The 70902-nt window shown below is 47.5% G+C and overlaps 3 protein-coding genes and 1 non-coding gene across 8 annotated transcripts; 3 read left to right on the top strand and 1 right to left on the bottom strand.

Annotated features, from left to right (window-relative positions):
* The first annotated feature begins 2959 nt into the window (after positions 1–2959).
* LOC129713771 (uncharacterized) lies at positions 2960–30257 on the top strand. The gene is made up of 11 exons (XM_055663060.1): positions 2960–3117; positions 7325–7445; positions 13985–14476; positions 16012–16076; positions 17556–17676; positions 17967–18458; positions 19998–20062; positions 23529–23649; positions 23939–24430; positions 26853–26943; positions 28502–30257. Exons 1-11 carry the CDS (start codon positions 3104–3106, stop codon positions 28627–28629), a joined length of 2202 nt encoding a protein of 733 aa, XP_055519035.1. The 5' UTR covers positions 2960–3103; the 3' UTR covers positions 28630–30257.
* Positions 30258–33575: 3318 nt separating this feature from the next.
* LOC129713770 (uncharacterized) lies at positions 33576–43501 on the bottom strand. 5 transcript variants are annotated; one of them, XM_055663057.1, is made up of 8 exons: positions 43357–43501; positions 41326–41424; positions 40604–40703; positions 40189–40293; positions 40038–40100; positions 38539–38629; positions 35265–37128; positions 33576–34499 (listed from the first exon to the last, which is right to left on the bottom strand). In XM_055663057.1, exon 7 carries the CDS (start codon positions 36583–36585, stop codon positions 35407–35409), a length of 1179 nt encoding a protein of 392 aa, XP_055519032.1. In that variant the 5' UTR covers positions 36586–37128; positions 38539–38629; positions 40038–40100; positions 40189–40293; positions 40604–40703; positions 41326–41424; positions 43357–43501; the 3' UTR covers positions 33576–34499; positions 35265–35406. The 5 variants fall into 5 exon arrangements, with proteins under 5 accessions (XP_055519032.1, XP_055519034.1, XP_055519029.1 ...); XM_055663059.1 differs by lacking the exon at positions 38539–38629; XM_055663054.1 differs by lacking the exon at positions 40189–40293.
* Positions 43502–43607: 106 nt separating this feature from the next.
* mcm5 (minichromosome maintenance complex component 5) lies at positions 43608–67295 on the top strand. The gene is made up of 16 exons (XM_055663053.1): positions 43608–43852; positions 47091–47217; positions 48604–48732; positions 49281–49453; positions 51326–51481; positions 53306–53472; positions 54089–54260; positions 55445–55556; positions 56744–56887; positions 57659–57724; positions 59531–59707; positions 62632–62744; positions 63665–63793; positions 64413–64555; positions 65099–65226; positions 66940–67295. The coding sequence occupies exons 1-16, from the start codon at positions 43686–43688 to the stop codon at positions 67039–67041; spliced, it is 2205 nt and encodes a 734-aa protein (XP_055519028.1). The 5' UTR covers positions 43608–43685; the 3' UTR covers positions 67042–67295.
* On the top strand, positions 48043–48115 carry trnar-ccu (transfer RNA arginine (anticodon CCU)). The gene has a single exon. It is a non-coding gene; the product is annotated as a tRNA-Arg (tRNA).
* Positions 67296–70902: the final 3607 nt, after the last annotated feature.

The following is a 70902-nucleotide window of genomic DNA, read 5'->3' as shown; positions in this document are numbered from 1 at the left end:
GGTGCCGACTCACCTCACCGTCGCGGAGCTGGCCGAGACCAGAGCGGGTGGAGCGGTGGAGGAGCGCTGCCGCTGCCGCTGTTGCTGCTGCTGCTGCTGCTGCTGCTGCTGCCGCCGCTGCTGCTGCTGAGTCGGAGGCTGCTGCTGCGGGTCTGCGGACGGCGGCGGCGGCACCGGGAGCCCGCGGATCCCTGGAGGGAGACCGCTTTTCAGGGCTCCTGCAACGGCGAATTCTCCCGCCCGTGTTGCGGGGTTGCAGAGCTCCTGGAGCGGGGCCTAACACCACTGCCCCGCGCGGCTTGGAATGCGGGACTTTGCGAGCGCACACCGGGGGCTCCAACACCAAGACCCGGTGTGCGACCTCGCACCACCCGGCGTGGCTTTAATGGCCGCGGGACAATCGCCATCGCCAGCCGGGGGCTTTGACTTTGACTCTAACATCGGGGGGGAGAGAGTGCAGTGGAGAGATAAGTTTATTTGTCCTTCCATCACAGCTATGTGATGGATGTTTATGTAAAATGTAATTATGTTGTGTCTGGGGTCTATTTGTGTGTAATGTATGGCTGCAGAAACGGCATTTCATTTGGACCTCCAGGGGTCCAAATGACAATTAAATATACTCTTGATACTCTTGATACTCTCTTGATACTCTTGATTTACAATTTGTACTGAAGCCAATTAACTTACAAACTGGACGTGTTTGCAATGTGGGAAGACACCGGAGATCCCGGAGCAAAACCCATGCAGGTCACTGGGAGAGCAGGCAAACTCCGTACAGACAGCGCCTATAGTCGGGATCAAACCCAGCTCTCTGGCAGGCAGCTGTAAGGCAGCAACTCTACAGCTGCGCCACCATGTCAACTGTTGCTGCTCCAGACTGCAGAAGTACGTGCTGAGGGACACTTATTGTCATACAGCGAGAAAACAGGCCCTTTGGCCCGACTTGCCCACACCAGCCAACGTGTCCCAGCCACACTCATCCCACCTGGTAGACACAAAATGCTGGAGTAACTCAGCTGGACAGGCGGCATCTCTGGAGAGAAGGAATGGGTGACGTTTTGGGTCAATAGACAATAGACAATAGGTGCAGGAGTAGATCATTTGGCCCTTCGAGCCAGCACCGCCATTCAATGTGATCATGGCTGATCATCTCCAATCAGTACCCCGTTCCTGCCTTCTCCCCATATCCCCTGACTCCGCTATTTTTAAGAGCCCTATCTTGCTCTCTCTTGAAAGCATCCATTGAACCTGCCTCCACCGCCCTCTGAGGCCGAGATTTCCACAGACTCGCTACTCTCTGTGAGAAAAAGTCTCCGTTCTAAATGGCTTACTCCTTATTCTTAAACTGTGGCCCCTGGTTCTGGACTCCCCCAACATCGGGAACATGTTTCCTGCCTCGAGCGTGGCCAAGCCCTTAACAATCTTATATGTTTCAATGAGATGCCCTCTCATCCTTCTAAACTCCAGAGTGTACAAGCCCAGTTGCTCCATTCTCTCAGCATGTGACAGTCCCGCCATCCCGGGAATCAACCTTTGTAAACCTATGCTGCACTCCCTCAATAGCAAGAATGTCCTTCCTCAAATTAGGGGACCAAAACTGCACACAATACTCCAGGTGTGGTCTCACTAGGGCTCTGTACAACTGCAGAAGGACCTCTTTGCTCCTATATTCGGTTCCTCTTGTTATAAAGACCAACATGCCATTTTCTTTCTTCACTGCCTGCTGTACCTGCATGCTTTCTTTCAAAGACTGATGAACAAGGACCCCCAGATCCCGTTGTACTTCCCCTTTTCCCAACTTGACGCCATTTAGATAGTCGAGCCCCTTCTTCAGACTTCCTTCGATTTAAACCAGCATCTGCAGTTCTTTCCCACACATCTAGTCCCATCTGCCTGCGTTTGTCCCATATCTCTCTAAACCTGTCCTGTCGGGCTCGACCTGAAACGTCCCCCATCCCTTCTATCCAGAGATGCTGCCTGTCTCGCTGAGTTACTCCAGCATTTTGTGTCTATCTTCGGTTTAAAACCAGCATCTGCAGTTCCTTCCTACACATTACCTCCTCTGACAGCTCGTTCCATACATCCACCACCCTATGTGTGAAAGCTTGTTGTTCTGCATTCATAGACAAAAATGCTGGAGAAACTCAGTGGGCGAGGCAGCATCTATGGAGCGAAGGAAATAGGCAACGTTTCGGGCCGAAACCCTTCTTCAGACTTGTCCTGCATATACGTTTTGTCCTGAGTAAAGTTTATTTTGATTTAAAAAATCTTGAAACTCTGCAATCAGCAGCTAAGGGGTTTGGTTGTAAGATTGCAACCTTCACGTGGTCCGCCCTGTTTCAACGAATGCAATCAACCTGGCGTGCACAATCAAATAAGATCAAATAGAACAAGTTGTCCTACAACTTTAGGCTGTGCTCGCCATACGCAAGAAGAAGAAGCTAAGGGGTTAAAGCTTTGGCAGATAGACACAAAAAGGTGGAGTAACTCAGCGGGTCAGGCAGCATCTCTGGAGAGAAGGAATAGGTGACGTTTTGGGTCGAGACCCTTCTTCATCAGCCATGATCATGTTGAATGGCGGTGCAGGCTCGAAGGGCCGAATGGCCTACTACTGCACCTAATTTCTATGTTTCTATGTTTCATCTTTGCTTTGATCAGTTGCTTCCAACACAAGACTTTGCTTTTGCTACAGCTTTGTGTAGGAAGTTCCTACACAAGACTTTGGCAGTGTTGTGCCGGTGTTCATTGTGTAACTAGCCCCGGCCCACGCTGCCTGAGGTCGGCAGGGGTACAAAAGGCCACAAACGACCTGCTCTCAGGGCAAGAGGGGGAACGATCAAAGATCCTATAGCTATGGGATCTTTGATCAGGTCAGTCAGCACCCGAGGAAATGAAGTCACACATGTCATGTGAGTGGTGGGAGGGACCCAGCAACAAAAGACAACCCCCCTCTCTCTGCACGTCACTAAACCAGAGCGAAAGATAAAGAGAGGGGGAAACAGACCGCTTGCAGCAGACGCGTATTGAGCAAGCAGTCGGGAAACGTCAGGAGCAACAAAGAGGACAGAGCGAGTGCGTCCGCCCGCAGCGAGCAGACAGACCCATGGACACGGGAAGGTAGGAGACAGTAGTTCGGCACAACAAAGGATGAACTTGAAGCAGGAGTTACAGGGGGAGAGCAGAGAACGGGCAGCCAGCTGGGTGTTAGTTAGATATCTTTGGTTGCAACGAGGGGTGATCTGGGAGTGAGGCTGGAATTAAAGAGGGGAGGGGAGGGAGGTGTGAGTAAACCCCGAGTGAGTGAGTCCGTGGATTAGAGGGGGATGAGCCGGGAGTGGAGTGGGGAGTGAACCCGGAGTGAGGGAGGGGAGGGGGGGGGGGAGAGGGGGAGAGTGAACCTGGATGGATGGATGGGGTGTGGGGGGAGGGGGGGGGGGGTTAACTCGGAGTGAAAGGGGATGTGAGAGTGAACCTGGAGTGGTGGGGGGGTAAACCCTCAGTGAGTGAATGGGGGAGTGAGGGAGGTGGGGGGAGTGAGGAGGGGAGGGGAGGAGGGGAAGGTGAGCTGGGAGTGAGGGGGGAGGAAAGTGAACCCCCAGAGTGAGAGGGGGTGGGAATGAACCTGGTGTGAGGAGAGGAGTGAACCTGACCGGTGGTGGGGGGTGGGAGAGAGTTAGATGGGGATGGCCCTGGAGTGAGGGGATGGAGGAAGTGGGATGTTGTGCATGTTCAGAGACTCCTTCAACAAGCCCTGCCCTACAAGATGTTCTGGCACAATGGTCAAGGAGGTGACATAGTGCAGGGCCTGATGAAAGTGAAGCAAGTATTGTGACAGGTAGCTTCAAGGACTACTGTCTAGAGTCCTTCCGCCCCTGGACATGGGGGGACAGGGTGTGGTGGACCCCCCTCAACAAATAAGGGAAGGGATTCCACATGTGGGCAAGGGTGGGGGATAAACCTGTGTAATTTGTGCAAACAGCATTGAATGTATGTATAGCCTCTGACAATGTTGGATCAATTTGTTTTGCATGGTTCCTGACTTGTGTAGGGAGGTTTCACGGCAGTCGGGTCACGACCCATGACCCGTACTGTTGCTACGCTACTCCAAATGGAGTACACGCGATGAACTGCCGGTAGGCACTTACCATTGTTTCCAGCGTTAAAACCCGCTGAAATGGTCATTTTTTGCGCTGTAAATAATTATGGAAATCGGGATAAGCGTGTGAGACATTTATCCTACTTCAGAATTCCAAAAGTGAGGAGAAATGACGTAGATAGAAGCGAAAACTGAAGGGACAACAACAGACAGAGTGCTTGGCGAACATTGGCCGTTTGCTCACTGCATTTCATCAACTAAGGCATTATTTGTGTTTTTTCTTGATTCCTTTGGCATCTAAAAAGTTTCAGAAGTGATAAATCTGGCTGTAATTTTTTTTAAATCGCCCATGGTTCTCGTGGGTTTTTACATACAAAATGAAAACGCATCTGAAGAAAAATTTACAGACAGATTGATCACTTCTGAGAATTTTTAGGTACCAAAGGAATCAAGAAAAAACACAAATAATGCCTTACTTGATGAAATGCAGTGAACAAACGCGATAATTCCCAATATTTTCAATGTTTACCAAGCACTTTAGCTGCTGTAGTCCCTTCAGTTCTCGCTTCTCTATACCTTCATTTCGCTTCACGTTTGGAATTCTGAAGTTGGGTACATGTCTCTCACACTTACCCCGACTCCCACAATTTTTTTTCAGCACAAAAATTCAACATTTTGGCGGTTTTTAACAGATAGGAAAGTACGCGTTTCTAGCATTAATAACATATACCGGAAGTGACGGATGTCTTCCAGTTGGATTTAGCGGCTCCGTGCATCGAGCCCTATGACCCAATGACCTTTCGTGCAACCACCCTATGTTTATTACGAATAAGGTCTATTTTGAAACAAAAGTAGGTCATCGGATGTTGACTGCTGGAGTACACAACCTCAGCTCCAACAATAATATGTTTGCTCAGTGTTTCCAGGTATGACTATAATCTGGGGCTTTGTTTTATTTTCATAGACAATTTTTTTTTCATAGATACTGAATTCAGATTTTTACATCAAACAGTACAAGGAGGGAAGAGACGGAGACTAAGACTTTGCCTCCATCACAGTGAGGATGTGCTTGCTGAACTCACTGTGGTGGATGTTTAATTTGTGTTGATTGTGTGTTTTGTTTTTATTGATTCTGTGTATGACTGCAGGCAACATAATTTCGTTCAGACCGAAAGGTCTGAATAACAATAAAGGATTCTAATTCTAATACAGCTCCTTTGGATCAGCACATGATGTTAAACTAACCTTCATGTTTAAGAAGGAACTGCAGATGCTGGAAAATCGAAGGCAGACAAAAGTGTTGGAGAAACTCAGCGGGTGCAGCAGCATCTATGGAGCGAAGGAAATGGGCAACGTTTCGTGCCGAAACGTTGCCTATTTCCTTCGCTCCATAGATGCTGCTGCACCCGCTGAGTTTCTCCAACACTTTTGTCTACCTTAATCTAACCTCCTCTGTCTGCATGTGATCCCTATCGACAGTCCAGTCAAGATTGTTTTATTGCCATGGGTCCCGGATGGGACAATGGAATTCTTACTTGTTGCAGCACAACAGAATATGTGAACATGTAAACATGGTACATAAGGGGGGAAGAGAAAAAAAAAGAAAAAGTTCAATAACTAACAATAGACAATAGGTGCAGGAGTAGGCCATTCGGCCCATCAAGCCAGCACCGCCATTCAATGTGATCATGGCTGATCATCCCCAATCAGTACCCCGTTCCTGCCTTCTCCTCGTATCCCCTATATTTAAGAGCACTATCAAGTCCAAGAAGGAAGTGAGAACCAAAGATCCTATAGCAAGCAAGATAGACCACTCCACCCAAATGCAATGGGCTGAAGTGTAGTGTGGAACGTGGGCCTTTTTTTCATCCATTTCAGTAACCCGACCCGACTCGCAGTGTAATCAACCTTGCGGGGGAACAGTTTGTGTTAATAAATTATAATTCTGAAAATGAGGAGAAGATTTTTCCCAAATAACTTTTATTTTTACGAGGATGTTTCCGTAACCGGCTTCCGTCCCCGCACTAGTATCCTACGGGATCTTTGGTGCGGAGACGGAAGCCGGTTACGGAAATGGGGCTGAAAATTACCCATGAATCTGCCCATGACTGTACTACGTCGGTTTCGTCGAGTGATCTATCTTGAAAGTATCCAGAGAACGAATATGGTGCAATAATAATATAGTCTTTTGCAGTTCAGGGCTCGGAGCTTATTCGTTGCACAGTGTTTAATAGCCTGATGGCTGTAGGGAAGAATCTGTTCCTGAACCGCAGGATGTTACAGTTTTCAGGCTGCTGTGCATTCCCCGCATCTGTATGTGGCCATTTAAAATCCTCTTGAGCGCCCCAAGCGTTCTGCTTCCATCACAATTTAAAAGTTTGTATTTGTAATATGGGTCATCTCAATTTTTTTTCATCCCCCAAATCTTTTAAGCATCCGTATCAGATCTCGTTTTGAGATGGATTGAGAAAATCCCTTCGAATGCTGCTCAGTGTCAGGATCTCGCACAAAGACTCTGAACTCCACCCCTTCATCTCTGCTGCCAGCTCGATCCATGTGACCCATGGACACACTGATCTGTTCTGTATTCATGCCTTCTGTATTCTGTTGTGCTGAAGCAAAGCAAGAATTTCATTGTCCTATCTGGGACATAGAAACATAGAAATTAGGTGCAGGAGTAGGCCATTCGGCCCTTCGAGCCTGCACCGCCATTCAATATGATCATGGCTGATCATCCAACTCAGTATCCCGTACCTGCCTTCTCTCCATACCCTCTGATCCCCTTGGCCACAAGGGCCACATCTAACTCCCTCTTAAATATAGCCAATGAACTGGCCTCAACTACCCTCTGTGGCAGAGAGTTCCAGAGATTCACCACTCTCTGTGTGATAGAAAGTGGCACGTGACAATAAACTCTCTTGGCCCTTGATCTTACCAGCTTCTGTTATGTCCAAGGTGGTATTCAATGAGGCACAAAAAGCTGGAGTAACTCAGCGTGTCAGACAGCATCTCTGGAGAAATGGGACCCGAAACGTCACCTATTTCTTCTCTCCAGAGATGCTGTCTGACCTGCTGAGTTACTCCAGCTTTTTCCGTCTATCTTTAGTTTAAACCAGCATCTGCAGTTCCTTCCTACACATGGTATTCGATAAGAATCCCTCTCGTGTGACCCATGTATTGCTGTACCTGACCTCGTCTAACCCTGACCCTTTGACCTCTATGTCTCAGCATGCCGACCGACTTATCAGAGGCCCTGAAGCTGGCCACGAAGGAATCGCACGAACTCGCTGAAAACTCGGAGTTTATGAGAAAGTTTCTGAAGGGTCAGGTCACGAGGGATGACTTCACAGTAAGTATCGGCCTTTGACAGTTCATTCACCCAAATGCATGTGATGACGGGATGATAGGGGGATGTAACAGTAGTTTAGAGATACAGTGCGGAAACAGGCTCATCGGAGTGTGGGGTGGGTCGGGGGGGGGGGGGTGAGAAGAAGAGGAGCTTCCACATGGTCACAGGGAGAACGTACAAATTCCCTACGGGCAGCACCCGTGGTCAGGATCGAACCTGGGTCTCTGCTGTTGTAAAGCAGCAACTACCACTGCGCCACCGTGCCGCCCACAATGGCATTGAATCCATCCATCTCCACAACTTACCCATTGTTTACAAAAGATATCCAGTTTCTAAAATCTGCGGATCTTACAATCCTGAAGGAGACCATTCGGCCCTTCATGTCTATGATGGTTCAATGAGACAGCTACCCAGTTAGATTCACTATCATATTCATTCTTCCTAGCCCTATAAATGTTTCCCAATGAAGTAGTTGCCACAATATCAGTACTGCTTTTCAATGTACTGTAAGATAGACAAAAAAAGCTGGAGTAACTCAGCGGGACAGGCAGCATCTCTGGAGAGACGGAATGGGTGATAGTACTTCTTAATACTATGCTTAAATATCTTTTATACACACACACACACGCTCACCTACACACGCACACCTACACTCTCCTGGGAGAGGAGCTGAAGATAGGCACAAAGTGTTGAGCAACTTGTTGGGTCAGGCAACATCTCTGGAAGTGTTCTATCTAATTACAAGTGAAACATTATGGAGGGCACTGATCTCTTAATCCTAATCTCTTCTGCCCTTTTAACCAGTTAAGTCTGTGTCCATTGTGTACCCAATGCTCCGGCCATTTTCTCGTTTACTCCATTATATCCACTTGTGAACACCTCCCAAATCTCCATTTAACCGTTGCTGCTCGGACAGGAATAAACATGGTTTCCCTGCTGTCATTATTTATTTATTTTTGGTCGGGAGACAATAATAGAATGGAGATGCCGTGTAAAAATAATTTGCAAACTCACTGACATCAAGTCCAAGAAGGAAGTGAGAACCAAAGATCCTATAGGAAGCAAGATAAACCACTCCATCCAAATGCAATGGGCTGAAGTGTAGTGTGGAACGTGGGCCTTTTTTTCATCCATTTCAGTAACCCGACCCGACGTGTAATCAACCTTGTGGGGGAACAGTTTGTGTTCATAAATTATAATTCTGAAAATGAGGAGAAGATTTTTCCCAAATAACTTTTATTTTTACGAGATGTTTCCTTAACCGACTTCCATCACCGCACTAGTATCTTTGCTCCGCTGCGGGATCTTTGGTGCGGAGACGGGAGCCGGTTACCGAAATGGGGCCGAAAATTACCCATGATTCTGCCCATGACCGTACTACGTCGGTTTCGTCAAGTGATCTATCTTGCTCGTTGTAGGATCTTTGGTGAGAACTGGAATCGGAGAGGCAGGCAAGGTATTGGGTATTGAAATTTGGTCAGAGGCATACACTTCCAAGGTCTAAAATAAGGAAAGGTCGGCATGTAGAACAACGAGGGGCGTGGGGTGGAGGGAGACTACTTTGTAGCTTTACATTTGCGTACGGTGTCCAAATCACAGAATATCATGTGATAATAGCATATCAATTAATGTTTCGCAACATATGGATGTTCCATATTGCTTTACAATGAGAAAGGTGGTCACTTTTTATTAGGTAGGAAATATTTGTACATGGCAAGATCCCACACACAGCACCTAGGAAGTGACGAAATGGCCTATTACGATTATTATGGACACTACTTGGGATAAATATAGCCATGGACAACCCCCCTGTTCTTTAATATATGGAGTTTAGAAAAAAAATGTTTCATCCCACGAGAACGGCAATCTAATGTCTAATCTGAAATTCAGTCCGTAGGGATGATTTAGAGTGCCTAATCCCATCCATCGCACTAAACTTGCAGCCCGGCAGACCTTGCCTCCTCAGCCTAGAACAGCAGTCATTGCATGTGCAAGAAGGAACTGCAGATGCTGGTTAGACACAAAGTGCTGGAGTAACTCTGCAGGCAGACAAACAATGCTGGAGAAACTCAGCGGGTGAGGCAGCATCTATGGAGAGAAGGAATCGGTGATGTTTTGGGTCATTTTGGTGACCCTGACGGATTTTTCAACAAACCTGGTCACTGGTATTAGTTGTTTTACTTCAGATTTGTTTAATTGCTTGAATGCAACGTTGTTAGCTGTTGAAGTGGCCATCTATCTCATGTTTCAAGCCTCTGATTACTCATCCAGTAAGTGATCCATTATGCTCCTGTAACTCCAAATGATGTTGTGACGTCTTTATTATTTATCATTCCCTTGTGTTACATACACATTACCTTCGAAGGATACAAAAGACATTTATTATCACATACACCAACTGGTGTAGTGAAATTTGACTTGCCATTGCAGCACACGAATAAAGATAAGACACAACATTAAAGAATTTAACAATAAATATAAAAATATCCCCCCACTATGGTTCCCACCTTAAGTCCAGTCCCCATCCCCTGTTCACTCATAGTCTGGCCTATTGAGGCCTCTGCAGTCGCCGCTACGGCAGCCCGATGCTTCAGGCCCTCTCGCCACATGATGGAGCTCCGGCGTTGGGTGAACACTGTCAGTGTCCGGAATGACCGCTACCTCCCCGGAGACCTGCGGCACCCGAAGTCCACGGGCCGCGCTGGTCGGAGCTCCAACACTGGCGATCCCGGCGAGAGATCCCAGGCTCCGCAGCGTTCAAAGTTCAGTGCCGCAGACTGCAGCTCTGCTCCGCGATGTTGGAGTCAGTGGCAATGTTAAGGGCCTGTCCCACATTCACGACCTCTGCTGAGTTTGCCCTTGACTCGTACTCGCAACACGGTCCTCACGAGGGCGTAGCAGGCCGTGATGCTAGTCGTAGGTACTCGTGGCATCAAGTAGGTTGGGCTGTTTTTTTAAGCCTGATGAAAAATGTCAACGAGTTAATTAGGCCATGAATTAGGTTGTGAAAGTGGGACAGGCCCTTTAGTGCTTCAATAGTTTATCTCCAGGTTTGTAATCAATCAGGAAATCAATATCTTTTGAAGGTGTTTCAACAGACAGAACAGGGATGGTTAGAATATAAAAGATCAAGGTCCATCAACTTCACTTTATGTGGTAATTACATACAATAACAGTGTGGCGGTCCACAGAGTTATTGATTAAGCCAGCAATCAATTCCCCCCCAAAATGTTCTACAAAAATCCAGTCAACAGCCCAGAAAATATTCTACAGAAATGTACAAAATATTCTATAGAATCTGAAGATAAACACAAAAGGCTGGAGTACAAAAGGCACCTCTGGAGAAAAGGAATAGGTGACGTTTTGGGTCGAGACCCTTCTTCAGACTGGGAGTCAGGGAAGAGGGAACCGAGAGATATGAAAAGGTACATTGAGCAAACTAATGAAAGATATGCATAAAGACAGGTCAAAGCCAGCAACAAAGGGGATAGAGCCTTCTCTGTTGCTGCTCCGGTGCTATGGAACACTCTGCCGTTGCACATCAAACAGGCCCCCTCACTGTCCATCTTCAAAACCAGTATTAAAACACATTTATATTCCTTGGCTTTTGACCCTGCTTGAGACTTTGCTCCTGTTTTAGTGCTTTTAATGTTTTTAATTTTATTGTGTTTACTCTCTCTTTTAATGTTTTTATTGTCGTGTAATAACTTTTTGTCCATGATTAGTCATGTACAGAACTTTGTTGCAACAGTGGTTGTTTTTAAAGTGCTCTATAAATAAAGTTATTATTATTATTAACAGCGATCAAGGAAAGGTGGAGCCCACAATGGTCCATTGTTGGCTAGGGGAAGATGATCACAAGTAATACAAACAGTGAAACTCAGCAGGACGGCAGTGAAACTAGTAAGATGACTAGGGTGGGGGAGGCACAGAGAGAGAGAGAGAGAGAGAGAGAGGTGATGCAAAGGTTACATGAAGTAGGATAAATTAATATTCATACTTGAAGTTACAGAAATCTATATTCATTACTTAGAAGTCGGAGACATCACTATTCAGCAAACTAGTAAAATCGCAAGCATGGATAGTCACCAGCATTAGTAGTCTCACTAATTTTGAATTCCCCTCCAAATATAGGCCACATCAACTCAGTCCACTGTTCGGGGCAAACTGCCATATCTGGTCATGGCCCTTTAAAGTACCGAAAAGTGACCTCTCAATCATCTGCGAACATGCTAAATTTGCACAACCAGCCCTTTTAACCCATTCTTTACCACTGAAATATTCCTCAAACGGCCCCCCATTCTTAGTCACGTGTGTGACCAAAAAAAAAACACGAAAAATGTGTGGGATACATCTGCAAGCATTACAGGTATATTGTTTTGTAGTGCATATATTTCATTTTACCCCGCGAAGTTTTAGCAAGTGAAATACGGCTGGTCACGTGTGTGAACTCACGCGGACACATATCTTTCATAACTCAGTTTTATCCTACAAACTGTGTGAATTTAAAAACACTACTTCTGCAGGTAGGAAAATAGCAATAAGATTAATCTCTTACAAGAATTTTTTTTTGTTAATGTATTACTTTACGTGATGGCATCTGGTCACGTGTGTGAAATCTGGTTCACTTTCCAAAGAATGGGCCAAAATGCAATAGTTGTAATATTGTCCATTTGGCAACAGCATGACCCAGAATATAGAGGCAATGGCAGGATTTTCTGTCCAAGTGATGTTGGTTGATGAACAAGTATTGGCTGGATATATGCATAAACACTATTGATGTCCCTCGAATCATCCCAATGAATTTTGCTATTTTACCTGAGAGAAGGTAGATTAAAAGGTGGTAATTGAGACAAGGTAGTACTTCCGCAACAGTGTCTAGAGAGCAAAAGGGATCTGATGCCTGGCTCATTGAATACTTTACTTCCTAGTCTCTGGCAACCCTTCACTTTCCTTCCTAGTCGCTGGCACCCGGGAAAGGCTGGGTTAGCACCCCAGTCTGTGTCTTTCATGACCCAAGTCACCCAATAAAGCTACGGAAAGGCCTAATGAACCACTATGGCTTAAAAATCTATCAGGCGAGGAAATGCTCGGAGAATGAGAAAGAGGTGCAGGGCAGCGCACAGGCCTTGAACCTGGTGAGACGCAGGAGGAGCCCGGCCAGGACTCACCCCACAGAGCCCAGTCCCTCCACGCACTAGAATCTCCCAACCCCTGCAGAGTGGTTACTAAGATGGCTGACCCGTGGGCGGTTGCTGCTGGGACACAAGTCGGGGCCTGATCAGCCCTGGCTGGGTCGCCTGGGCGAGGGTGTCCAATGTTGTGAGATCTGAAACACCCGATGGCTCCAGATCACATCACTGAGGATGTGTCCCAGCGTATCTAGAAGATGTATATTTTTCACAACATTGCCCTCAATGTCCTTAACACCATGAGACGGGAGCAGAATTTGATCATTTGGCCATCGATTCTGCTCCACCATTCGATCATGGTTGATCTATTTTACCCTCCCAATACACTGAGCTATTAGTCCCTTACCCACTACCCATTCCTCCCCCTTATTCTCTCTGCTCCCAACCGCGGAGCCCACCATCGACCTCTGCCATTGACCGCAGCCCCCTCTCTCTCTCTCTGTTCTTGTCTATCCTATCAATGATCTAAGCCTTCTTCACCACCCTCTTGCTTCCCTCCCTATCCCTACTTGGAATGGAATAGAAACATAGAAAATAGGTGCAGGAGTAGGCCATTCGGCCCTTCGAGCATGCACCGCTATTCAATATGATCATGGCTGATCATCCAACTCACTATCCTGTTCCTGCCTTCTCTCCATACCCCCTGATCCCTTTAGCCACAAGGGCCACATCTAACTCCCTCTTAAATATAGCCAATGAACTGGCCTCAACTACCTTCTGTGACAGAGAATTCCAGAGATTCACCACTCTCTGTGTGAAAAATGTTTTTCTCATCTCGGTCCTAAAGGATTTCCCCTTTATCCTTAAACTGTGACCCCTGAGTTCTGGACTTCCCCAACATTGGGAGCAATCTTCCTGCATCTAGCCTGTCCAACCCCTTAAGAATTTTGTAAGTTTCTATCAGATCCCCCCTCAATCTTCTAAATTCTAGCGAGTACAAGCCGAGTCTATCCAGTCTTTCTTCATATGAAAGTCCTGACATTCCAGGAATCAGTCTGGTGAACATTCTCTGTAGTCCCTCTATGGCAAGAATGTCTTTCGTCAGATTCGGAGACCAAAACTGTACGCAATACTCCAGGTGTGGTCTCACCAAGACCCTGTACAACTGCAGTAGAACCTCCCTGCTCCTATACTCAAATCCTTTTGTTATGAATGCTAACATACCATTTGTTTTCCTCACTGCCTGCTGCACCTGCATGCCTACTTTCAATGACTGGCGTACCATGACACCCAGGTCACGTTGCATCTCCCTTTTCCTAATCAGCCACCATTCAGAAAATGGTCACCATTCATTCCAACAGTGTTCCAAGTCTTATTCACCATCCTCTTGCTTCCCTCCTACTCCAGCTGTTACTGGACTCTCTGTACTTCATCTACACGGCCCTGGAAGAGGAGACCGAGAGGAACAAGGACCACCCGGCCTTTGCCCCCGTCCACTTTCCCTCCGAGCTGAACCGGAAGGAAACCTTGGAGCAGGACCTGGAATACTTCCACGGGCCGGAGTGGAAGAGCCGCATCGAGTGTTCGAAGGCCACCGCGAATTACGTGTCCCGTCTCCATCACGTGGGCCGCGGGGAGCCCGAGCTGCTGGTCGCTCACGCCTACATCAGGTACCTGGGTGACCTGTCGGGGGGGCAGATGCTGAGGAGGGTGGCCCAGAAGGCTTTGCAGCTGCCAAGCACTGGTGAAGGGGTCGCATTCTTCACCTTTGACCGGGTCACCAGCGCAACCAAGTTCAAGCAGCTGTACCGCTCACGCATGAACACGCTGGAGGCCGACGGAGAGACTTTGCAAAGGATCCTGGACGAGGCGAACAGGGCCTTTCAGCTCAACACGGAGGTAAGGGAAAGGCTCTTGCCTAGTTTATCAATCAGTGTTTTAATGGGCCTGTCCCACTCAGACTATTTTTTTGGATGACTACAGGCTACTGCCCCAAAATTTTCAACATGTTTTTGGCGACAGTGGCGACAATTTGTCTTGTCGTAGGTGCTGTTGTAGGTTGTCGCCACGTGTCGTAGGTGAATTCCATTAAAACGAGTCCCTGTCAGCAGGGCCGGATTTAGATGAAGGGAGGCCCTAAGCTGTTCCACTTGTGAGGCCCCCTCCGCGTTGGTTTTCAGCGCTGGCGGCGAAGCAGCGACCGGACAGCCATGGCGGCCAAATCTCCCACAATTCAAAGCGAGGGAGAAAGTGCCCAGCGCCGACAGGTTGCCGTTGCAGTGCGCATGTGCAAGGTGGCCTGCCGTGCCGGCGGATGAGGTGCGAGCGGAGCCCGGCGGCCCGGACACGGATAGCGGGGGGGTGATGGAGAGAGGGAGAGATAGAGAGGGGGGCCCCACCCAGAGTTGAACGGTAGGTGTCCTACCTTGGCCGGAGGCCCCCCTAGACCTCGAGGCCCTAAGCTTCAGCTTGTCTAGCTTATAGGGTGATTTCACCAAAGGTCAAATGAGCGTAGATCCCCCCTCACGTGACCGAAAAATTTAACTGGAGGACATATGTCACTTCGGTACATGTTAGTGAATGGGGAAACGCACTTTCACACCCGTTAAAAACATGGAAAACGGACGATTTTTGAGCTGAAATTTTCTGTGCTAGTCGGGGTGACCGTGAAGCACAGCGACCTAAATTTTCAGGCAAAAATATAGATAGAAAGTAAGGTAATTACAAGAGGGAACTGAAGGTGGAAAACAGTGGAAGTGCTTAGCAGACATTTGCCATGGAGATTTAAAGGTCCAAAATATCGGGAATTATCGCGTTTGCTCGCTGAATTTCATCAAAAGTAAGGCATTATTAACTTACTTTTGATGAAATTCAGCGAGTAAACGCGATAATTCCCGATATTTTGGATCTTTAAATCTCCACGGCAAATGTCCGCTGTTCACTTCCGCTGTTTTCCACCTTCAGTTCCCTCTTATAATTACCTTACTTTCTATCTTTTTTTGCCTGAAAATTTAGGTCGCTGTGCTTCACAGTCACCCCGACTAGCACAGAAAATTTCAGCTCATAAATCGGCCGTTTTCCATGTTTTTAACAGGTGGGAAAGTGGGTGTTTCCCCATTCACTAACATGTACCGATGTGACATATGTCCTCCAGTTAAAATTTTCGGTCACGTGAGGGGGGATCTACGCTCATTTGACCTTTGGTGAAATCACCCTATAGGTAAATCCGACCCTGCCTGTCAGTCACCTAAGTGGTACAGGCCCTTTAATGTTACCAAAGCTCATAAGGATTTGTTTCTGAGGCTTTCACAGCTTTATGTCATTTGTTCTTTGTACTAAGTTGCTCACATTGATCCTGTGGTTTTTCCTTTGGCTTGGCCCCTCAGGCTTGCCCAGTCCGATTCTAAAACTGCTTCAACTTATTTCCACTGCAGGTCTTTGATGAGCTGTTGCAACTGGGAGCTCACAAGCAGCAGAACGGTGAATTCATGAATGGCAGGTAGGAATCTTTCATCAGGGTGTGAACTTAACTCTTATGTTTACCAGGCCTGTAATGCCCCTATCCCACTTATGCCCCTGTCGCACTTAGGAAACCTCTGGAGACTTTGTGCCCCACCCAAGGTTTCCATGCGGTTCCCGGAGGTTTTTGTCAGTCTCCCTACCTGCTTCCACTACCTGCAACCACCTGCAACCTCCGGGATCCGCACGGAAACCTTGGGTGGGGCGCAAAGTCTCCAGAGGTTTCCGTTCAGGTTTCCTAAGTGGGACAGGGGCATAACTTCGTACCACGAACACAACATGGCATTTAAAACTCCCTCTACCCTGGCCAAAAATCTGACCCGATCCCACAGCCCCTCCTTCATTGTGCAATTGAGGAGTTACAGTTAGTGACTCGAGACATGTTTCCACTAGTGGGAGAGTCTAGGAGATGCTTCAACTAGTGGGAGAGTCTAGGACCAGAGGCAATAGCCTCAGAATAAAAGGACGTACAATTAGAAAGGAGATGAGGGGGAATTCCTTCAGTCAGATTGTGGTGAATCTATGGAATTCATTGCCACAAGCTTGTGGAGGCCATGTCAATGGATATTTTTAAGGTGGCAATTGATTAGTACGGGTGTTGTGGGAAGAAGGCAGGAGAATGCAGTTGAGAGGGATAGGTAGATCAGCCATGATGAATGATGGAGTAGACTTGATGGGCCGAATGGCCTAATTCTGATTCTACAACGTATGAAGATAAGGGAGCTGGGCGATGGCATCCAATAAGATACAGTTAATGAACGGACCATGGTCGGGGCAGATTAACAACAGAGTTGACAGGTGCAACTATTATCACTTGTTCCCTGCGCGTTTCCCAATGGAAGACCAACACCACAAACCTATTGGGATGGGGAGTACACAAATTGGTTGGAGAATAGACAATAGGTGCAGGACTAGGCCATTCGGCCCTTCCAGCCAGCACTACCATTTAATGTGATCATGGCTGATCATCCCCAATCAGTACCCCGTTCCCCATCTCCTCTGACTCCACTATCTTTAAGAGCACTATCTAGCTCTCTCTTGAAAGTATAGAGAACTGGCCTCCTTCGCCCTCTGAGGCAGAGAATTCCACAGACTCACGACTCTCTGTGATTCTGGATTGGGGAGGGAAGAGCAGAATAAACCAGATTGCCCTGGGTTGAACCAGGGACAAAACGGGGACTGAAATCCTGGCTTGCGAACGCTGTGCAGTGTACCCACATGGAAAATGTATGGTGGAAAAGGCTCGGTGTAATGCCTTTTACATTTAAAGAGCTTGCTATTCACCGCCAAACTCACACATAGTTCCAGGCTGAAAGGCAACTTGCTGGCGTGTGTGTGAGTATGTTGTGGGAACAGGTCTCGTTTTGAATGTTGATTGGTATCGGAGGTGGGGGGGTGAGAGGGAGAGCATTGATGATAGACTAGTCCAAGCTAATTGTCCTTTGTCCTCTGCCTCCAGCATGCTCGGTGATCTATCAGAAGCTTTGAAACTGGCCACCAAGGATGCCCATGAATTGGCTGAAAACTCGGAGTTCATGAGGAACTTTCTGAAGGGCCAGGTCACGAGAGATCAGTTTAAGGTAAAGACACGAGAAGGCGTGCTTTAATTGAGAATTAAGTGTGGTTAGAGATTCAGTTTCATATTTTCATTCTTTGCCCATCACTTGGCCTTTCCTGTCTCTTTCCCTTCCCCAATCTTTCTTCCCTGTCTGTACCGGGAATGGGAAGCTCAGCTGCTCTTGCTGCTGTGGCAACTGGCGGTACCGATTGGTAGGTGCCCACGGTAGCCTCCCTCTCTCTGCCCTTGCTCCATTCCTTCAATGGTGTTCCAAGTCTTATTCACCATCCTCTTGCTTCCCTCCTACTCCAGCTGTTACTGGACTCTCTGTACTTCATCTACACGGCCCTGGAAGAGGAGACCGAGAGGAACAAGGACCACCCGGCCTTTGCCCCCGTCCACTTTCCCTCCGAGCTGAACCGGAAGGAAACCTTGGAGCAGGACCTGGAATACTTCCACGGGCCGGAGTGGAAGAGCCGCATCGAGTGTTCGAAGGCCACCGCGAATTACGTGTCCCGCCTCCATCACGTGGGCCGCGGGGAGCCCGAGCTGCTGGTCGCTCACGCCTACATCAGGTACCTGGGTGACCTGTCGGGGGGGCAGATGCTGAGGAGGGTGGCCCAGAAGGCTTTGCAGCTGCCAAGCACTGGTGAAGGGGTCGCATTCTTCACCTTTGACCGGGTCACCAGCGCAACCAAGTTCAAGCAGCTGTACCGCTCACGCATGAACACGCTGGAGGCCGACGGAGAGACTCTGCAAAGGATCCTGGACGAGGCTAACGGGGCCTTTCAGCTCAACACGGAGGTAAGGGAAAGGCTCTTGCCTAGTTTATCAATCAGTGTTTTAATGGGCCTGTCCCACTCAGACTATTTTTTTGCATGACTACAGGCTACTGCCCCAAAATTTTCAACATGTTTTTGGCGACAGTGGCGACAATTGTTCTTGTCATAGGTGTTGTCGTAGGTTGTCGCCGGGTGTCGTAGGTGAATTCCATTAAAACGAGTCCCTGTCAGCAGGGCCGGATTTAGATGAAGGGAGGCCCGAAGCTGTTCCACTTGTGAGGCCCCCTCCGCGTTGGTTTTCAGCGCTGGCGGAGAAGCAGCGACCGGACAGCCATGGCGGCCAAATCTCCCACAATTCAAAGCGAGGGAGAAAGTGCCCAGCGCCGACAGGTTGCCGTTGCAGTGCGCATGTGCAAGGTGGCCTGCCGAGCCGGCGGATGAGGTGCGAGCGGAGCCCGGCGGCCCGGACACGGATAGCGGGGGGGTGATGGAGAGAGAGAGATAGAGAGAGGGCCCCCGCCCAGAGTTGAACGGTAGGTGTCCTACCTTGGCCGGAGGCCCCCCTAGACCTCGAGGCCCTAAGCTTCAGCTTGTCTAGCTTATAGGGTGATTTCACCAAAGGTCAAATGAGCGTAGATCCCCCCTCACGTGACCGAAAAATTTAACTGGAGGACATCTGTCACTTCGGTACATGTTAGTGAATGGGGAAACGCGCACTTTCACACCCGTTAAAAACATGGAAAACGGACGATTTTTGAGCTGAAATTTTCTGCGCTAGTCGGGGTGACCGTGAAGCACAGCGACCTAAATTCTCAGGCAAAAATAAACATAGAAAGTAAGGCAATTACAAGAGGGAACTGAAGGTGGAAAAACAGCGGAAGTGCTTAGCAGACATTTGCCGTGGAGATTTAAAGGTCCAAAATATCGGGAATTATCGCGTTTGCTCGCTGAATTTCATCAAAAGTGAGGCATTATTAACTTACTTTTGATGAAATTCAGCGAATAAACACGATAATTCCCGATATTTTGGATCTTTAAATCTCCACGGCAAATGTCGGCTGTTCACTTCCGCTGTTTTTCCACCTTCAGTTCCCTCTTGTAATTACCTTACTTTCTATCTTTTTTTTTGCCTGAAAATTTAGGCCACTGTGCGTCACGGTCACCCCGACTAGCACAGAAATTTTCAGCTCAAAAATCGGCCGTTTTCCATGTTTTTAACGGGTGTGAAAGTGCGTGTTTCCCCATTCACTAACACGTACCGATGTGACATATGTCCTCCAGTTAAAATTTTCGGTCACGTGAGGGGGGATCTACGCTCATTTGACCTTTGGTGAAATCACCCTATAGGTAAATCCGACCATGCCTGTCAGTCACCTAAGTGGTACAGGCCCTTTAATGTTACCAAAGCTCATAAGGATTTGTTTCTGAGGCTTTCACAGCTTTATGTCATTTGTTCTTTGTACTAACTTGCTCACATTGATCCTGTGGTTTTTCCTTTGGCTTGGCCCCTCAGGCTTGCCCAGTCCGATTCTAAAACTGCTTCAACTTATTTCCACTGCAGGTCTTTGATGAGCTGTTGCAACTGGGAGCTCACAACCAGCAGAACGGTGACTTCATGAATGGCAGGTAGGAATCTTGCATCAGGGTGTGAACTTAACTCTTATGTTTACCAGGCCTGTAATGCCCCTATCCCACTTATGCCCCTGTCGCACTTAGGAAACCTCTGGAGACTTTGTGCCCCACCCAAGGTTTCCGTGCGGTTCCCGGAGGTTTTTGTCAGTCTCCCTACCTGCTTCCACTACCGGCAACCTCCGGGATCCGCACGGAAACCTTGGGTGGGGCGCAAAGTCTCCTGAGGTTTCCGTTCAGGTTTCCTAAAGTGGGACAGGGGCATAACTTCGTATCACGACCACAACATGGCATTTAAAACTCCCTCTACCCTGGCCAAAAATCTGACCCGATCCCACAGCCCCTCCTTCATTGTGCAATTGAGGTGTTACAGTTAGTGACTCAAGACATGTTTCCACTAGTGGGAGAGTCTAGGAGATGCTTCAACTAGTGGGAGAGTCTAGGACCAGAGGTAATAGCCTCAGAATAAAAGGACGTACAATTAAAAAGGAGATGAGGGGGAATTTCTTCAGTCAGAGTGTGGTGAATCTATGGAATTCATTGTCACAAGCTTGTGGAGGCCATGTCAATGGATATTTTTAAGGTGGCAATTGATTAGTACGGGTGTTGTGGGAAGAAGGCAGGAGAATGCAGTTGAGAGGGATAGGTAGATCAGCCATGATGAATGATGGAGTAGACTTGATGGGCCGAATGGCCTAATTCTGATCCTACAACGTATGAAGATAAGGGAGCTGAGCGAATGGCATCCAATAAGATACAGTTAGTGAACGGACCATGGTCGGGGCAGATTAACAACAGAGTTGACAGGTGCAACTATTATCACTTGTTCCCTGCGCGTTTCCCAATGGAAGACCAACACCACAAACCTATTGGGATGGGGAGTACACAAATTGGTTGGAGAATAGACAATAGGTGCAGGACTAGGCCATTCGGCCCTTCCAGCCAGCACTGCCATTTAATGTGATCATGGCTGATCATCCCCAATCAGTACCCCGTTCCCCATCTCCTCTGACTCCACTATCTTTAAGAGCACTATCTAGCTCTCTCTTGAAAGTATAGAGAACTGGCCTCCTTCGCCCTCCGAGGCAGAGAATTCCACAGACTCACAACTCTCTGTGAGGAAAAAGTGTTTCCTCGTCTCCGTTCTAAATGGCTTACTCCTTATTCTTAAACTGTGGCCTCTGGTTCTGGACACCCCCAACATCGGGAACATATTTCCTGCCTCTATCGTGTTCAAACCCTTGATAATCTTATTGTTTAAGAAGGAACTGCAGATGCTGGAGAATCGAAGGTTACACAAAAAAGCTGGAGAAACTCAGCGGGTGCAGCAGCATCTATGGAGCGAAGGAAATGGGCAACGTTTCGGTCTGAAGAAGGGTTTCGGCCCGAAACGTTGCCTATTTCCTTCGCTCCATAGATGCTGCTGCACCCGCTGAGTTTCTCCAGCTTTTTTGTGTAACCTTGATAATCTTATACGTTTCAATATGATCCCCTCTGATGCATGGAAAGACGTCTTTAACACCAGTCCTAAATTAGTCACTCAAGGGTGTCCAGTAGCGGGCATGGCAAGAAATAATCAGCTGGTACTGCTGTCTAAATGGACAAAGAATAAGGTGTAGATCTAATTGCTGGCATCTGCTGTTCCAGCAACCCAGTCTGAAGGAGGGTCTCACCCAAAACATCACCCATTCCTTCTCTCCAGAGATGCTGCCTGTCCCACTGAGATTTGTGTCTATATACCTGGTGTAAACCAGCATCTGCAGCTCCTACCTACAGATACCCCCTTCACCCCAGCTATGTTTCAGCATTTAATGTAGACAAATCTTTAATATGCTCACCAATACCCCCTGGTGGTGAGATGGGCAAACAACAAGTGCCTGCACCACATCCACATGCATCGGAAAGGAAGGGGAAGAGGGTTATAATTAAAGTCAATCTCCTTAGTTAGCAGGGAAGACGAGGGTTCTAACCGCCTGCAATGCTCTAGATCAGGTGTCGGCAACCTACGGCCCCCAGGCCGAATGCGGCCCGTAGCCCGAAATCATCCAGGCGGATATTTTTTTCCCCGTGATCATCCGGCCCGCCAAGCGCCCCGAGCGTGGCTGTACCGCATCCTGCGCAAAGCCGCCGGCACGGCCCCGCACCTTCTGTGAACACGTTTAAGAAAGAACTGCAGATGCTGGAAAAATCGAAGGTAGACAAAGATGCTGGAGAAACTCAGCGGGTGAGACTCGGCCTGACCCACAGCGTTTCTCCAGCATTTTTGTCTACCTTCTGTGAACACGCGATTTGATGCCTGCCATCCGGGGCGGGATCCATGTGTACACGTGATAGATGTGGCCCGCCATCTGCTCACAGACATGCGTCCCGGCCCCTATGCAGAACAAGGTTGCCCACCCCTGCTCGAGGCTGAAGGAATTATTTGACAGTGTCCATGCACACTGTAAATATTAGGGCCCTGAGGAATGTGGTCAAACAGAGACCCAGGGATACAGGTGCATAGTTCCATGTAAATGCTGCCACTGGTTGACAGGGCAGTGAAGAAGGCACCTTGTATGTCAGGATATTGAGCACAGGAGTTGGGACGTCGTGCAAGATGTTGGCAAGGCCACATTCGGAGGTCAGCTTCCGGTGAACAGTTCTGGTTGCCCTGCTGTGGGAAAGCCGTCATTAAAATCAGAAATGATCCAAAAAAGATTTACAATATTATGCAGTCCGGAAGGTTTGAGTTATAAGGAGAGTTTGGATCGGCTGGGAATTTCCCCCCCCCCCCCCCCCCCCCCTCCCTCTGGAGCATTGCAGGCTGAGGGGTGATCTTATAGACGTTTATCAAATCATGAGGAACATAGATAAGGAGAATAGCTACAGTCTATTCCCCAGAATAAGAGTCTCAAATTAGAGGGCATAGGTTTAATGTGAGAGGGTAAAGATTTAAGAGACCTGTGGTGTGGTGTGTAAATGGAATAAAGTGGCAAATGGAAGCATAGAGGCAGGTACAATTACACCTTGGACGGGTAGGAAATATTTGGAAGGTCGTGGGCTAGGCCAAGGCTAGTGGGCCTAACTCAGCTGGACAACTAGGTTAGCATGGATGGATGGACCAAAGGGCCTCTTTCCATCCTGTGTGGTTCTGTGATTCTGGATTGGGGAGGGAAGAGCAGAATAAACCAGATTGCCCTGGGTTGAACCAGGGACAAAACTGACTGAAATCCTGGCTTGCGAAAGGCAGGAAAGACATGGAAAATGTATGGTGGAAAAGGCTCGGTGTAATGCCTTTTAGATTTAACGAGCTTACTATTCACTGCCAAACGGTTCCAGGCTGAAAGGAAACTTGCTGGCGTGTGTGTGAGTATGTTGTGGGAACAGGTCTCGTTTTGAATGTTGATTGGTATCGGTGGGGGGAGGGGGAGAGCATTGATGATAGACTAGTCCAAGCTAATTGTCCTTTGTCCTCTGCCTCTAGCATGCTCGGTGATCTATCGGAAGCTTTGAAACTGGCCACCAAGGATGCCCATGAATTGGCTGAAAACTCGGAGTTCATGAGGAACTTTCTGAAGGGCCAGGTCACGAGAGATCAGTTTAAGGTAAAGACACGAGAAGGCTTGCTTTAATTGAGAATTAAGTGTGGTTAGAGATTCAGTTTCATATTTTCATTCTTTGCCCATCACTTGGCCTTTCCTGTCTCTTTCCCTTCCCCAATCTTTCTTCCCTGTCTGTACCGGGAATGGGAAGCTCAGCTGCTCTTGCTGCTGTGGCAACTGGTGGTACCGACTGGTAGGTGCCCACGGTAGCCTCCCTCTCTCTGCCCTTGCTCCATTCCTTCAATGGTGTTCAAGTCTTATTCACCATCCTCTTGCTTCCCTCCTACTCCAGCTGTTACTGGACTCTCTGTACTTCATCTACACGGCCCTGGAAGAGGAGACCGAGAGGAACAAGGACCACCCGGCCTTTGCCCCCGTCCACTTTCCCTCCGAGCTGAACCGGAAGGAAACCTTGGAGCAGGACCTGGAATACTTCCACGGGCCGGAGTGGAAGAGCCGCATCGAGTGTCCGAAGGCCACCGCGAATTACGTGTCCCGCCTCCATCACGTGGGCCGCGGGGAGCCCGAGCTGCTGGTCGCTCACGCCTACATCAGGTACCTGGGTGACCTGTCGGGGGGGCAGATGCTGAGGAGGGTGGCCCAGAAGGCTTTGCAGCTGCCAAGCACTGGTGAAGGGGTCGCATTCTTCACCTTTGACCGGGTCACCAGCGCAACCAACTTCAAGCAGCTGTACCGCTCGCGCATGAACACGCTGGAGGCCGATGGAGAGACTCTGCAAAGGATCCTGGACGAGGCTAACAGGGCCTTTCAGCTCAACATGGAGGTAAGGGAAAGGCTCTTGCCTAGTTTATGCAGGTCGTGGTGTAACCAGAGCTTCTGGTTCATTTCTTATCCTTTTGTGAGCCGGCAAAACCCTTACAGAACGATTAACAGACTGGCACAAAGCAGTGGTGATTCCCTTCACATCTACATGCTCTTTCGTTCAGACAACCATGCAGTTGATGTAATCTCATGGGCCTGTCCCACTTGCATGATTTTTTTCGGTGAGTTTCCAGCACTAGTCATAGTCGCAGTAGGTGGCCGAAAACCTTCAACATGTTGACACGCGATACATTACAATACCGTTTATTTGTCATTTGAACCTGAAATGAAGTTCAAACGAAATGTGATGCCTATATGTTTGTGAGTAGTCCCCCAAAGAGTTGTACCGTTCTCTGGTCGCTGCTGGATTTTCAACATGTTGAACATTTTCAGCCACCTGCTATATGACGGGTGCCGGCAAGTCGCCAAAAGAAATCGCGTAAGTGGGACAGGCCCTTAATTCTGTTTAATAATGCCACAGATTACATTACACATCCCCTCTCCACGGCCTTCACTGCTTCCGTCCCAACCAACAGCGAAGTCATTCAGAAAAAAAAATGTGGAAGGCAGAAATAAAAATAGTTCTGTGAAAGTATCACAGATCTGATGTGATAATTATATGTCTCTTTCCCCCCCACAGGAGCTGTGGGAGATGTTTTCTAGTCATTTTCTGTTTTTATGGTTCATGAAATTATTTTGGTGGGGTGGATGCGAGCATGTTGGGTGCTCCCACACCCGTACAGTGTAGAAGAGGTGCACTGAGTGTATCAATAAGTGGGGGAGGGTGAATGATAATGGGTTTGCCTTCCCTAGCATAAAACTCATCTTTACTCTCAAGCCTTTCTTGACGTCCTCTGAGGGAGGGCTATATGTATGTATTTATGTATGTACTTAATCTATAAACCACTGTTGTATAACGTTAGTACCTCCACCAATGTAAAGCACTTTGGTCAACGAGAGTTGTTTTTTAAATGTGCTATAGCAATAAAAGTGACTGGACTTGCCGTTCTCCACCCCTCTGCTAAAGGAGGGTTCACTAACGCCATTTAATCCTCCCACCACACAAAATGTTTGGACACGCTAGAGGCAGGAAACGTGTTCCCGATGTTGGGGGGAGTCCAGAACCAGGGGCCACAGTTTAAGAATAAGGAGTAAGCATGCTGGCTCGAAGGGCCAAATGGCCCACTCCTGCACCTATTGTTCATTTAGAACGGAGACGAGGAAACACTTTCTCACAGAGAGTAGTGAGTCTGTGGAATTCTTTGCCTCAGAGGGCGGTGGAGGCGGGTTCTCTGGATGCTTTCAAGAGAGAGCTAGATCGGGCTCTTAAAAATAGCGGAGTCGGGGGATATGGGGAGAAGGCAGGAACGGGGTACTGATTGGGGATGATCAGCCATGATCACATTGAATGGCGGTGCTGGCTCGAAGGGCCGAATGGCCTACTCCTGCACCTGTTGTCTATTGACCAGCCAGTTGACGAGGTGGCAAGCACACCACTGTATCCGTCATTTCCCTGTCCAAATGGTGTTGAGAGTGAGTCCCGTTAACAGGATATTAAAATAGTTTCCCAGCAATCAGGAGATGGAATATTTCTTGCTAACTTCAAGAACAATTGTACATGTGTTGTGAGGCAAACAAAACGTTTACACTACCTGTGATACTTAAACTTTATTTAAGCTTTAAGCAACTCATTTCTGTTATACATAACTTCAAAACGTCTGTAAAAACACGGCTGATTCCGCAGGCCTTTCCCACCCGAAACATCCGCACTCTGGAAAAGCCCCGCACATGTGCCCACTTCAACATGGTATCCCTTTTATAGACAATAGATGCTGGAGTAGGCCATTCGGCCCTTAAAGCCAGCACCGCCATTTAAAGTGATCATGGCTGATCATCCCCAATCAGTACCCCGTTCCTGCCTTCTCTCCATATCCCCTGACTCCGCTATTTTTAAGCCCTACTAGCTCTCTTTTAAAAGTATCCAGAGAACCAGCCTCCACCGCCCTCTGAGGCAAGGAATTCCACACTCGCCACTCTCTGTGAGAAAAAGTGTTTCCTCATCTTCGTTCTAAATAGACAATAGGTGCTGGAGTAGGCCATTCGGCCCTTCGAGCCAGCATGCTTACTCCTTATTCTAAAACTGGCCCCTGGTTCTGGACTCCTCCAACATCAGGAACATGTTTCCTGCCTCTAGCATGTCCAAACCCTTAACAATCTTATATGTTTACTTCTTGCAAATACAAGGACTGGCTGCTCTAGCCTAGGTGGGAGATCTTGACCACGTCTGCCGCGCTGAATGACAAACACGCACCCCCCCATCCCCAAATCACATTATTGCAAATGATTTGGAATTTTTAAAAAACGCTCTCCATTTTTCACTGCAGGTTTTCAATGAACTTCAGAGACCGAGCTCGGGGTCAGAGAGAAATGGCACCGTGCACGGGAGTGACATCCGCAAACGTGCCGTTGTTCAAGGTAAGGGAAATGGCAGAGAGGGGGGGGAGGTGACTGGGTGAGGAAAGCCAGGATGGTGATCGCTAGTGTTTATCTCTCCACTGCACTCCCCCCCCCCCCCCCCGATGTCAGAGTCAGAGTCAAAGTCAAAGCCCCCGGCTGGCGATGGCGATTGTCCCGCGGCCATTAAAGCCATGCCGGGTGATGCAAGGTCGCACACCGGGTCTTGATGTTGGAGCCCCCGGCGTGCGCTCGCAGAGTCCCGCGGCCATTCCAAGCCGCGCGGGGCGGTGATGTTAGGCCCCGCTCCAGGAGCTCTTCGACCCCGCAACTCGGGCGGGAGAAGTCGCCGTTGCAGGAGCCCTGAAAAGCGGTCTCCCTCCAGGGACCCGCAGGCTCCCGGTGCCGCCGTCCGCAGACCCGCAGTTGCAGCCTCCGAATCAGCAGCAGCAGCAGCAGCGCTCCACCACCGCTCCACCCGCTCTGGACTCGGCCAGCTCCGCGACGGTGAGGTGAGTCGGCACCAGAGTCCCCGGTCTTCTTCTGTTGGAGGCCGCTCCTCATTGCAGCCCCAACGACAACGGAGACCCGACAAGAAAAGGTCGGGTCTCCCGTGCAGGGAGAGATTTAAAAGTTGCCCCCTCCCTCCCACCCCCCCCACACACACACCCCAACAAAAAATAACAAAAACTACATATAAACATAGACAAAAAATAATAAAAACGCGGACGGGCTGCAGAGGCTGCTGCTGACGAGAGTCGCACCGCCTACCGGTTTAGTTTAAAGATACAGGCCGTCCGGCCAACCGAGTCCACCCCGTCCAGCGATCGTCGCACACCAACACTATCCTACACACGACGCAGGTCATGGGAAGAACGTACAGACTCTGTGCAGACAAGCACCCATAGTCAGGATTGAACCTGGGCCTCTGGTGCTGTAAGGCAACTCTACCGCTGGGCCACTGTGCCAGTCTGAAACTCCATGAGTGGAACTGGGATGGGTGCTGTGGTCTCAGCCTTGACTAAGATTCCACACATTCTCCACCTCTCTGCAAAAGATGGGTTCACTAACAAATAACCTGTGAGGGTACACAGTGCTTCCATATGAACACTGTGTGAAAAATATACATCTTCTAGATGCGCTGGGACGCATCCTCAGTGATGTGACCTGGGGTCATTGGGTGTTCCGGGTCTCACAACATCAGACACCCTCGCCCAGGCGACCCAGCCGGGGTTGATCAGGCCCCGACTTGCGTCCCAGCAGCAACCGCCCACGGATCAGCCATCTTAGTAACCACTCTGCAGGGGTTGGGAGACTCTAGTGCGTGGAGGGACTGGGCTCTGTGGGATGAGTCCCGGCCGGGCTCCTCCTGCGTCTCACCAGGTTCAAGGCACCTCTTTCCCCTTCTCCGAGCATTTCATCCTCGCCTGATGGATGTTTAGGCCACGGTGGCTCATTAGGCCTTTCCGTAGCATTGGTGGGTGACTTTCTCACGAAAGACACAGACTGGGGTGCTAACCCAGCCTGTCCCGGGTGCCGTCTTACTGATCCCATTGACAGGAATCTGTTTACATTGCAGGAAGATCAATGCCCACAGGAATCACTCGGGACTTGCAATCGCGTGAACCACTGACGGACGGCTCAGGCCTGCGGTTCGCTCTACTCCTTGGCCTGGTGGCGGTGGTGCTTGGGTGGTACCTGTTGTAGAGCCTGAAGCACACAGTTTCAACCCGAGCGGTCTTCTTCTCCTGTATATCTGTATTTGCAGCACTAACTGAATTGTATCCTATGCCAGCTGTGGCTCAGTGGGTAGCACTCTAACCTCATAGTCCGAGGGTTGTGGGTTCAAGACCCACTGGGGTCACATGATTGAGGCTGGCTTCCCAGCAAATGCTGCACTGTCAGAGATGCCGTCCTTTGGGCAAAAATTGGAAACCAAGATTCCCCTCGGCACATTTAAAAATTCAATAGCAAAGGGTTCTCTGTGGTGTCAGTTAGAATTTAACTCTTAATTACATGAAGGTAGATCTTGTCTGCTCTTGTTCGTGGGAGTCACAGTGCTGCTCTGCCCCATGTACGAATAAGAATAAGCCCATGCAGAAACTGCTCCAGATCATTGCTCTGGAGGAGTGGGCCAGTGACTGGTTGTCCAGGTTCTACACTGCCCTTGTTCCTGTACTGCAGGGGTCGGCAACCTTGTTCTGCTTAGGCCAGGACGCATGTCTGTGAGTGGATGGCGGGCCATATCTATCATGTGTACACATGGATCCCGCCCCGGATGGCAGGCACCGCATCACGTGTTCACAGAAGGTGGACAAAAATGCTGGAGAAACTCAGTGGGTGAGGCAATCCTTGCATGTCTCACCTGAGTTTCTCCAGCATTTTTGTCTACCGTCGATTTTTCCAGCATCTGCAGTTCTTTCTTAAACGTGTTCACAGAAGGTGCGTGGCCGTGCTGGCGGCTTTGCGCAGGATGCGGTACAGCCAGAGCTCCACGGGCCGGATGATCACGGGGGGAAAAAAATCCGCTTGCGGGCCGGATGATTTCGGGTTACGGTCTGCATTTGGCGGAGGGGCCATAGTTTACCAACCGCTGCTGTACTGCATCAGGTACTGGAATTTAAAAAAAAAAAACTCAGGGTAGGGAATACAGGAACGAGAGGCATCCATTCAGCTTCTTGACGTGATTCCACTATTCACTTAGATCAGACTTGATTTATACCCAAACTCCAATCATCTGCCTTGTCAGTATTTGTTGATATTCTTCCTGAATAGAAGTATTAAAGAAGGATAAATGATCATCGCTACCCACTGCCTCCTGGGGGAATATCTAGGTCTACGTATCCTGCTCTTTCAAGCAAAGTGCGACAGACAACGAGAAATAGGAAGCAAAGAGAAACTGCACTTGTATGGTTATAAGAGAAACTGCACTTTAAAAAAAAAAAAAAAAATTCCTTTAAAACATTTTGTATTGTTTTCGATCATTGTGAACTTAAACGAGAAAGTACAACAAAGTTGTATCCCCACTTCTGTGTTCAACCTGGCAAAGGTGCCTTTTAGCTGCCTAGTTCGCACGGTTTGCAATGGCCAACCCTTAACCTCTCCACCCTGATTCTCCCTTCTCAAACCAAGACTTGGATCAGCTGCTCTATTTCTCTGGAAGGTCTGGTGTCAAATTTTGTCTGATAATTGCTCTATGAACCACAGTAATATTTTTCTAAAGTTATAAATCATTTCTCTATTTTTGATGTTCTGTGTATAAATATTTGTAGAAATTATTTTGTAACCATTTGAATCTAAACTACTGCCTTTCAATTAAAATTTATGCCAAACGTATACAATAGTTGATCAATGGTTGCGAGAACGAGTGGAATGAGTTTCTGAGCCCAATGGGTTCGTCTGCTGGTGCGATACACAAACTGCTTTTGAACTCTGGTCCAGTACTGATCTCAATTAACATTGTCCAAAGTAATAACTGGTTCTTATTGAAACATATAGGATTGTTCAGGGTTTGGACACGCTAGAGGCAGGAAACGTGTTCCCGATGTTGGGGGAGTCCAGAACCAGGGGGCCACAGTTTAAAAATAAAGGGGAAGCACAAAGACAAAACATTTTTTCTCAGAGAGTTGTGAGTGTGGAATTATCTGCCTCGGAGGGCAGTGGAGTCCAGTTCTCTGGATATCTTCAAGAGAGAGCTAGATAGGGCTCTTAAAGATAGCGGAGTCAGAGGATATGGGGAGAAGGCAGGAACGGGTTACTGATTGCGGATTGATCAGCCATGATCACATTGAATGGCGGTGCTGGCTCGAAGGGCCGAATGGCCTACTCCTGCACCTGTTGTCCATTGTTTCAGAACTGCTGAGGGGAACATTGGTTAGTGGGGGCAAAAAGAAAACACTTATTGTAGGAAAAATCTGAGTTGTCAGATTCTTGATATCTGCCTCGGAGGGCAGTGGAGGCCGGTTCTCTGGATATCTTCAAGAAAGAGCTAGATAGGGCTCTTAAAGATAGTGGAGTCAGAGGATATGGGGAGAAGGCAGGGACGGGTTACTGATTGGGGACTGATCAGCCATGATCACATTGAATGGCGGTGCTGGCTCGAAGGGCCGAATGGCCTACTCCTGCACCTGTTGTCCATTGTTTCAGAACTGCTGATAGAGAAAATTGGTTAGTGGGGAAAAAAGGAAGAACTAGTGTAGGAAAAAAATTGACAGATTCTTGATCCTGCACAATTAACAATGCAAGCGGCTGTCCGTCAGGAATAGCCTTGGATGTCATGTTGCCCTCAGCTAAAGTGCAATGAATACTTGGGCAAGATACCAAGGGTCACAAAGTCTTTAAACCAACTAGTAGGCACACCCACTGTATGACTGCAACTTCAAAAATGCCCTGCGGAGAATGTTCAACGTGTCCCTGCAGTGCAAGATGAAGCAAGGGAGTGTCTTAATAAAACACGGCAGGAAAATGTTTATGGTGAGGATAGATACAAAATGTTGGAGTAACTCAGTAGGGCAGGCAGCATCACTGGAGAGAAGGAAAGGGTGATGTTTTGGGTCGAGACTCTTCCTCAAAGGCAGCAATCTGATGAAGGGTCTCGACCCGAAACGTCACCCATTCCTTCTCTCCAGAATAAGGATGGGCAATGTTTCTGGTCGAAACCCTTCTTCAGACTGGAGAAGCTTTACGACCCAAAACATCACCCGCCTTTTTTCTCCAGAGATGCTGCCTGACTCGCTGAGTTACTCCAGCGCTTTATGTCTTGGGAACATTTTAGTCCGAACTTCAGCAATCAGTAATATGAAAAGAAAATTCTCAAGTTCAGCCTAACCTGCTGCATTTTCCAGCAATTTCTGTTTTTATTTTTAAACCTCGTTGCAGTTTGCCTGGAATACTCATTATCTTGGGAGATCTCGGGCAAGTCAAATGCAATCTTCTGTTCCACAGCTGACCTGCTTTAAATCACCCAAAAATCACTGTTATGAATGCCATTAATAATGGGTGGTACGCTGAAAACCAATACGAGTGAAGGGATGTGAGCATCTTTATTAGCTTTGAGTGCCATAACTCTCCAACTACAGACACTTACAACTCCAATTTATTTTTCACCACTGGCAGTCCTGCCTTCAGCTGCCTGAGACAAGCTCTGCGTTTTTAGTTCGGTAATTCTGTTATGCTGCAGCAAGCAAGAATTTCATTGTCCTATCTGGGACACATGATAATAAACTCTCTCTTTCTCTTGCCCAGTTCAGTTTAGAAACGTAGAAACATAGAAATTAGGTGCAGGAGTAGGCCATTCGGCCCTTCGAGCCTGCACCGCCATTCAATATGATCATGGCTGATCATCCAACTCAGTATCCCGTACCTTTAGTGACACAGCGTGGAAACAGGCCCTTTGGCCCACGCCGACCAGCGATCCCTGCACGTTAACACTATCCTACACCTACTAGGGACATTTTTTTAAACATTTACCAAGCCAATTAACCTACAAACCTGTACGTCTTTGGAGTGTGGGAGGAAATCGAAGATCTCGGAGAAAACTCACGGGGAGAACGTATAAACTGTACAGATGGCACCCATAGTCGGGATTGAACCTGGGTCTCCGGTGCTGCATTCGCTGTAAAGCAAGAAACTCTACCGCTGCGCAACCTCCCCAAAACTCCTCTATCCCTCTTAATGATTATCCTTAAATCCTAGCTGGCGTCCAAAATTTTGGCCACCTGTCCAAATACTTCAAGGTTTTATTGAGGGTAAGGACCAGCTCCGCTAGGCGGAGGAGAGTGTCAGTGGCTGGGTATAGGTTGCTTCTCTGATCGAGGAAGAACCGGAGTCTGAAGAAGGGTTTCGGCCCGAAACGTTGCCTATTTCCTTCGCTCCATAGATGCTGCTGCACCAGCTGAGTTTCTCCAGCTTTTTTGTGTAACCACTGTCCAAATACTTCTATGTGACTCAATATCAAATGCATTTTGATAGCATCCCTGTGGAGTGTCTTGGAATAATTTATAAGGTTTAAGGTTTTTCATGAATAAAAGCTGCTACTCAGAATGGTGCGAGAACATGATCTGTTGATGGAGCCAGCCGGTCTGGATATCCAGTCCCAAAGATTGTCCAGTGATTTGTACCAGATGGCTTTAAGATTATGAAGAGATTTACAACGAAGACACAAAATAAAATTGCCATATATAATAAAAATGATTGTTAATAAATCCAGTTGGGAAATGAGTCAAAGGTTTATTACTATGGACCATGTCACATGTCTGTGGAATTCTCTACCTCAGAGGGTGGTGGAGGCGGGTTCTCTGGATGCTTTCAAGAGAGCTAGATAGGGCTCTTAAAAATAGCGGAATCAGGAGATACGGGGAGAAGGCAGGAACGGGGTACTGATTGGGGATGATCAGCCATGATCACATTGAATGGCAGTGCTGGCTCGAAGGGCCGACTGGCCTACCCCTGCACCTATTCAATTGTATATACAATTAGCACTTGAGTTTATAGACAGGGAGGGCAATTGTCGCTTTCCTTGTTCGTTATTTTCATCTCCCAAGATTTCTAGTTTCACAAGCAATTGTCATTTTTATTCAGTTGACACGTTGTTTTTTTAATCAGCTTTATTTGCGTTATCCATAGAAACATAGAAAATAGGTGCAGGAGTAGGCCATTCGGCCCTTCGAGCCTGCACCGCCATTCAATATGATCATGGCTGATCATCCAACTCAGTATCCCGTACCCTCTGATCCCCCTTAGCCACAAGGGCCACATCTAACTTCCTCGTAAATATAGCCAATGAACTGGCCTCGACTACCCTCAGTGGCAGAGAGTTCCAGAGATTCACCACTCTCTGTGTGAAAAAAGTTCTTCTCATCCAGCCTAGAGAGACGTTATTTTTGAAGAAGGTGTTCAGTTCCTTAACACTGTTCCAAGATATTACACACTACAGTAGTATAATAACATGTTCTGCTGTTATGGTAAATGCCTCCAGGTAGCCGTCATTGAGGCAAGTTACCACACTCTTCTTGGGCAATAGATGCCCATTTTGAAGCAGGTGAGAACCTCAAACCACAAAAGTGAGAGATTGAAGATGTCCTTGATCACTCTAGCCAGTTGGTTCGCACAGGTCTTCAGCACTCAGCCAGGTACTCTGTCTGGGCTGAACGCTTTTAGTGGATGATCCACCCAATGTTGGAAATTTGAAAAAAAAAGAGGTCTGCAATGAAAGTTTGATTCACAAGAATCACTGTGAAGAAAGCCCAGCAGTGTCTCCACTTCGCGAGGAAAGCCCACCTCCCGCCCCCCCCATCCTCACCACATTCTACAGAGGGTCTATAGAGAGCATCCCGAGTAGCTGCATCACTGCCTGGTTTGGAAACTGCACCAGCATGGACCGCAGGAACCTGCAGCGAGTAGTAAGGTCAGCCGGCATTGCGGAGGACCTCATCCACCCCTCACATAAATATTTCTCCCCCCTCCCATCTGGCAGAAGGTACCAAAGCATACGTCTCTCACAGCCAGACTATGCAACCATGTGCATAGCGTAGTATCTTTATATGTAGCATGTTGTCCAATTGTGTCCTATGTACAACCTGGCCCTTAACTCCAAGAAGGCCAAGGAGCTCATTGTAGACTTCAGGAAGTCCAGAGGCGGCACGCACACCCCCATCCACATTAACGGGACGGAGGTGGAACGTGTTTCTAGCTTCAGGTTCCTGGGAGTCAACATCTGTCCATGACCTCTCTTGGACCCACAATACCTCTACTCTGATCAAGAAGGCTCATCAGCGTCTCTTCTTCCTGAGGAGACTGAAGAAGGTCCATCTGTCTCCTCAGATCCTGGTGAACTTCTACCGCTGCACCATCGAGAGCATCCTTACCAACTGCATCACAGTATGGTATGGCAACTGCTCTGTCTCCGACCGGAAGGCATTGCAGAGGGTGGTGAAAATTGCCCAACGCATCACCGGTTCCACGCTCCCCTCCATTGAGTCTGTCCAAAGCAAGCGCTGTCTGCGGAGGGCGCTCAGCATCGCCAAGGACTGCTCTCACCCCAACCATGGACTGTTTACCCTCCTACCATCCGGGAGGCGCTACAGGTCTCTCCGTTGCCGAACCAGCAGGTCGAGGAACAGCTTCTTTCCGGCGGCTGTCACAATACTCAACAACGTACCTCGGTGACTGCCAATCACCACCCCCCCCCCCCCCCCCGGACACTTATTATTTTTTTATTCAAATCGTTTGCTATGTCGCTCTTCAAGGGAGATGCTAAATGCATTTCGTTGTCTCTGTACTGTACACTGACAATGACAATTAAAATTGAATCTGAAAATTGAATCTGAATCTGAATGTAGCACCGAGGTTCTAGGGAAACGCTATCTCATTGCACTGTGAGTATGGCTGTACTGACAATAAACCCTTTTGATTCTTGTATTTAACAACACTTTGAAAGTTCTACCCAATATGTAACCATGATGTATTCCATTCACTGACAACCACCTATTCCAAGTGAAACTTTCCAAACACACGCCGCCTGGTATCTTCATTATTGCTGACAAATTCCTCAGCTATGATGCGAGAATCCACTGTTGATAGCCGCTCCTTGTGCACACTGCAGATCATGAGATGGTTCAGCCTCTCCTGAGACATGGTGGTGCGAAGCCACGTTTTAATGCCGCGCAGTGTGCTGAACGATCGTTCCGCCTCGCATGGACTGGCTGGAGATATCAGAACCAGTCTTAACAGTGCCTCAACTCGAGGGAAGATCTGTCGTACCTCTGGACACATCCCTTTGAAAACCTGCCTGTACTCCTCAATAGTTGCCCGTGGAAACCGCGTCCTGAAAAATGTAAGTTCTGAGTGAAGTGTCTCAAGTTCAGGAAACCTGTCTACCAAATCCTGATGATAATCGCCCTTTAGAAGCATCGAGGAGAGTTGCTTTTGTTCCACCAGGTCTGTGGCTAACGGCTGGATTTTCTTAATTTCCGCCTGGCATCCGGATATGTTTCCCGCCCCGCAGTAAGCCTGGGCCCGCAAGTTGTCGATTGGCAGCTGCAACCTTGTGAGCACGTCGACGATCATCCTCGCCAGGTCTGCTCCGGTCGTGGAGTTCATCTGGTACAGTCCCACAAACTCATCCTTAATGTCAAACACTTCATCCATAAAGCGAATGCAGATCGACTTTTGCTCGGTGCCTGTACAGTCCCGAGTCCCATCAACAATAACACCGAAAAATGGCGTCGACTGAACGTCTTTACAAATGCTTCTGAGTATATGGTGACTTAGAAGTTGGAGGATCTCATTTTGGCACAGTCCAGAAGTATAGTTTGTTTTCTTCTGCAGCCATGTCTTAAAGTCCCCGTCACGAGATGAGAAGAGGTTAAGCAATGCTGTAAAGTTGCCTTCACCGTCATCGTTCCCACGTAACGGCAGACCTTGCTGGGTCAGATACTGCAGCGCTTCAATTATCTGCACTAGGGATTTCTGGGCCACTATCTGTCCTTGGCTTAATCGTTCGCCCAGCTGGGCATTAACGTCACATGGCTCGTTGCTGGGAAACAAGTTTGCACTGGCAATATTGTGGCATATAGACTTTTGATGAACTGTGAATTTTTCAATGCCCTTTTTCCAGTTCTTAAAACCTCTCGAGATAAACGTCTGCTCCTTGTACTTTGACATTTTCAATAAGTCCAGTTCTGCTGCTACTACACAGGTATGGCACAATACACCATCCACATTTGGTTCAAAATGGAGCCATGGAAACTCTTTAAACCACTTTGCCTGAAACTTAAGAGATCTATTTCTCAAACGCTGTATTGGCAAAGAAGAAAGGTTTGTCGGATGGTTGGGTGTCTGTGGCAACGACTTTGATGTCAGTGCAGCTTCTGCAGAGGGAGATGTCAAAGAAGTCCCTTCATGAATGGAACAAGGTGGTTCATCATTCCCGTATTCTGGAGACGAGACAAAGGATCATCAGTTGGGAAAACTACATTTACACACGGACTACCACTGGTCAACACTGGAGTGTGTGGTCTGGTAGCTGATGATGACAAAATGGGACTACTTGGTGTAGTAGCAGAAGATGTCATGCCTGGACTTCCTGATCTGATTGGAGAGGTCTTGACTGGACTAGCAGTAAATGCAGTAACTGGAATCTCTGGTCTGTTTGCAATTATAATGACAGGACTGGTAGCATAGGATGACAAGTCCGCACTGCCTGGACTGTGAATGGAAGGAGATAAACAATAATTGATACAAAGAATTCAATCATTCAAGATAGTAAACAACTCTCAAAGGCGATTTAAACTGCAGTTTTGCATGACTATCACAGACCTTACTGTAGTAAATCAATTTGCACTTGAATTTTGGCCTTTCAGACGTCTGATGGTCTGAAGATGTTTATATTGCCTACTTCCAATAGTATTTCATCAAGCTGACATAAACATTAGATACTGCAAAATCATGCTGTGACAATATGATGTCAGATCTCGTGGTTAGTTAGCTAGATCTAGAATTTAATCAATACTGGGTGTCAAAACAAACTTGTGGGAAAAAATTAATATTAAGGCCCTATAACCCCCACAATTAAAATGTGGATTATGGAAATGTTGGAGAACCTACACCTGGAAAGAATCAGACTTGTCTTAATGGACAAACAAGAACTTTTTGTTAGAATATGGTCTCCATTCATTGACTATTTGAAGGGGTAGATCAGTTCAACACGGGAACCTAGAACTCAGGATTAGATGAAAAGTTATACTTTATCATTTACGAACCTATCTCCAATGATGTATTATTAGTAAATCATTCCATTCTTTTTTTATCTTGACATTCCTCTTTCTTTCTTACTCCCTATATATAAAAAAAAAACTAGAAGCAGAATCAATCCACAATTGATATTAATAATGTACGACTGATATACATGAAATGTTTTTACCATAATATGTGTTTGCTTCTAATAAAAAATATATATATTTTAAATAAATAAATAAACTTGTCATGTTTTATTGTTAATACGTGCAACTCCCTGGTTGTCACTCCAATTTTAATGAAATCTTCACAACATAAAACTGAAGAGTATTACTTTTTGTGGGTGCATTTTTTGTGATATAATGTATCAGTAATCATGAATGAACGTGTACTTAGATTGCAGTTTTGATGGAAAAAACATCAGAAATAGGCAGAGATTTTCCTTTCATCAGGAGGGGGACAATTAATACATCGACCCCCTTCCCCGTTACAAAAGAGTTACATAACCATCATCACCATTGGTGTATGTACATATTTCTTGTCATTTGTGAACTAACTGTGGTGTCTACCAAGCCAGATGAATAACAGGTAATCAAAGTGACAACCTTCAGTTTATAAACGACAAAAAAATGTTTTGACATTCAGTGCAAATTGGATATCACGAGGTAAAATTTATGAAAATGAGACTGAATCTAGCCTAAATAAGTGCACGTCCCAGGTATGCACATATTAAGTAACATTCTTGCATGGGGTCACTGAACAAGAAGGGGCTGCTCGTGCATGGCAGATTTCCTGCCGTTTCTTCCATGCAATAATATTCATGCAATTTTTTATTTTTTAAAGTGAAATGAAATGGGTAGTTGATCAGCACTTAAAATATACCTTTTGGAAAGTGGCATCTGGAAAAATAAATGTAGTGTTCCTTGTCTCTCCTTTTTTATTTGAGGTGAAGGATAAACCGGAGTATGGAAATCTGCAGATCAAGCATATTTTCTGGGAGATTAATTTCATAAAAGATAAAGTGCACTGACACCATACAGTAGAAACACTGCTTTTTTGCAATTGTAACTTTTTTTAAATAAAGAAATGAAGGAAAGCAAAATAGAAAATATTAGTAAATGATTTGTCATTTTAATACACCTTGAACTGGCCTTGCATGCTCCCAAGTCATCTTGATTAAAAAAAGTTTTCCACATATTATTATCCATGATATTTCAAACTATGAGCTTGCATATCATGCATGTTCAAAACAGGTGTCCTGCAAAAACATGCATTTTGTCACAGGTAGAGTTAGCTCCAGATAAAAAGAACAAGTTTATGTGTGCCATTTTGGAGCTTGTGGGATCTTTGTATATATTACCTTTGTAATATTTGCTGGCATGTCTTTTTGGATGCTGGCATTTGCTGCTGTCCTTTTATCGGTGCTCCATTGAGAGCATACTAACATACTGTGTATGCGTGTGGTACACCAGCTGCACAGCGGCTCAGAGGAAAGCGCTCCAGAGGGCCATTGACAACGCCCAGAGGATTGTCGGCTGCCCTCTCCTTACCTTGGAGGACTTACACAGTTCCCGCTGCACCAAAAAATCCCAGAGTATCATAAAGGACATTTCCCACCCCGGACACTCCCTGTTTGAACTGTTGCCGTCAGGCAGACGGTACAGATCTACAAGGACAAGGACGAACAGACTAAAAAACAGTTTTTACCCCACTGCTATAAAAGCACTAAATGTAGCCGCCAAGTAAAAGAGGGGCCAGACATACTAAGGGAATGTGGTACACTGTGAAATCGACAGAAGGATGGAGGGTTGGGTGTTTATGCGTGCTATTTTCGTGATATTTATTTTAGTTGTTTATCTTTTAATATTTTATCTTGTATGTATCGTTAGCTTTTAGAAATGTTTGAATGGTGCACTGACTGGCTGACATTTTTAAATTTTGTTGTACATGGTTCATGTTACAATGACAATAAAGAAACTATTCTATTCTATTCTATTCTATGCAGATTATATTAGTCCACATACATTCAGCATAGATTTCTATGAATTGCACTACCGTGATGAGGGAATTATGCATGGTATTGTGTGCATGGGGCCAGAATTCAGATACTTGAACCGTGCCTGCTACACACTGGAAAATACCCTGATGGCTAAAATGAATCTCATGAGAATCTGAGAATACATGTTTAAATAATTAGGCTGATATTTTGTGTAATAGTAATTTTAGATACAATAGATAGATATAAGCTTAATGTATTCTGGGAACAAATTAAAGAAAGATGACTTTGTTTTCAGGTGGCCTTGAAGCCTGCACTGTATTCAAAATTGTATGGGTTAAATTTACAACTCAATTCATTACAAATATTGAAAATATATCGGTACCTTCATTGCAACACTTGGTCAAATCTGAATTCACAGAAAATGGTTGGTCTTCTGGGCTTGCCTCTGGTTAAAAAAAAAGAACAATTTATAATACAAACTCAAATACTAGTGTAATATCTGTATTTATTTCATGAAAATATATAGGTATTACAGGTCTTTGAAGCTTTGCATGGTGACAATGGTTATATACTATTGGATCATAGTAACTTCAGTGGCAGTCGATCACCGTGTAGCGTTCTTTCCTTACATAAAGCTTCTGAAAGGGAGATGGATTATAGTATCATAGATAAAGAGGCAAATTGAGAAGAAGTTTGAACAAATTCATTTCAATATTTCCTAAGGAACCTGTGGGAATACCCCTGATTTCAAACAATTGTAAAGATGCAGCAATAAAATAAAAAACATCTACATGTATAGTAACTTTTGTTTAAGGCTTGTTGGTTGTATAGGATTTTTTAAAAAAGCCTTATTTTATCACAAGGGGTATCATTGATTATTTCTTAAAGCTGGTGATTATTTTTCTTAGTTAACGACAGGTCGAGAGCAATGGAACATTTAAGACATACCTCTTACAATCCATTTGACTGTCCTTCCTGTTAAATGAGACTCAATAGCAGTCTGCTCACACTTTAGTCGCTTTGAAGGTTTCCTCTCCACCTTATTCAGCTTTGATGTGAAACAGCAAAAGACAAACATTATTAGTGAAGCCAAAGGACATACTTTTCATTGGACAGTGAGAAATTATTAGTGCCATGAATTTACACATTAAGAGGCACAAAACGGCAATGCCCACACACTGTCTGAGTCTATGTTGTATTTGCATTTATTCTGCATATTTTTCTCAGTAAGTATACTAAAAAAACTTAAACAAGAGGTGAATGTTCAATCCATTCCAATGTATTAGAATAGTCACCCTACATAGTGCATCGTTTTACTAGATTCATTCATTTCTCTGTTTTTTTTAGAAAGTATGCAGTGTCATTTAGAAACAGGGGAAGAGAAGCAATACAGGTAGCTCAGTAGAATTGAAAGCTGTTGCCATGTCATGCATATTAAGCTTATTTCACATTTCTTCTCTAAATTGCATAAATGGATTCAACCAGACATGGTAGGGATGATTATGTGGACAAATAGGTCTTAAGTCTTTCAAATGATCCAGAATCCAAATTTAGCATCCTCAGTAGAAATTGCTTGGGATTGGCCAAGTTGAGAAATGAGGGATATGGATAGAGAACTAGACTGAGTCAGGAGCCTAGAAGAGGTGCTAGCAGGGCCTATTCATACTCACAGCCAAAACGGGATTCATCTGATACCAGAGATCTCTAACTCTTTCTGAAGGTTCCATCGTCAATTAATTATTTGCAGTCCAGAATTCAAAGATATTGATCTGCATATCAAGATCAGAAATAGACAATCAGATACACATGGCACACTAGTGCACCGTACAACGTAAATTACTGCTTAACATAAGTAAATTTAAATTCATATTAACTCGGAATCCTTTATACTTCCAAAACAATTAATCAGAGTTTTTTTTGTAACATACTGTGACCGATTTCTCTTTAAATGGAAGGACAAAAAATGAATGATAATGTGACCCGTTCTACCTTAAAACCAAAAAAAAAAAATTACTGATAATATTCACACACACACGAGGCATTCGCCATGGGCCCTGTGGACGGTAACATCTGGTGGTGACCGACTCCGAACTCCAGCAACAGCAGACTTGTCCGCCCTGAATCGTGGGGCATGAATCGGCCTGTTTGCGGGGGCCTTTCATCACCCGATGATTTGCTATATTTAAGAGGGAGTTAGATGTGGCCAAGGGGATCAGAGGGTATGGAATGAAGGCAGGTACGGGATACTGAGTTGGATGATCAGCCATGATCATATTGAATGGCGGTGCAGGCTCGAAGGGCCGAATGGCCTACTCCTGCACCTAATTTCTATGTTTCTATGTTGCGGCTTAAAATCGGCCGGCGGGGGGGCTCCAACATCGGGGCCTCGATCACCTCGACGCAGCAGTTTGACTGTCTGACCGCGGGGCTATGGAAGATTCTGCGGCCGATTTTAAGCCGAGCCGGAGATGAAAGGCCCTGCAAACGGGCCAATTCAGCCTTTAGAAAGCGTCTGATACCCGCTTGAATCTTTCAAAAGCTACAGTGTGATGAATAAAACTTAAACAGATAAAACTGAAGCATATAAAGGCAAACAGAAGAACCATCCTTGGAGGGGAGAGAGAGAGAAAGAGAGGGAAAAAACATACTAAATAACGTGAGTGACCGTGAATGAGGGATACCTGCAAGCCAGCCAGGAAACCCATTCGACCGGAGCACTTAATGACCTGACCCGTTTAAATCTTTCCCATCCACCAATACATCCAATTAGTTCAAATGGTAATTGCACCCGCATCAGACAGATATAAGAAATTCTCTGTGAATACCTTCAGTAATACTTGAATACTGTACCCGCTGAGTTTCTCCAGCTTTTTTGTGATACTTGAATACTTGTCGGTCAAAACACAATTGGTGACACAGATCGTGTTAATACGATGTTAATTACAAAGATTTTAAGAAGGAACTGCAGATGCTGGAAAATCGAAAGTACACAAAAATGCTGGAGAAACTCAGCGGGTGCAGCAGCATCTACCGAGCGAAGGAAATAGGCAACGTTTCGGGCCGAAACGTTGCCTATTTCCTTCGCTCCATAGATGCTGCTGCACCCGCTGAGTATCTCCAGCATTTTTGTGTACCTTTAATAGCAAAGATCTTTGGTTAATAGGGACATTTAATTTTAATAGATTTATTTTTCCACCGAATTTCAAAATCCGGATTACGAAGGGTTTCAGCCCGAAACGTTGCCTATTTCCTTCGCTCCATAGATGCTGCTGCACCCGCTGAGTATCTCCAGCATTTTTGTGTACCTTTAATAGCAAAGATCTTTGGTTAATAGGGAGATTTATTTTTCCACCGAATTTCAAAATCCGGATTACGAAGGGTTTCGGCCCGAAACGTTGCCTATTTCCTTCGCTCCATAGATGCTGCTGCACCCGCTGAGTTTCTCCAGCTTTGTTTGTGTACCTCCGGATTACAAAACATGGGTGGAGGAGGGTTGTCCTCCATCTCTCAAAACACAGGATGGGCGCGACCCACCCGTCCCACCCGGGATCTCCGCCCGAGATTGTCCCGCCACCTCTCAGAGCATGAGGGGGTGGATAGGTCTCCCCACGATTTCCGCCCAACTTACACCCAAATATCCTACAGCTGTAGGATCTTTGTTTACACCAGCATTGTGTCTATCGACGCGGTCTAGAACCCACCGGACACTGATCTTTGCCTATGAGCCTCTACGTGAAGGCCGCGGGATGGTCGCCCAGGACAACGTCCTTCAGCCAAGCGCCGCCTCCCGTAAAAACGTCAGATCCGCTCCGGTTTCGCGCCAAGCGTCCGCGGAGGGCGGGGCCAGGAGCGGCGCTGACCAATAGGCCGCCAGCCCCTCCACCAGGCAGCCAATGGGAGCGGTGTTACCAAGGGGGGGCGTTTAGGCGCGAAACCTCAGCGCGCGAGGAGCGGAGCGGCATCCGGTAGCGGGAGAGAGTCGCCGGCGCTCGCCTCAGATCAGACCCGTCCGTCCCCCCCAGCTCCGACCATGTCCGGATTCGATGACCCCGGCGTGTACTACAGCGACAGCTTCGGGCCAGACCCGCCGACCGACGACGGGCAGCTCCTCCGCACGCAGATCAAGAAGCGGATGCGGGAGTTCCTGCGGCAGTACCGGGTGGGCAGCGACCGCTCCGGCTTCACCTTCAAATACAGGTCGGCGCCAGGAGGCCGGGAGGCGTGCAATTCGCCACCCATTCCATCTCCCCCATCCTATTCCCTGCCCCTATGATCGTCTCCTCCCACATGAAGCCCCCCCCCTCTCTCGTCCTTGTCATTTGCCTCTATGACCGCCCTCCCTTCTCCTGCACCTCCGATCGCCCCCCCCTCCTCTTGCCCCTTGAATCGCCCCCCTCTTCTGCCCCCTAAGAACCCGCACCTATAATCGCCCCCCCCCCGTGTCCCTTTAATCGATTCCTTATGATCGTCTCCCTCTCCTGCCACTGTGATCGCCCCCTACTCCAGCCACTAAGATCCCCACTTCTCCTGCCCCTCCGGTTGCTCCCCCCCCCCCCGCCCCCTTAATCGCCTGCCCCCATGATCCCCCCCCCCCCCCTGTATCTTCCATGCCATATGAGCGCCCCCCACCCCTGCCTGGAATAATTTCCCTTCACTGCCACTGATCCCTTTCTTCCACCCCCACCAGAATCGCCCTTCTGGGTGCAAAGTGCTGGAGTACCCCTGCAGGTCAGGCAGCATCTCTGGAGAACATGGATAAGTGAATGTAATGTTTTGGAGAAGGGACCCGACCCTAAACGTCACCTATCCAAGAGTCGAGTGTTTCACTGTCATGTCTTGAAACGCAACACATTCTAACTTGTAGCAGCACAAGAGATTTGTTAAAGTAGTACTATGTAAAACACATGATAAACAAAAAAAAAGCATGCGTGTTTGTTCATGTATGTAGGTATTATTTTTTGTCTTTAAACTATTATTTTTAGTTTGGGTGTATATATACATATATATATATACTAAAAACAACAAACGATAATAGTGCAAAGATAAAAAAATAATATATACATATATATTTATAACACACACACACACACACAAGGGTATTTTTTTTATCTTTGCACTATTATTGTTTGTTTTCTAGTTTGTAAATTTGTTTGAAGGTAAAAGTGTTTAATATTCTGAAGGTTCTCCAGAGTAGTTGTCTGTCCCAGTGCAGTACTTTTGTGTCAAAAGGTTTATTTTCATGCCACACACTCTTGCTGTTGCCAAACCAAGCTGTGATGCATCCCGATGGGATGTTTTCTACGGTGTATTGATAAAGAGTTGTTGGAGGCATGCTCAACTTTCTTTACATTCTGTGAAAGTAGGGGTGTTAGTGGGGATTGGCGACCATAGCTTCAATTGGTTGGTCCAGGACAAATTGTTGTTGATATTTACTTCTAGGATCTTGAACCTCTTGACCATTTCCACTTTGGCACCATTGATGTTGACTGGGGTGTGTACACCATCTTGCTTCCTGAAGTTAATAACTAGGTCCTTTGTGCTGCTGACTATGTCACGTCATTGTTCGAGATCTGGATCACTAGTTTTAAATGGAGTTAGGCCACAAGTTGGTTGCGCAGTTGAGTGCATAGGAAGTATATACCTGTATAAGAGGCTGAGAGCACATCCTTGCAAGACACCAATGCTGAGAATTATAGTAGCGTTTAGACACATTCACCGATTATGGTTGATGGATTATGAGGTAGAAAGAGTTGCAAAGGACATTCATTGTTACATACACCAATTGGTGTAGAGAAATTTGAGTTGCCACTTGCAGCACACCAATAAAAGTAAAACACAACATTAAAGAATTTAACATTAAACATAAAAAAACATCCCCCCCCCAACAAAGTCCAGTCCTCTTCCTCTTGTTTGCTCATGGTCGGGCCTACTGCTGACTCCAAACAATGAGTTTGGTTGGGATTATGCTGCTATAGGTGTCGACAAACCTTCTGTCACCAACACGATCATTGCCTCCCATCACGATTAACCAGCTCACCCCAATTGTTTGTCTCCTGTGCCTCCCCCTTTCTCTTGACTTGCTTTGCTTCCCCTCCCCTCCCCTCATGTATTGACTTGGGCCTGAATGCTCTTAATGCAATGGGTTGTTTGCAGACAGGCAAGTCCAGTGTCATGCCAGCAAAGGGGATGGAGTGGGTGTCTGGGATAGAGTTTGCATTGTGGCTGTCATCCAAGTTCCATTGCCAGAAACTAATGTTGATCCATCGTTGCATGTTGATGCATTGGAGAGCAATAGGGTTTGTTCTCAGTCAGCTTCAAACAGTATGTCCTTGCTTCAGTGGTGCTGAGATTGTTAAGGATGCTATACAGATGCAGCATGCTTGCTTCCTTCTTCACCTAGACTTGGCTAGGTCCGTGTCAGTGACATGTATTATAAACCTACTGACTCCCACAGCTATCTCGACTCCACTTCTTCCCACATTGCCTCCTGCAAAGACTCCATCCCCTACTCCCAATTCTTCCACCTGCGACGCGTTTGCGCCCAAGATTACGTGTTCCATACCAGAACATCTGAGATGTCCTCAGGGAATGGAGGTTCCCCTCTTCCATCATAGATGAAGCCCTCCCTAGGGTCTCCTCGATATCCCGCAACTCCGCTCTTGCACCCCCTCCCCCCAGTCGCAACAGGGGCAGAGTTCCCCTAGATCTCCAGCAGCCGTCGCATACAACACATAATCCTCCAACAAGATCCCACCACTAGCCACATCTTCCCATCTCCATCACCTTTTGGCTGTTTCAGGTGTGAACTATATATTGGTGAAACCAAGCGCAGGCTCGGCGATAATTTTGCTGATCACATCCGCTCAGTCTGCCTAAACCTACCCGATATCCCTGTTGCTAATCACTTTAACTCCCCCTCCTATTCCCACACTGATCTTTCTGACCTTGACCTCCTCCATTGTCAGAGTGAGGCCCAGCGCATTAAGAACAGCACCTCGTGTATCGCTTGGGCAGCTTACTCATGGTATGAATATTGACTTCTCTAACTTCAAGTAACCCTCGCTTTCCCTCTCTCTCCATCCCTTCCCAGTTCTCCGACCAGTCTGACTGTCCATGAGTACATTTTATTTATGCTTGCTTTGTTACTTTCTCCTAGATAACAATGATCTCTTCATTTTCCTTGATCTCCACCCCCTTTGATGTCTCGTTCTTCCTTATCTCTGTATCTCCCCCTCCCCTAACTCTCAGTCTGAAGAAGGGTCTCAACCTGAAACGTCACCCATTCTTTCCAAAGATGCTGCATGTTCCGCTGAGTTACTCCAGATTTATGTGTCTATCTTTAGTGTCGGGTAGGTCCTGCATTGGTTTTGTTTTGACAACGGAGTCCATTTATTTAAATATCTTTGTTATCCACTCTCCCTACCCCAACATGCAGAGATGAACTTAAACGCCATTACAACCTGGGTGAATATTGGATCGACGTGTTGCTGGAAGACCTGAGCAGTTTCGATGAAGATCTGGCCGACTACCTCTTGAAGCAGCCGTCTGAACACCTGCCTCTGGTAAAGCTCAAGTGCAGCATGGGTACTATGGCAGTGCTGGGAACCTTGCACACTGCACGCAGAAATCACTCCACACGACAGCGGCACTGAACCAGAGGATTGCTGGGTTTGGGAGAGTGTTTTCTTGGGGCTTGTCAGGAGGGTGCAACTTGACCTGATCTGACCTCCTGCTGTGGAACAGAGAGATTCAATAGCTGGATAATCTAGTACTAATCAGGGCCACTCGAGAAGGAACATTTGGAAAGAGATTTATTGAGACCTACTAGTTCCCATAAGGCTTGATCCAAATCGGTCCAAGCGTAGACTAGGTTCCGTTTCGTCGAACACTTGCGTTTGCCTGCTGGATCTCCTGGCTGCTAATCACTTCAGCTCCCATTCCCATACTGGTCTTTCTGTTCTGGGTCTCCAGTCCCAGTGAGGCCATGCGCAAACAGGAGGAACAGCGCCTTGTATTCTGCTTGGGTAGCTTACAACCCAATGGCATGAACATTGAATTCTCAAATTTGAGTAACAACCCCCCCCCCCCCTTCTTTTCTGTGTCCCCATCCCAGTCGGTGTGTGCATCCATTTTTAGTACCATCCCGTTTCCTCATTCTCTTCTCGTCTCCACTCCCCCCCCCCCCCCCCCGTTCCCATCACCTCACATATTATCAATTTTTTTCTGGATCTGAACACCTCAATTAAATCTCCCCGTAGAAACCCAGTAACTAGGTAGCAATATAATACTTGTTTGAGGGTGGGTGGAATGCAGGCAGCAGAACCCCTGCTTGCACACTGAATCAGTAATTGAAACTAGAGATTTATGTGGATTGTGCTTGTTGTCCAGCCCCAGTGGCCTAATGGATAAGGCACTGGCCTCCTAAGCCAGGGATTGTGGGTTCGAGTCCCATCTGGGGTGTGTTTTTACATAATGCCTTTCTCTGGCTGCAGTTTAGTTTGCACTTCAACGTATTGCTTTCTTTGTGTTAATCCTCGCACAATCTCTTGCGTTTCAGTCAGGCATAAAGATAATTTATATTAAGGAATGACCGATGCAGTGATGCTACTGCCTAAGGGGTTTAGTGATTCTGGCACAACACCGAACTTCAGTGCCGTCTATATGAGTTCGCTTGTTCTCCATGTGACCGCGAGCTTCCCCTGAGTGCCCCATTTACTTCCCACCGCGAGCTTCCCCTGAGCGCCCCATAACTCCAAAGTTGTGATGGTTGATGGATTATATACAGCTATAAATTACTCCTAATTTAGCTAAATAGTGGGAGAATCAAAGTGGTGCCGATGGGCCTGTGTGGGGGAAGAGATTACACAGGAGTAAGTGGTAGAGTGGGTCATTGTTTAGCCTGGTGTGATGCTTTAGTCCGTTATTTTTTCCCTCCTCTTTTTGCATAGCTGGAAGAGGCAGCGCAGGAGGTGGCCGATGAGGTGACCCGTCCACGGCCCGCAGGCGACGAGATCCTGCAAGACATCCAGGTCATGCTGCACTCGGATGCCAATTATGCTAATATTCGCAGCTTGAAGGTAATTCTGAGGGAACGTCTCCCTAGGGGAGACAACACCCAATGCCCATGTCCGGAAATGGTGCTGCAGTTCACCAAAGCTGTAGGGTTCAGGACAATGGACTGTGAACTCCAAGACAACCATAAAAGATAAAACTAGTTTCACCAGTCATCCACAGTGTCTTGTAGTAGCTTTCCAGGGTCAAGGCAAATTGTTGCAAGAGTGTGGGCTGCCGCAGCTATCGGAGGTGGTCGCAATGGTGCTTTTTAAAAAAATAAGAAAATGGGCAACATACTTAACTAAAGAACAGAGTGTGCTCAGTGGAACTTCAGCCCTTGACTTAAATCAGAACAATACCGCACGCAATATTAAACCTGGCTAGTTTAACCTAGATAACGAAACCTGATTCTTAAAAGTAGTGCAAGGCTTCACTGAGCAGCAGCTAAATGGAGGGAAGAAGGTAGGCTGACTCAGAATCCCACTCCCTTTCAGAGTGAGCTTTAGATGTAGTAAATTAAATGCTTTGAAAAGATTGTAGTTGATAAACCCTCGCTGTCTTGCTCCTTCAGTCCGAACAGGTGTCTCGGTTGGTGAAGATTCCAGGAATTGTGATTTCCGCGACCGCCGTGCGAGCCAAGGCCACCAGGATCGCCATAGAGTGCCGTGGCTGCCGCAACATTATGAACAACATTGCTGTCCGGCCCGGCCTGGAAGGATACACCCTGCCCCGTAAATGCAACACGTGAGTGTGGTGAGAGACCAGGGCGTGTAAAGATTCCCTGCCGTCTGATCCTGACGATTGACATGGCTTGGACACAAAATGCTGGAGTAACTCAACGGGACAGGTGGCATCTCTGGAGAGAAGGAATGGGTGACGTTTCAGGTTGAGACCCTTCTTCAGACTGAGAGTCAGGGGAGAGGGAAACTAGAAATCTGGAAGGGTACAAACAGCATGTAAGGTGTGAAAAGGACAGATCAAAGCTGATGATGATCAAGGAAATGTAGAATGATTCATTGTTGAATGAAGTGAAGGTGCCAACCAGGCATGCAAACAGTAAAATTAATCAGGAGGACAGTGAATTTAGTAAGAGAACTAGGGTGGGGACAGACGGAGAGAGCGGAAAATCAATATTCATACTGCTGGGTTACAAGCTTGTGTTTAGTGGCATTTCCTATCAGTGCCTTTACTCTTCTGAAGCCAGTGGGCTACTTGTGTGTGCAGGATTGTATTCATGTATAGTATTATCTGATTTGATTGGACAGCAACCAAATAAAGGCTTCAGTGTACCAAGTGGCAATGTTAAACCAGGACATGTGCTCGAGGGAAACATTATCTGTTTCTCACTCGGCCTAATTCCTGAATGACAGGCCAAAGGTACACCTGCGGAGTTGATCATATTCCCAACACTTGTGGATCTCTTGTTGCTCTGTGCTCTGACACAGAGGAAGCTTTGGGGTTATCTTGTGATGAAGAGCTGGTTGATCCTTGTCTTAGTGTATAGTTGGAGTGGCATATCCTTACGCTGGATTCAAGTAATGCACTAGCTGATGAATTACCTCAGGGCATGAGCATCTAGCATCCTCTTCTTGATATCTAACAGCAACATTGCTTTCTCCAGCCACGGTTTGTGTGTACAGATCTGAGTATTTGGTGTACAGAACATAATCCGCAGGCTGCCGATCACTCAGCACCTTGATCCTTGGTGTAGTAACCGGCTAGCTATTCCCCTGGATAGACACAATGCTGGAGTAACTCAGCGGGACAGGCAGCATCTCTGGAGGGAAGGAATGGGTGACGTTTCGGATCAAGACCCTCCTTCAGACTGATAAAGGGTCTGGACCCGAAACTCCACCCATTCCTTTTCTCCAGACGCTGCCTGTCCCGCTGAGTTACTCCAGCATTTTGTGTCTATCTTTGATTTTAAACCAGCACCTGCAGTTCCTTCCTACACTAGCTATTCCTCTGGGTTGCGCTGCTGAATGCCATTAGTTCTATAGGCTGTGATTCGGCTAGAAACTCTTACTGCTGGGTCTTAGGGTAATTCTAGAATCTGATCAAAAGATTGAGGCAGTGCTGCACAGTGAGATGTTGAACAGTCTGTGTCCACAGGTACTCACTAATGACTCCATTTGGAAGAACCTTTCGGTGCTATGATTTCCAATCTAGCTGTTATCTTGTTGCTGTTTCCCCTAGATTATAAAAATGTCCCCTACATCATATATTCCTGCCACTTATAATTCTGTTATGTGCTCGGACACAGGAAGCTCAGAGGTTATCATGTGAAGAAGAGTTGGTTGATCCACGCTCTAGTGTTTAGTTGGGGTGGCATGTCCTTAAGTGATGCAGCATGTTGACCTAATGTTCTACCACTTTGGGGTCTCTTTCCCCTAATAACCACTTTAAGATATTGTAAGATGGTGAAAGATGCTGCAAAAATGTGTGTGTGGGTTTTATTTTTACCCCCAATTTTTTTTCGTGATGATCTTGGGCACGTTTAGAAATGTTGGGCTTTGATGTGCGGGTGGGGTGGGGTTGTGTTTGCCAGGGCCAGGGATTAGCACACAGTAAGGCCTGGGGACGGGGCTGGAGTAACGATGGGCGTGTCTGTTACAGGGAGCAGGCCGGTCGGCCCAAGTGTCCCATGGATCCGTACTTCATCATCCCTGACAAATGCAAGTGTGTGGACTTCCAGACGCTGAAGCTACAGGAGACCCCCGACGCCGTGCCCCACGGGGAGATGCCGCGGCACATGCAGCTGTACTGCGACAGGTATGGGGTGAGGGAGGGGGAGGGGCGTTTGTCCCAAACGTGCCTCCCAACTGTGTGATCGCACCAATCTTTCCCCATTGTGTGGGCACCGAGCAAGAGGCACGGCTGCAGATGGGGGCGGGTGATTAGTTTAGTTAGAACTAGTCCCTTCGGCCTACCGAGTCCATGCCGTTCATGCCATCGATCATCTGTTCACTCTAGTTCTAGCTATCTCACTTTCACATCCACTCCCTGCAAATCAGGGGCAATTTTCTGAGGGCAATTAACATGCGAGCCCACATGTCTGGAATGTGGGAGGAAAGTGGAGCACCCTGAGGAAATCCACAGGGTCACAAGGAGCACGTGCAAATTCCACACAGACAGCACCCGAGGTTAGGATCACACCCGGGTCTCTGCGCCACTGTGCCACCCATGATGGGTGTGCGGGTTTTAAGGGCCTGTCCCACTTTCATGATCTAATTCAAGACCTCTGCTGAGTTTGCCCTTGACTCATACTTGCAGCATGGTTGTCACGAGGTCGTGATGCTAGTCGTAGGTACTCGTGGCATCAAGTAGGTCGGGACGTTTTTTCTAGCCTGATGAAAAATGTCCACGAGTTTAAAAAGGTCGTGAATTGGGTCAGGCCCTTAACCGAGCTCTGTCCCTCTTGTTAGTCATAGAGTCTTACAGCATGTTAACGGGGCCTTTGGCTGAACTCATCCATGCTGACAAAGATGCCCCATCTAAGCCAGTTCCGTTTATCTGCATATATCCCTCTAAACCTCTGTCAAAGTTAAATGTTATTGTACCTGCCTCAACTACCTTCTCTGGCAGCTCATTCCACATACCCTTCACCCTCTGTGAAAAAGGTGCCCCTCAGATTCCTTTTAAATCTTTCCACTCTCACTTAAAGGCGTGTCCTCTAGTTCATGATTTCTTTACCCTATGTAATCCCTGCATTCTTACTATCAATTCCCCTCGATTTTGTACACTTTTAGCCTTCTGCACTCCAAGGAATAAAGTCCTAGCCTGCTCAACCTCTTGTTTCTTGGTCCTCCAAAATATTCCAAATGGAATTAAAACTGGAGGTGGTGGAGGGAGGAGTTTTTGGGGACTTAAGCCAGAAAGGGTTTTTGGGAAGAAAGAGCTACCTTAAATTTAGTTGCGTCTGGTTGGGCAACTATAGTAGGGTGAAGACTATTCCATGCTTTAACTGTGCGGGGGAAGAACGAATTGCTGTACACATCTGTCTTGGTAGCTGGTATCTCAAATTGGATCAAATGCCCTCGTCTGCTCCTAATTGGTTTGGGTTTGGTGTAGGTTTTGTAATCTATGTCGAGCTGGCCATTTAACATTTTGTAAAAACTGGTCAAACGGTGAGCTTCACGTCTGTCTTGGAGAGGGTTCCACCTATAGCTCAAGCGGTTGTCCTAGCATCATCCCCGTAAATCTTCTCTGGACTCTTTACAGCTTAATGACATCCTTCCCATACCAAATTCTATACTCAGTGGCCTGACTAATGAAGGTCGATGTATCAAAAGCCGCCTTGACCACCCTATCCACCAGTGAACCCACTTTGAGAGAACTATGCACTTGTACTCCTAGATCTTTCTTGCTCTACAACACATACCGGGCCCATTGTTGGATGGGATGAGATGGGAAGCCTCTGCCACCTGAGAGTGGGGCTGGTGGAGGAGAGGCAGTGGGCCTTTTGTTGTACTGTGATGCCACTGTGGTGAAATAGCCTGCAAGACCTGATGTTTTAGGCCTGATTTGCCCCCAAATATGCTCTCACCTCCCAGTGAGGCCATTCCACCCCTGGCTGACCCCTTTCTCCACCTGCAGGTACCTGTGCGACAAGATCGTCCCCGGCAACCGGGTCACCATTATGGGCATCTACTCCATCAGAAAGTCCGGCGGGACCACCACCAAAGGCCGGGACCGCGTGGGCGTGGGAATCCGGGGCTCCTACATCCGGGTGGTTGGAATCCAGGTGGACACCGAGGGCACAGGTACGTTCTCTCCACGGGACTGACTGGCATCCTGTCCTAGCCAACCAGGCCCTCCTTGTTTTCCTACTCCTTATATTGCCAGCTGGGTGTGGGACGTTCACTAAGGCAGGATTAGCACTCGCCCCTATCCATAACTATCTTAAACCTAATCGTCCTGTGGTCACTGGTCCCAATAGCCTCCTCCACACACACTTCATTAACCTGCCCTTCCCAATTTCCCAATACTAGATCCAGCAATGCCCTCCCACGAGGGGGGGGGGGGGGGGGGGGGGCTCCACATACTGCTTAAGAAAACTCTTCTGAACACTTTTGAGAAATTGCACCCCATCTAAACCCTTCACGCTATGATTTTCCCAGTCTATATTGGGAAAGTTAAAATCCCCTGCTACAACAACCTTATTTGACCTGCAGCTGTCTGCAATCTCCCGGCACATTTGTTCTTCTAATTCCCGTTGACTATTCGGGGGTCTATAGTACCCCCCCAACAAGGTGATCATCCCTTTCTTGTTTCTCAGCTCCACCCATACCCCAAATATACAGGGGAGTTGCAGGGATATCATTCTGGCAAAGGTGGGCTTTTCTAAATGCAATCTATTCCCTCTTGCTTTTGTTCCAGGGCATGGCCTGATAGGGACCATGTCACCACAGGATGAGGAGGAGTTCCGCCATTTGGCCGCCATGCCCAACATCTATGAAGTTATTGCGAAGAGCATCGCTCCCTCCATCTACGGCTGTGCTGATATCAAGAAAGCCATTGGCTGCCTGCTGTTTGGCGGCTCCAGGAAGAGGTGAATATTGACTGGGAGCTCTTTTCTCTCTGGGTGTAAAAACCATGGCCCATTCTGCCTTTAACAATCTGTTTATCTCTTATTTCTGATATCATAATTGGAGATCTTTTCAAAGCCCTGTTCATTACCTCAGTCCCCTTTTTTCAGTAGTAGCAGGACTGTGTTCACTCATACAGCATGGAAACGGGCCCTGCGGCCCAACTTGCCCACACTGACCAACATGTCGATCTACCCTAGTCCCACCTGCCTCTGCGTTTAGCCCATATCCCTCTAAACCTGTCCTATCCATGTACCTGTCTAAATGTTGCGATAGTACCTGCCTCGACTATCTCCTGGCAGTTCGTCCCACACACCCACCACCATGCCACTCGCATTCCTATTAAACCATTTTCCCCTCCTCACCATATACCTATGCCCTCTGGTTCTTGATTCCTCTACTCTGGGCAAGAGACTCCCCCCCCCCCCCCCCCCCCCCTACTTTGTCTGAAGAAGACTTCCGCCCCAAAATGTCACCCATCCATTTTTGCCAGAGATGCTGCCTGCCTTGCTGAGTTACTTTAGCACTTTGTGTCTATCCTAAACCCACGACCTCTACCACCAAGGTGGGAACACTGTGACTTGCAGGTTTCCCTCCAAGATGTACGCTATCCTGAATTGAGTTCCTTCACCCGAAGGTCTGTGGTAGCTGAAGGTGACTCCGTACCACTCCTCAGTTATTTTCATACACTGTGCACAGTGTATGTGATATTCAGCCAGATAAATCTGTTTCACGGTAGGAGTATTATTGGCGAGGCCAGCATTCATATCAATTGCCCTTGAGAAGTTTCTCTTTTCTTGCCCTATTTTTCTAAAATTATTTTTGAAGACCTTTTCTGCCTTCCACTGTGAAGACAGCTACCATATCTGTCGAGGCTCATTTTCTCCTTTCACATTGATCATTTCCCAGTCTCATTTTTTTGGGATTTCCTGTAGCTCCCATCCTTTGTGTGATAACGTACACATGGTAAGCGGAGCAGGATTGTGTGTAGGGTTGAATATCTGACTGGGAGACGAGGTCTGTGTGCGCTGCTGTGTGGGTTATAGGGGGAGAGCTGGACTGCTGATGTGGGTGAAAGGTAGACCAGGATTGCGGGTAGTGCTGTGTGTGCTCCAACTGATCTCTGGGTTTCTCCTGCACGCTACAGATTGCCGGACGGTCTGACAAGGAGGGGAGACATTAACCTCCTGATGCTCGGAGATCCCGGCACAGCCAAGTCACAGCTGCTGAAGTTTGTGGAGAGGTGTTCACCCATCGGGGTAAGGAATGGGTCCCACAGGATGGTCACTCATTCAATTTATTTTCTCGCTGCTTCCCATTCTAACTCCCATCAGCTCTGTGTGTGTGTGTTTCTGAGTGCTTGGTGATAAATCTCTAGGAGGTAGACAGCTCCACCCTGATAAAGGGACACCATGAACAGTGAGGCAGGTTGTACAGAGGTTGTCCGAATCCTCTATTTCATGAAATACGGCAAGTACAGCAAACAATTCGGGGAAAGACAAAAATGCTGGAGAAACAGTGCAAAACTATGGAGCGAAGGAATAGGTGATGTTTCGGGTCGAGACCCTTCTTCAGACTGAAATTGAGTAAGACTGCCCTTTATTACTTAGCCTTTAGAAGAATGAGGGGTGACCTTGGAACATAAAACATTCTGCCCCTTATACCTACGCTGCCATTAAAATCACACCTCATCTTTTACCTCCACAGCACTTCCCTGTAATTTTTCCACATCATTTGATTTCATTGCCTTCCAAGAAACTGTCGATCTCTGCATTCAACATAGTCGGCCACTGCGATTTAACCTGAATGAATGCCATTGAGAGACGGCAGCTTTATTAGCTCAACCCGCGTATACCAAAACTCTCATCCCTGGGTCAAATTGTTAGACTTTTGTTGCAACCCCCCTGTCACAGGAGTATCCTTCCTTCAGTGGAGAGATCTTACCTCCTGTGTGCACTGTTCCAGTTAACGTCACCTCCATCTCAAATCCTCTGCTTGCATCAGGCCTTGCCAATACATCTGGGCATTGGATTGCAGGGACACAAGTTTAAAGCGGCTTTACTGCGAGCTGGCATTAAGTTGTGAGTGGCTGAGGAACGGAGTGGTTACCGTGACTTTCGACTGTGCAAACTGGGCTACAAATGTGATGGCGCAGCGGTCGAGTTGCTGCCTTACAGCACCCAACACCTGGGTCTAATCCTGACTGCGGGCACTGTCTATACGGAGTTTGTACGTTCCCCCTGTGACCACGTGGGTTTCTCCGGCTGCTCCGGTTTCCTACCCACTCCAAAGACAGGCAGGTTTGTAGCTTAATTGTCTTCCGTAAATTGCACCTAGTGTGTAGGATAGAACTATTGTGAAAGGCTGATCGCTGCAGGGCCTGTTTCTGCGCTGTATCTCCCTAACCTAAACTAAACTAGTCTGACTTCTCTATGTCCTGTTGCAGGTTTACACGTCCGGGAAGGGGAGCAGCGCGGCCGGACTCACTGCCTCCGTCATGCGGGATCCTGCCACTCGGAATTTCATCATGGAGGGTGGAGCCATGGTTCTGGCTGATGGAGGTGTTGTCTGCATCGATGAGTTTGACAAGGTACTGGAGCAGCGTGTGTGAGTGTGCCTGCCTTCTCCACATATCCCTTGATTCCACTAGCCCCTGGAACTCTATCTAACTCTTATAAACTCATCCAGTGAATTGGCCTCTACTGCCTTCTGCGGCAGAGAATTACACAAATTCACAACTCTGGGTGAGCATTTTTTTTCTCATCTCAGTTTTAAATGGCCTCCCCATTCTTCTTAGACTGTGGCCACTGCTTCTGGACTTGCCCAACATTGGGAACATTTTTCCTGCATCTAGCTTGTCCATTCTTTTTATAATTGTATAAGTTTCTATTAGTCCTTCTGCAGTTGTACAGAGCCCTAGTGAGACCACACCTGGAGTATTGTGTGGTTTTGGTCCCCTAATTTGAGGAAGGACATTCTTGCTATTGAGGGAGTGCAGAGTAGGTTTACAAGGTTAATTCCCGGGATGGCAGGACTGTCATATGCTGAGAGAATGGAGCAGCTGGGCTTGTACACTCTGGAGTTTGGAAGGATGAGAGGGCATCTCATTGAAACATATAATATTGTTAAGGGCTAGGACACGCTAGAGGCAGGAAACATGTTCCCGATGTTGGGGGAGTCCAGAACTAGGGGCCACAGTTTAAGAATAAGGAGTAAGCCATTTAGAACGGAGATGAGGAAACACTTTTTCTCACAGAGAGTAGTGAGTCTGTTAAATTCTCTGCCACAGAAAACAGAATTTTCCAGGTCATGGCCGGGTGTTTCCCAGTGTTGTTGACTGGTTTTCTTCCATCCTCCCCAGATGCGAGAGGATGACCGAGTGGCGATTCACGAAGCCATGGAGCAGCAGACGATCTCCATCGCTAAGGTGCGGAGGAGTGTACAGGCCACTGGTCATGAGACTGGAGCTGACCACGGGAAGAGGCAGTAATCTTGAGGTGGCCTCGATGGCAGGAAATCTGCCAGGGTATTCTACACTAGCTAGGGAGTTTAGACTTTAGAGATACAGAAACATAGAAATTAGGTGCAGGAGTAGGCCATTCGGCCCTTCGAGCCATTCAATATGGTCATGGTTGATCATCCAACTCAGCATCCACCGTGTCTGCGCCAACCAGCGATCACCTCGTACAATAACACTACCCTACACACTAGGGACAATATACTATTTTTTTTACCTTCAGCCAATTAGCCCACAAACCTGTACCTCTGAAACGTGGGAGAAACCCGGAGCACCTGGAGAAAACCCACCCGGTCACAGGGAGAGCGTACAGACCTCGCCCCTCGTCTGGGTTAAAACCGGGTCTCTGACACTGTGAGGCAGCTAATAGACACAAAATGCTAAGAGTCACTCAGCGGGACAGGCAGCATGTCTGGAGAGAAGGAATGAATGATGAAGGGGCTCGACCAGAAACATCACCCATTCCTCCTCTCCAGAGATGCTGCCTGACCCGCTGAGTAACTCCACTATTTTGTGTCTATCGTTCTCTCAGTACAAGTGTTTCTTGAACGTGCTCATCTATTATTGACACGTGTGGTAACCCTGCTGACAGCAGCACTGGTGAAATCCCTGGGGGATTTCTGTGGACCTTGCATCAAGAACATGTGGCTGTGGGACACTAATCGTCCACCGGGCTGGCCAGGTTCCTCTAACCCACCATGGGAGAACTCGAGTCAAGAGAGTTTATTGTCATGTGTCCCAGATAGGACAATGAAATTCTTGCTTGCTGCAGCACAACACAATATTGTAGGCATAAATACAGAACAGATCAGCGTGTCCATATATACCATATACACACACACACACACACATATATATTTTTTCTCGCTGTACATACTTCCTCTGGGTTCCATCCTTAGAAAGCATGGCATCTCCTTCCACTGTTATGCAGATGATACCCAGCTTTATTTGCCGCTGAGGGGGGAAGATGCCTTTTCTGTAAAATCGCTTCTGTCTTGTTTTGATGACATTAAGTCCTGGTTGGCCCTAAACTTTCTTGGATTTAATGAAAAGAAGACAGAGTTTGACCATGCCTGAGGCTTTGCTTCTGTTTGTGGTGTTTTTAATGTTTCTTTATTTTACATGTCTTTTCCTACTATTTCTTTTGATTGTTATTTTTGGTGTGTATTAACTTTTTTGTCAATGATTAGTGATGTACAGCACTTTGTTGCAGCTATGTTTGTTTTTAAAGTGCTCTATAAATAAAATTATTATTATTATTATTATTATAAATATATATATATATATATATGATATGTATATGTATGTATAATATATATAGATATATATATATATCTATATAAACAGATAAAGTGCAATAGGCTGTTATAGTTCATAGTTTGTTTGATGCTGTGTTTAATAGCCTAATGGCTGTGGGGAAGTAGCTGTTCCTAATCCTGGATGTGCCAGATTTCAGGCTCCTGTACCTTCTACCTGATGGCAGCAGAGAGATGAGTGTGTGACCAGGATGGTGTGGGTCTTTCCCATTGTCTCCCATCATTGCAGTATCCATCTGCTGAGCAGCAATTTCCCTCATAGCTGCAAGATGAGGGAGTCTAACGGAGGAGGAGATTGATTTTGCCAGGGGAGCCATATTTTGATCATTTGGGGTGGTCTTGAGTTTGTTTATTTGCAAATTTTATTGCTGAATCGGCTGGAATGTCTTCCTCTGTGCAGGCCGGTATCACAACCACCCTGAATTCCCGCTGCTCCGTGCTGGCCGCAGCAAACTCCGTCTTCGGGAGATGGGACGACACCAAAGGAGAGGAAAACATTGACTTCATGCCGACCATCCTGTCTCGGTTTGACATGATCTTCATCGTGAAGGATGTGCACAATGAGGAGAGAGATATGGTGAGTATGGGGGAGTGATTCATTGATGCTTTATGGTTACACATGTGCACTGCACAATGAAATTCCTTTAGCGTAGATCACACGTGCGAGATTCGTCATATTCGGCGCCATTTACAAAAAAGTCCAAAGTCTGATCCACGTTGCCAAAGTCTGTTCGATGTGCTGGAGCGGCTCCTGATCCAGGTGAATCCCACGCTGCTGCAAGGCCGCCCCCTCGCTCAACCGCCCCTGTGTCCCCGGGGTGCATCCTGCAGCCGACCTTGAAGGTGCTGTCGGCAATACCCCAGTCCCTCCTACCATCCCAGTCCTTGCATCCGTCATCGCCAATGGCTCCCTCCTCCGAATAGAATCTTGGGCAGGGGAGTCTGTGTGGAGTCACAGGTCTCCATACAATACATTCCTCCTGATCTCACTCTACATTGTGAATCCCTTAAGGCTCTTGTCAAGGCTAAGATATAGTCCGTCATCTCTGCAGTCATACGGTGGAAATAAACTATTTTCATTGCATTCTGGTTCCAAGGGGTTTTCAAGGGTCTACCGTAAATAATTTCAGCTGGGCTTAATCTAGATTTTCCTGCAGCCGTGACTCTCATCTGAAATAGGGCTATTGGGAGTAATTTAATCCATCCAAGTCCAGTCTCTGCCTTTAATTTGGCTAATTTGGTTTTAAGGGTCTGCTTTGTCCTTTCTACAAGTCTGGCAGCCTGTGGTCAATAAGCACAGTGTAATTGGTGCTGTTCACAAAATTCTTTATTGATTTGTCCAATAAAGTGTGGACCGTTATCTGAGCAAAATTGAATGGGAATGCCGAATCTAGGGACAATTTCTCTCATTAGCACCTTGACAACAGTAGCCGCTTTATTGTCGAGGGTTGGGTATGCTTCGATCCACCGGCTAAATAATTTGACTATGACAAGAACGTATTTATATCCTTGGCATCTTTCTAATTCAATACTAGACTAAGTGAGACCCTTGTAGAAGAGCTGAGTCTGCTCCCTGCAATCATTTGAAGCTTGGATCGCTGTGCCTGCACTGTCAATTAGTGCTGGGTGGCTATTCCACTGATGAGCTACCTGTTCCTTCTGAAGATCCTGCTCAGCTTAAGCATCTCCACAGCCACCACACAGGTCCACATTACGATGCATCCGTCTGGGAATTTAAGCACTAATATAACTCTGATCGCTTGCAATAAATGCTAATTTAACAACTGAGGAAAGACAGGAAAGTCTGTCGTGGTCTGAAGTTCGACGCTACCAAAGCCAGGTTCATTTACTCCTTCCAGTACTCTGGAACTGCAACACGGTGAAGTAGCTTTTTCACCGATTGCTGGAATATCACAGAAAGTGATGCAGCCAATTTTTACATAGCAAAGATCGACACAAAAAGCCGGAGTAACTCATCGGGTCAGACAGCATCTCTAGAGAAAAGGAATAGGTGATGTTTCGGGTTGAGACCCTTTAGATAGCAATGTTACAAAATTTTGAGATTTTAAAAATCAAGTCTGCAATTTATCCCATCAGATAAAGCATAAAAATAAGTTTAATTTGACACCTAATTCACTTTCATATCTCAAGTATTTAAAAGGTTATGGCCATTTTCCTACTCTAAAATTAGCATCTTGTTCCCTATTGATTTTCTATGGACATAACAAAAAGGCTGTGATTGTGGACAGTCAAAAGCCCATAACTTTCTTAAAAATTAAGAGAACTGAATGAAATTTTCAGTTATCATAGATTGAAGCATTCTGAAACAAATATAAAATAATCTTACTTGGATGACCTGAAATTAAAGCATATAATTAGTTAGTTACCCAATTGTAGCTAATTTCAAACTTCAATTACTAGATCTAAACATCTATCCATTTCTTGATAAATGATTAACATTTTTAAATAGCCTAAGTGTCCAAATAATATTCACAAATAATTCACAATAAAACATGATTTTTAAATCTCATTTACATTAATTTATAGGCCAAATGGAAGGAATTTAGTGTTCAATTGGTGTAAATTAAAGTCCATTTAAATAAGCTTTCTAGTGGGTTCCTGTGAACGCGCTGGTTTAGAACGTTCACATTGCGGTAGATTTGTGCCCTCAAATGCCCAGAAAAATACTGCGGGATATAATGGGGCCCAAACTAGCTACTCGCAACATTAAACTTTGTATAAAGGGATCTTAAGAAGCCCTTTTTAACGTAAAAATAAACAGCCTACCTTCCGTTTTCCCCTGCATGAGATCCGACCCGTTGTCGGTGGTCGCGGGTTTAGAGGTTCATTTTTAACCTACTATGACAAGTAAAGAAAGCCCTTAAAACTAAAAATAGCTCCAGCTACGGAATCTTCCAGCGATTTTTCGTTAATAATTAACTAGGCTGAAAAACCTCGATTTGAACAGCCTAGAGAAAATCGCGTTTTAAACTCGCCCCCCTCTAAACGGCGCCAAAATTGCGCACACGGGCTGGGACAGATTTTCAGCGATCTTCAGGTAGGCTTTGCAACATACCTACTTTAGAGAGTTAAAGAAAAGGAAGATATAGAAGATAAATAAAATAAATGAATGAAAGTTATGCAAAAGGTAACAAGGTTCAATGATATGTAGAACCAACAATGGTCCATTGTTGGCTGTGGGGTAGGTGATAAAGAGCGAAATTAAGTAGGACGACTGAAACTAGTACGGCGACTAGGGTGGGGGTGGGGCGGAGAAATCAATATTCATAATAAAACTATGAGTCTGGTGCCACTGTGCACTCTGATCCTTCCCTTCCCACCTGGTCTGATTTTGGGTCCCACAGCCTCTGTTCAACCCTCGTGCATGTTTGAGGCAGGACAGCAGTAACTGGTGACCTGCTGAACGATGCCGATCGGCCAGGCGAGCTTTGGTTCCTTCTGGTATCTCTGCCTCACTGTGCCCTCTGTCCCCTCTCCCAGGTGCTGGCCAAACACGTCATGAACGTGCACCTGAGCGCCCTGACGCAGACGCACGCCGTGGAGGGAGAGATCGAGCTCAACAAGCTGAAGAGATTCATCGCCTATTGTCGCTCGTGAGTGGGGGGGATCTCCGTCCAGGACTGGAGGGGGGGGGGGGGGGGGGGGGGGGACTCTTTGCCCAGTGCCCCGACCTGCACGATGGCACAGATCAGTGAGGCCGGGGGGGATTTGTGGCCAGTTGGGGATACTCCACTGTAGCCCCTGTGAATTCTGCCATGATCAAGAGTCATGATCATTGGCTCTTTATCATGATGGCATTCAAAGGGGAATGCATCAGGAGCAGAATATCTTTATATGTTGTGTTTAGTTTAGTCTAGAGATACGGCGTGGAAACGAGCCCTTCGATCCACCGAGTCCACGCCGACCAGCAATCCCTGTACACTAGCCCTAAACTACTTCTTGGGTTTGGCATGCACAGTCTAAAGTTGGAAGTCAACTTGTTCTATTTGATCTTGTTTGTGCACGTCGGGTCGATTGCATTAGGCGAAACCGGTTGGACCACGTGATGGTTGCAATCTCCCGCCCCAGCCCTAAACTACTCATTAGGGACCATTTACAACTGAAGCAAATTTACCTACAAATCTAAAGGTCTTTGGCGTGTGGGAAGAAACCAGAGCACCTGGAGAAAACCCACGCAGTCACAGGGAGAGTGTACAAACTGCACAGACAGTACCCGTAGAGGGGATCAAACCCGGGGTCTCTGGCGCTATAAGGCAGCAACTCTACCACTGCGCCATCATGCCGACTGTGATGTGATGCTCAAACTGGATGTGATGCTCTTTGTGGGCAAATGGTTTGGCACTGCTCTCGGCCGAGACTGGAACATGCATGTGATCATAGGGGGGGGGGGGGTCAGTCGGTGAGAGTTTGGGTGGGGTGGGAATGGTCAGTGTGGGTTTAATGGGGGACTGTTGAGGAAGACTGACTGGATTCACTGCGGACCCTGTGTAATCCACTGTTTCCCCCCCCACAGGAAATGTGGTCCGAGGCTCTCGGTCGAGGCTGCGGAGAAGCTGAAGAACAAATACATCCTGATGCGTAGCGGAGCGCGGGAACACGAGCGAGAGCGTGACCACAGCAGCAGCATCCCCATCACAGTCAGGTCAGCCTGGGGCTGGGGGTCTGGGACAACTCATGCCCACCGAGTCCATGCTGATCACCTATTCACACTCATTCGGTTATCTCACTGTCTAATCCACTCCCTACACACTAGCAGCAATTTACAGAGGCCAATTAACCTACAAACCCGCACGTCATTGTGGTTTGGGAAGACACCAAGGAGCTGGGCCGAAACCGGCGTGGTCACAGGGAGAATGCAAACTCCACACATGATGCACCCGAGGTCGGGATCATAACAAGGTCTGGAGCTGTGAGGCAGCAGCTCTACCGCTGTGCCACTGTGCTTCCCCCGATTTGTTCTGGATTACTTTGAGATTTGTGGAGTCAGCACAGTACAAATACAGGCCCTTCGGCTCAACCTCGGCCCAACCAAGATGCCCCATCTGTACTAGTCCCACCTGCCTGCGTTTGGCCCATTTCCCTCTAAACCTTTTGTTTCCATCGGCCTGTACAAATGTCTTTTAAATGTTCTCATGCCTGCCACAGCGTCCGCCGCTAGAACCTCCGTGTCTGGCCCTGTGCGGGAACCGTTGACCTTCTGCACCGCTCCTTCCTCTCGTCGCAAACCCATCCACCTCCTCTTCCTCTCGTCCCCACACCAGGCAGTTGGAAGCCATCATCCGAACCTCGGAGTCGATGGCCAAGATGAAGCTGCAGCCTTTCGCCACGGAGCGCGATGTGGAGGAGGGGCTGCGGCTCTTCCAGGTCTCCACGCTGGATGCGGCGATGTCTGGCAGTTTGGCCGGTGAGTCGGCACTGAGGGGGGCTGCGCTTGGCTCCAGCACCGGAGAGCCAGCTTGTTTGTTCTAGGTGTGTTTCTAGAGGCCGCAATGCTGGGAAGAGACGGGAGGTCATGGATGGGATCTGTGGATCTCCTGTGAGTTTAGCTTAATTTAGAGATAAGGTGTGGAAACGGGCCCTTTGGCCCAACAAATCTGTGCCGACCAGCGATCCCTGCACGCTAACACCGTCCTACACAAACTAGGGACAATTTACAATTTTACCAAAGCGAATTAACCTACAAACCTGCATGACCTTGGAGTGTGGGAGGAAACCGGAGCACCAGGGGAAAACCCACGCAGGTCACGGGGAGAACGTGCAAACTCCGTACAGACAGCACCCGTAGTCAGGATTGAACCACCGGTCTCTGCTGGTGTAAGGCACCAATTCTTCCCTGTTGACGGACAGATCAAGAGCCCAGAGCTGGGAGGAGGGCGAGGGAACGGATTGGGGAACGTCGAGGGTGGGGGGTGGACTCCCCGCCGTGACATTCTGCTGTTGTCCACAGGTGTGGAGGGCTTCACCACATCCGAGGACCAGGAGATGTTGTCGCGCGTCGAGAAGCAGCTGAAGCGACGCTTTGCCATCGGGTCGCAGGTCTCCGAGCACAGCATCGTCCAGGATTTCCTCAAGCAGGTGGGTTGGGACTGTGGGCGGACAAGGGGCCGAATGGCCACCCTCTTAGCTGATCAGTGGCGAGGGAGAAGCAGTTCAGGGCTGATCACAGCCTGGGTGGAGCTGAGCTGGAGGGCCGTCTCTGCTGAGTGTGGAATTCTCTGCCTCAGAGGGCGGTGGAGGCCGGTTCTCTGGATACTTTCAAGAGAGAGCTAGATAGAGCTCTTAAAACTAGCGGAGTCAGGGGATATGGGGAGAAGGCAGGAACGGGGTACTGATTGGGGATGATTAGCAATGATCACATTGAATGGCGGTGCTGGCTCGAAGGGCCGAATGGCCTAATCCTGCACCTATTGTCTATTGCTGGGGTGGGGGGGGGGGGGGGGGGGGGGGGGGGGGGAGGGAGAGGTTTTATCAGGTAGTGCTGGATGACCCCTGCCATAGGGTTACTGGGCTGAGACAGTGTGAGGTCGCTGCCGCTGCTTCTAGGGGACAGGAATGGTTCAAGCTGGCAATGCAGGTAAACCCCCTGCCCAGGGTTACGGGGCTGGGTTGAGATCCCACCTGGAGTTGGGACGGGAACTGCTGGGTGCAGTCCCTGAAGAGTAATCGGCCACGAGCTGAAAGCAAACCCAGGCCTGAGACAATAGACAATAAGTGCACAAGTAGGCCATTCGGCCCTTTGAGCCAGCACCGCCATTCAATGTGATCATGGCTGATCATCCCCAATCAGTACCCCGTTCCTGCCTTCTCCCCATATCCCCTGACTTCTATCTTTAAGAGTCTTATCTAGCTCTCTCTGAGGCGATAGAAGCCTTGGTGTGCGGGGAGCTGTGATCCGCAGAGCCCGAATTACCAGCTGCTCGGCTGTTACTCTGGACGCAGGCAGTCGTGTACTCGGAGTTCACCAAGGCTTTCCTTAGATCAGACAGACAGCTTGTTACGGCAGGGTGCCCGGGTCAGAAGGGAGGGAGGATAGATGTTCCTGTGGCTGCAGTGCAGGAAGTGGGGACACAGAACTCCTCACCCAAAACATCACATATTCCATTTTCTCCAGAGGTGCTGCCTGACCTGCTGAGCTAAGCCAGCTTTCTATCTATGCCGATTGGTTTAGAGATACAGCACGGAAACAGGCTCTTAGGCCTACCGAGTCCGCACCGTCCAGCGATGCCCATACACTCGCACTATCCAACACACTAGGGACAATTTACAATTTTGACCAAAGTAAATTAACCTACAAACCTGTATATTGTTGGAGTGTGAGAGGAAAACAGAGCACCCAGGGAAAACTCACGGGAAGAGCGTACAAACTCCATACAGACAGCATCCGTAGTTAGGATTGAGCCCGGGTCTCTGGTGCTGTAAGGCAGCAACTCTGCCGCTGTGCCACCGTGCTGCTCCTAATGCTAAAATCTTGAGAGTGTAGGTAGGAACAGCAGATGCTAGTTTACACCGAAGATAGACACAAAATGCTGGATTAACTCGGCTGGACAGGCAGCATCTCTGGAGAGAAGGAATGGGTGGCGTTTCAGGTCGAGACTTCTTCAGACTCGGTCTGCCTGTCCCGCTGAGTTACTCCCAACACTTTTTTTTATTTTATATGGATGTATGGTAATCTAATTTCTTCTCTGTAAAGCACTTTGGCTTCAACGTGATTTGATTTAAAAGTGCTATATAAATAAAAATTACTTACTTACTTTTCTCACACTGCGTGTTGTGTTCTACTCCACACAGAAATACCCCGAGCACGCCATCTACAGGGTCCTTCAGCTGATGATGCGTCGGGGGGAGATCCAGCATCGGATGCAGCGCAAGGTACTTTACCGGATCAGGTGATGCCCACAACCTGGCTCCACAGTGCCTCCATGATGCCCACGTGAGTGGCAGTACTGGCCGCCTGTCTGTTGATGCCCAACCACTCCCCTCCCTCTCCAAGCTGCGTTACTGGGGAGGGCTGAACAATAAACCAATTTACAGCAAGAGAGAGACATAACTGTATTTAGTACCTTGACCTCAATGCGGAAAGTTTTTGTACTACGAAGCACGACTGCTTATGTATTTCCTTAATAAAGTTTTGCTTGGCAGAAAAACCCCTGTTCTTGTGTTTGTCCTGTGTGTGTTTTATGATGCCTTCCCTCCCATGGTCAATGCCATTTGTCCTGCCCCATGGATCTGACTCCTTCTATGTGGACCGTTCAAACTTATCGCCGCTCCTGATTCCAAGGCTCCGATTATAGGTTCATCAGACATGGTCAAAATGTGCCGTCATTATAATTTGTTTGTTTGCCGCTCTCACTAACCCTTCCTGCTCCACTAAACATTGGACTTTAGAGATACAGTGTGGGAACAGGCCCTTCGTCCCATCGAGTCCGCATCAACCAGCAGTCACCCTGTACACTAGCACTATCCTCACACCAGGGACAATTTGACCTACAAACCTATGCATTTTTTGGAGTGTGGGAGGAAACCAGCGCACCCGGAGAAAACCCAAGGAAAACGTACAAACTCCGTGCAGACAGCACTTGTGGTCAGGCTCGAACCTGGGTCTCTGGCTGTGCAAGGCAGCAACTCTGCTGCCGTGCCGCCCTGAACTCTGAGCACGTGATACCAGCAGTGCAGGTGCTGACATTAAACCTGTCTGGTTTAAAGTCCACGTCACTCGGTAAAATGACGGACGATACTATCAGATATTGAAAATCGCACATTAGCACGGTCCACTGATCCTTCCTGTTCCAGAGTGCCGCTGTTTCCTTCAGTAGAACCTCTGCTGACTCCCTTAACTTGTTTTCTTTCATATCTCTGTATCATTCCATTCTAGAATCTTTTGAGAGTTTGTGCAGACTTGGATGAAGAGTGTCAGCTGGTGGCGGGTGTTGGCGCCGTTTGCCAGGGTGTGCATTGACCGTGTGCGGGGGGTGATGGGGTCAGGCGGCGAGTGAGCCCAACCAGTGCGGTGGGACTGGGCGAGATGCTGGCTCAGCTTCAGAAGATTGACCGGCTTGGCCTGGTGGTGGACGAAGTGTTTTACACGTGGACGGTCAGGAGCTGCGAGAGGCTGAGGGCCATCCCCTTCATCAGGCTCCTGCTGAAGTGTTTCTGGTGCTTGTTCGCCTTCCTGGGCAGAGGGCTGTGTTTCAGGTCATTGGCGGCTTGCTGGGGCTGGATGACGGACTGCCTCAACGAGCGGGTGGCAGAGTTCGAAGCTATCGCCCAACTGGATTTGAAGTTGCCGCTCGGAGTCTGGGAGGTGCGCAGGTAACAGCAGGCCAAGAGGCTGGATGCATTGTGATGGGTCCAAGAGCGGAACTCGCTATCAAAGCAAGGAGGGGATGGAGGACACAATTTTTTGGCGCCCACGAGCGCATGCGCACACTCACTCACACACGGGCGAGGCTTCAGAGGCTCAATCCAGCACTAAATGCAGCTCAACTCTGCCTGTCTCACCGGGTTAACTACAGCCCTGACTGGACTGACAGGACACCAGCGCTGCTTCTCCGCGCTGGTCATATTTCCCGCAAGCCCAGGAAGGGTTGTAAGCTCACCTGGCGGGACAGGCAGAGTTAGCTGGGTTTAGCGCTGTTTCACTGCGCTAGCTGTGGGCTTGGAGGTACGGCTTGCGTCTGTCTGCTCTGGCCATCTATGGGGGGTGGGGGGGGGCACTCGGGACAGCGCCAGAGACCCAGCCGGGATCGATCCTGCCTGCAGATGAGGCGCAGGTCTGTGCCACGTCTCCCTCCAATCATCGCGCCCTCGATCATCAGTCCCACCCCCACTGCCACGCGGAAAGCAGAGATATTAAAATTGGGATCACAAAAACTTGGGGGGGGGGATGTCCCCCACCTCTCAAAACATGGAGGGGTACGTGTCCCCTCTGTCCCCTCCTGGTTTTCTGCCCCTGGGTGGGTCAAACAGAGCCCGGCTTTGAGAGAGTCCGAGACACCATCTTTCACTCAAAATTAAAGATAGCATTTTGAAGTTCTATCTGAGAGAAGGCAGGAGATACTCTTGGTGTCCCATCCCCTCAAACCGTAGCACAGAAATAGACTGACAGTATTTAATTGATTTTTTTTTTAAGAGATACAGTGTAGAAATTGGCCCTTTGGCCCACCGAGTCCATGCCGACCAGCAGTCACCCCATACAGCAGCACTATCCTACACACAATTTACGATTTTACCAAAGCCAATTAACCTACAAACCTGTATGTCTGTGGAGTGTGGGAGGAAACCTGCATACAGATCGTGAGAAATTGCAGCAGGATCTTGATCGGTTTGGCCAGGTGGGCTGAGGAATGGTTGATGGAATTTAACACAGAGAAATGTGAGGTGTTGCATTTTTGGGAAGTCTAACATGGGCAGGACCGACGCTGTGAATTGTAGGCCTCTGGGGAGTGTTGTAGAGCAGAGGGATCTGGGAGTGCAGTTGCATTTGGCACATTGGCCTTCATCAATCAAGAGTATTGAGTATAGAAGTTGCGAGGTCATGTTGCAGTTGTCTAAGACGATGGTGAGGCCGCATTTAGAGTCCTGTGTTCACCATGTTCTGGACACCATGTTATTGGAAAGATGTCAAGCTGGAAAGGGTACAGAGAAGATTTACGAGGATGTTGCCAGGACTAGAGGGCCTGAGCCATAGGGAGAGGAATAGTAGACTCTATTCCTTGGAGTGCAGGAGGATGAGGGGTGATCTTATGGAGGTACATAAAATGATGAGAGGAATAGATCGGGTAGACGCACAGTGTCTTGCCGATAGTAGGCGATTCAAGGACATGAGGACATAGATTTAACATATATAACATATAACAATTACAGCACGGAAACAGGCCATCTCGGCCCTACAAGTCCGTGCCGAACAACCTTTTTCCCTTAGTCCCACCTGCCTGCACTCATACCATAACCCTCCATTCCCTTCTCATCCGTATGCCTATCCAATTTATTTTTAAATGATACCAACGAACCTGCCTCCACCACTTCCACTAGAAGCTCATTTCACACCGCTACCACTCTCTGAGTAAAGAAGTTCCCCCTCATGTTACCCCTAAACTTCTGTCCCTTAATTCTGAAGTCATGTCCTCTTGTTTGAATCTTCCCTATTCTCAAAGGGAAAAGCTGGTCCACATCAACTCTGTCTATCCCTCTCTTCATTTTAAAGACCTCTATCAAGTCCCCCCTTAACCTTCTGCGCTCCAGAGAATAAAGGTGAAGGGGAAAAAGTTTAATAGGAATCTAAGGGGTACCTTTTTCAGCCAAAGGGTGGTGGGGGTATGGAACAAGCTGCCAGAGGAGGTAGTTGAGGCTGGGACTATCCCAACATTTAAGAAACAGTTAAGACAGGTACAAGGATATGATAGGTTTGGAGGGATGCAGCCAAACGCAGGCAGATAGCTAGGGCCTAGTGTAGCTGGGACACGTTGGCAGGTTGGGCCAAAGGGCCTGCTTCCGCGCCGTGTCACTCTCTGACTCTGAATTGTACAAGATGTTGGTGCGACCACATTCGGAGTATTGTGTTCAACTTTGTTCGCCCTGCTATAGAAAGGATGTTGTTAAGTTAGAAAGAGTGCAGATAAGATTCACGAGGATGTTGCCGGGACTTGAGGGGGGAGAGATTGGGCAGGCTAGGACTCTAATACTCGGAGAGCAGAAGTGTGGGGTGCTCACAGAGTGGTATGAAATCATGAGGGGAATAGATAGGGTAAATCT

This window comes from Leucoraja erinacea, chromosome 37 (genome assembly GCF_028641065.1).
Source record: "Leucoraja erinacea ecotype New England chromosome 37, Leri_hhj_1, whole genome shotgun sequence".
Classification (NCBI taxonomy): Eukaryota; Metazoa; Chordata; class Chondrichthyes; order Rajiformes; family Rajidae; genus Leucoraja; species Leucoraja erinaceus.
This window is presented reverse-complemented; position numbering and strand designations above follow the sequence as displayed.

Bases quoted from the DNA above. Each gene is read 5' to 3' on its own strand.
- mcm5 (XM_055663053.1), top strand. From the start codon at position 43,686: ATGTCCGGATTCGATGACCCCGGCGTGTACTACAGCGACAGCTTCGGG. The intron at 56,888-57,658 runs GTACTGGAGCAG...CATCCTCCCCAG, and splicing joins GCATCGATGAGTTTGACAAG to ATGCGAGAGGATGACCGAGT. The intron at 65,227-66,939 runs GTGGGTTGGGAC...TACTCCACACAG, and splicing joins TCCAGGATTTCCTCAAGCAG to AAATACCCCGAGCACGCCAT.
- LOC129713771 (XM_055663060.1), top strand. The intron at 14,477-16,011 runs GTAAGGGAAAGG...TTTCCACTGCAG, and splicing joins CCTTTCAGCTCAACACGGAG to GTCTTTGATGAGCTGTTGCA. The intron at 18,459-19,997 runs GTAAGGGAAAGG...TTTCCACTGCAG, and splicing joins CCTTTCAGCTCAACACGGAG to GTCTTTGATGAGCTGTTGCA.
- LOC129713770 (XM_055663057.1), bottom strand. From the start codon at position 36,585: ATGTCAAAGTACAAGGAGCAGACGTTTATCTCGAGAGGTTTTAAGAAC.